The following is a 55,698-nucleotide window of genomic DNA, read 5'->3' as shown; positions in this document are numbered from 1 at the left end:
AGTCTCTACATATCTTTTGTACTTTTAGAAAATAGAATGTGTGGAAATCTGATCTTTAAGATAGGGAAAACAGAGAATGGTTATTTGCATTGCCAAAGCTTAGCTGTTACCCAAACAAGCTGGGAAAGGCTCAGGAGATTCAAGCCAACCCTTGTCATATTACAAGGTGTTTTCAGCATTGTGTATTCATTGAGTGTTGTCCAGACATACTTCTGACTGTATGGAACTTGCATTTACATACAGTATATGCTCCAAGTAGGAATTTCCTGAGCATGAGAGATTGAGAATATATCCCTTGTCCTGCATGGTCACACATGCTTGTAATCCCAGCTACTTGGGAGGCAGAAGCAGGAGGATAACAACTTGAAGGCCAGCCTGGGCAGCTTAGTGAGACTCCATTTTGTTTTGATTTTGAGATAAGTAGTGAAATGTAGTCATGGAACTCACTAGGTAGCCGAGGCTAGCCTGGAAGTCATAGTGACCCTCCTGCCTCAGCCTCCCAGATGCTGGGATTACAGTGCTACCATGCTTGGCTTGAGATTGTTTTAAAATAAAAAATAAAAAGAGCTGGGGATGTAGCTCAGGGCTTTTTAGGTTCAATCCTTATTACCACCATTAAAAAAAATACAGCCTTCTTGTGACTGTGATCTGTATTATAAAAACCTAAAAGGTCATTGAGATGAAGCTAGACTTGGAGAAATGGAGACAGTTCCTCTCCTTTTTCCCTTCTCTTTGTAAGGGTTAAAACTTTCCAACTAGGGCCAGGGATTTAGCTCAGTGGTTCTGCCGCCTGCCTCACAAGCTCAAGGACTCAAGTTCAATCCCTGGTACCAAACAAACAAACAAACAAAAAAACCCCAACTTTCCAACTAATTCCTGATTTACTGGAATAAATCTTGCAATAAAGAGGTCCTTTCTGAATATTCTACTTACTGCGGTGATTTTCAAACTAGGCTCAGCAGGGTTGGTTCCACAGACTCTAGATCAAGGAGTTCTGCCACGAAGATTGAATAACCACCACATTCCAGTTCAAAGAAAAGAAACTGGTAGGATTTTCTCCATTTTAAGGTTTTTCCATATTATTTTCTAAAACTTTTGTTGCCTGCTATTCTACACTCTGTTTGACCTGTCATAGCACAAATTTATGTATTGAATGATTTTAATATATTTTTTCTTTCTTTTCTTTCTTTTTTGAGACAAGAGTCTGACTATGTAGCCCAGGCTGGCTTCAAACTTACAGTGATCCTCCTGCCTCAGCCTTCCCAGTGCTGGGATTATAGGTTTGCACCACCATTCCTGGCTTAATTTATTACTATTTCATCATATTCTAATAAGGGTACTTTTGAAAGGCTCAGGGTAAGTCTGAGAACCACACCTAGAGTCTCCATGTTTTCTATCCAGCTACTTCCCTGCAAACCTTTTTCAAAATATTTATTTATAGTCTGATGCTGGCCTCAATTTTTTTTTTAAGGGGGTGGACAGAAAGGAAAAAAAAAGAATTGATGTGTGTTATGTACATGTACCAATTCCCCACAGTGAATATAATCATTAGGTACTGCAAACATGTACTGATAAAAGTAAAAAGTTTTAAAAGTATATATGCAAAAAAATTCATTTATGGTATTGGGGATTGAACCCAGAGCTCTCCCACTGAGCTACATCTCCAGTCCTACTTTACTTTTTGTTTTGAGACAGGTTCTTGCTAAATCACAAAGTTGCGCAGGCTGGGTTCACACTTGGAATTCTCTTGCCTCAGCCTCCTAAAGGGCTGGGTTTACAGCCATGGAGCCACTGCCTTGCAAACAGCCTTGGTGCATTTCAGAGACAGATACTTAGGCTGAAAAATGTCTGCAGCAGGAAATCCTCCATCAGGAAGGGACTGGCAGAAGGCCCACACTGTAACCTGGTGGTGGTAGGAGGATTCCTTGGCCCTTGCAGTTAGTGGCAGCAGTTCTCACACTGTTCGGGTCATGGAAGCCAGAGGTGGAAGGCACACTGCTACTACCCATCAATGTTCTCCCCCAGCCCAGTGGGGATAGAGCCCGTTCACCAGGAGAAGAAAGTCTGTTTCTGAGGAAACACTGGGGATGGACCAGCACAATCCATGTCTGAGATGGATACAGTCATAATCACAGTGAGGCTGAATAAAAGGCGCACTGGATTGGGGTTAGTGGCAATGAGTTCTGGTCATACTTCCATTCCCAACCAGTGATATGACTGGTAAGTCATCTCACATTGCAACGGCTCGGCTTCCAAACACAGACTGACTGCAAGGGATCCTAATCTGAATGTATCGCTCACTTTCCCATCTAGGAGAATTAACGAAACTTCCTGTGCCTTATTTGTCCCACCTTTAAGGCAGGGATGATAATAATAGCATCAAAAATCCTAAGACTAAGTGAGTTCTTTAACATCCAGGGCTTAGAAGAATGTTCAGCACACAGTAAATGCCACATAGATGGTTGCTGTTATAATTAGTAAAAGTATAGCACCTGAGTTATATCGTCTTTAACATCCCTTCTAGGTTGAATATGATACAAATTTAAAAATTCAATAACTGAGCATTTACTACCTACTTAGCACTAGCTTGTGTTTCCCGTCTATAAAATAAGGGACTAAAGGGCCGGGGATTTAGCTCAGTGGTTCCAGCGCCTGCCTCGCACATGCAAGGTCCTGAGTTTGATCCCCGGTACCAAAAATAAAAAATTAAAAAAAAAAAAAAAGGGACTAAAATCATTTTGAAGGTCCCAACCTGTTCTACAGTGCTAGAAACAGACTTGATGGCGGGGATCCAGGAAAGATGCTGATGGAGGCCCTGCCCTCCAGGAACTGCAGCTAGAGAACAGGAGGCCAGACCAACACTCGGGCTGTCCTCTAGGGTGAAAGCAAGCATGACTGCAGTGTGCCCAGCATATTTCTCCAGCTTCTTTGGTTGGTTTCTAGAATTTTTTACTTCAAAATAAAATGAAAAACAAAGACTTCCATTTCAAAATACGCACTTTTTATTTTATAACGCACACATCTCTGTATGTCAGTTGTCTCATGCATTCCCCCATATGGCCTATAAACACATTACTCTAAAAGGTAAGTGGCAAAAAGAAAAAAAAAAGGGAAGTGGCAGAGACCTGATTCAGGCTGGAGAGGAAATTCTGCCAGTGTTGAGAACACTGGCTATCTGAATGGAAAAGTCAGGCAAAGAGGTCAAATTACAGGCAAGGCCTGCACAGACTTCCAATCAATGGCAGGATCCACTATCACTCCCTCATTTTCACTTCCCATTTTCTTTTTGGGGTACTAGGGATGGAGCTCAGGGACCGTACTAGGCCACAAGCACTCTATCACTGAGCTGCATCCTCACCCCATTTACAAACATAATCAACATTTCACTCTTTTCCCGAAAACCCTGTGAAAAAGAGAAGGCCCACGGTTTAGTCTCATTTTTAAGATGAGGCGCCAAGGTATATTGTTTACAGCCATAGACGGCTGATAAGTAATAAAAACCTGTTTTCTTGACTCTTTTTTCTCTTGCCTCAAATTCTCTCCCAGGCTTGGGGATCTGGAGTGGACAAGAGTTGTGTTGCCAGGTTTTCAGGGTGCTGAGCTTTGAAGGAGGAGAATGTAGGGAGGGTTGGGTCTGGGGAGGAAGCAGCTTCAGATTATCTAAATTGTAGGACCTTGAGCCGGGAAGGGGCTGTTTAGGGCGAGGCTGGATTAAAGGAGGAGCTTGCACATGATTGAGGGAATAGGGAGAGGGCTTCAAAGGAAAGCCAGGCAGGCTGTCTTCTCCCCAGCTGGGAGGAAAGGTACCCTCTGCACAGTCAGACTCACCTACATCCTGGGAAGTCACCCTCCCCTCCGTTCTGGTTCCACCATCATTTTATCCCTCAAAGGGTTAAGGCAGCTTTCACATGGTTTTTCCCATCTCCCAGGTAACTTGGGTAGCTGCTCTGTGCAGGGAAATAAAAAGTCCCAAGCAATTTCTTAGTTCTCATACCTAGCAATACACCCTTTGCCCACAGCAGAGCACTACCCTTTGGGTAAAAGGTGCAGGGGGAGGGACTCTGTGAATTGGCAGGTGCTGGGAGGGGGGCCCCAGAGAGCTGCTGGGGCCGGAGGGTGGTACGGAGAAGGCCCCCTCCCTCATTCCCTTTCTGGGTTCTGGGCGTAGGAGGTTGCATTCGGGACCACTGCCCCTAACGGCTGGGGGATGAGGAAAGAAGTGGTGCACAGGCAAGCAGGCCGCACACACCTGGCGCCTTGTGGAATGAAATCTTAATTAATTATTAAACTGAGTTCCCGCGGGAGGGAGCGGGCAGTGGCCGGGCGGGCGGCCGGGCGGGTGGGGGTGGGGCAAGGAGGAAGGGAGGGGTGAGGAGTGGGCGCCCGATGCCAGCGCGGCCCCGACCCACTCGGGAATACAGCCGCCCCTCGGTGGGCGGGGCGGGATACCGGCAGTGAGGGGGTGTGTCTGCCGCCCGCTGGGGACCCCTGGAGTGAGGGTGAGGTGGGAGGGAAGGTAGGAGGATGCAGCCTTCGGGTGGAGGGACTGGGAAGCGGTACGGCCCCTTTCCCTCCGCGGTCTTGAACCTAGAACAGTGGCCGCTTGTTTCCTCGAGGCTGGGGAGGAAGCGGCGGAGGAGAGGAGGGGGCGCGCGGAGGGAGGGGTCCCGCTCTGTGGTCTCCCCCACCTCGACCCGCTCCTCGGAAGGAGAGTGGGCAACTCTGCCCCCGCCTCTGGGGAGGGGGAAGGGAAGGGGGAGGGGGGTGCCCAGACAAAAGGAGCTTGTGCCTTTAAGGCGGGGAGTCCGGGAGCCGCCGGGGAGGGGACTTCTGGATCCGGGGTAGAGGGCGTCTGCGCTGGACAGCAAGGAGGGGGCGCGAGCCGCTCGGACGGCTGCACAGCGGGCGGCACGGCCGGGACGCGCGGGCCCGGAGAAGGATTGTGGGACTGCGGGCTGGCAGGCCGGAGCCCGCGGGGGCGGCGGGGCGCGGGCCCGGGGGAGGCGCCGACCTCGGCCGGCAGGTGAGCGCGCGGCGAGCCGCGCCGGCGGAGGTGGCCCCGCACGGCACCGGCGCGGTGGGGCCGGAGCCCCGGAGGCCCCCGACAGGAGTTTGTGGGGGGGGCAGCGAAGCCTGGGATGGGAAATCGTGACTGTTTGGGGGTGCCTCGGCAGTGAGGTTGGCCAAGCGAGGTCCTGGAGGGGTTGGGGCATCGAGGACTCCTCAATCCGCGCTCGACGCTCCCACCCTCGCTCCCCGCCGCCCTCTTCCCTTCCTCCCCTCGCTGGAGTTTCCAGCCTTGCCGGAGAAGGAGAGAAGGCATGTACTGGGGGGAGGGGCTGGCCTGAGGGTTTGGCAGCGGGGCTGTGAGTGAGTTTCCGAGTTTGGGGTAGGGTGTGATTGTGTTTAGGGGAGGGGGAGGCTGTCTGTATGTGGGAGGCCCCCTCTCTGCCTTTGCCCCAGACCTTTGGAATAGAAGGGGTGGCAGTGCCCTCATCTCCCGAAGGCCTGTTTCAGGGATGGCAGAGGGGCAGACTTTATTCAGAGAGGCTCCAAGGATCAACTGAAAAGCCAGAGGTGGAATTAGGTGGTGGGAGACCCTTTCTCCAGACAGTACTTGTCCCTTGCTGGAGTCCCTCAGTGAGCTGTGCGCCCTGGTAGGGGTTGTATGGCTGGGGCTGGAGGTGGGAGCCTTTTGCATTCCTTAGAGAGGACCATGGTTGGGGAAGGGAGGAAAAGGCAGCGCTGAACCTTCAGATACAGGCCCTGGGAAGGCTCCTCCACATCTGGAAAGGCCCGGAATTGAGGCCCACGTCCCAACATGGTGGGTGGTGCTGGCACTTTAGGGCCCTGCCTGGGCAGCGTCTTCTGCCATGAACTTTTTGAAATGGTTTTTAAATCCCTGGAGCCTACTTTTGCCAATGAAGGTAGGGGCAGATGGTCCCTGGGGACAGGATGGAGACGAAGTGGCCCAGGGGAGGGTGGAGTGAAGCAGTGGGCAGAGCTATTCTTGGGGCTGGGCCTTGGCCTTCTCTAGACTCTGGTCTGAGGCTGAAGGATCAGGGTTTGGGAGGGACTTGAGGTCTGGGAGGCACTAGGACTGGGCCTGGGACTGAATGGGACAAGGCTCCAGTTGTGGAACTGGTGGTTCCTGGAGAGCAGGGGGACCAGGACTCAGGGGAGGAAGAGGTCAGAGGCATAACGCCCAGGAGCCTGACTGTGGAAGAGGGAAGTGGCTTGAGCTCCTGGGCTTCATAGTGAAGGGTTCCTGGACAGGAGTGCTGGGAGCTGGGCATGATGGCCAGGATGGGCAATGCCTGGAGTGAGGGCCAGAGTGGAAGGCTGCAGTTGGATGGGCAGTTACAGAGCTCTGAAGCTATCCCCTTGGGGACTCAGAGTCTTCTTGGAAGGGTCATGTGTTCCCCTGGATAGTGTCTACCCCTTCCTCTGGGTATGAGCCAGATGCTAGGATGTGCTTCCAGGGGGCTGGAAATGTGGCCAGAGACAGGTCCTTTGGGAACAGTGGTCTAGGCCAGTGGTGGTGGGAGATCAGAATAAGGCAGGGGACTGACCCATGGGAGGTGGCTGAGGCGGAATATCATGGGAGGAGTGGTGGGAAACCTGCTCACTCTGGATTCTGTTCCCAGCATCTCTGGAGACTGGCAGCTGAGGACTCAGGGACTGATAGAAGCAGGCGTCTGACTGACTGGAATGATGTGTGTTCTTACTTAGGATGCTTGTCTCTCCAGCTCTTGATGGTGGTAGAGGTTTGGGTTCAGAGTAATGTAGGATATAGAGAAGAACTAATATTTATTGTGTGCTACATGACAAGTGTTACTAGATTTTTTTCTGGAAACTTGTTATTCCCATTTTATAGATGAAGAAACTGGTGTGGGAAGGTTCAGTAATTTGTGCAGGGTAGTGTACCTAGGAAATCATGCTAAAGTTTGAAACCTGGTCTCATGCCAAAGATCATGCTTCTAATGAAGTATTTTGAAGAGCCAGGCTTTCTTTGGTGACCTTTTCCAAATGCCAGCCTGACCAAAGTCTTGTATTCCTGATCTGTCTTTCCAGATAGTGCGATTAGTGATGTTGAGAGGTTGAAGGGCATGCAGCTCTGTGAGATACACAAGGGATACTGACAGGATTGACTGAGGGTTAACCAAGGATGCAGGTTTTGGGGTATATAGAGAAGTCCCCTCCCTGCCTTCTGCTTTGCAAGGGGCCTGGGTATCTGCTTGGAGTGCTGCTCCTCTGTCTCAGCATCTGGTTCTATGGCCACCTGGGACAGGCTCTGGGTACAATCCCCTCTCATTTCCTAGTGAGTACACGTGTCAGTGCTGCTAGCTCAGCAGGTTTAAGTACCAGGGGCCCCTCAGGGTGCCCTGCGGGTATGGAGGAATGGAGGAATTGTCAATGAGGCGGGACACAGGCATCTAGGGATGACAGTGCTTTTGGGTTCGCATATCAAAGCCGTTGTTATGGATCCTCCCATCACAGTTCAACCTGGGATCTGAGAATGATTTGGTTACCCAGGATCTCTAACTTGATGCAACCATATAAAACTGCCGTGGGCCCTGGTTTTTGTTTTGTTTTGTTTTGTTTTCTGTCAAATGTCTCCAGTATCCCAGATGGCCACAGGGACAGCATCACAGGATTTTGGTGAAGATCAGAAGGATTTAGGCATATAGAAAGACCTTGAAGCCAGGCACGGTGGTACACCTGTTATCCCAGCACTTGGGGCGCTGAGGCAGGAGGATCACCCGAGCTACATAGTGAGTTCAAGATCAGCCTGAACTACATAGTGAGACCCTGTCTCAAAATAAAAAAAAGATCTGGAGGGACCAGGGATTTAGCTCAGTGGTTCCAGCACCTGCCTTGCAAGCACAAGGTCCCGAGTTTGATCCCCGGTACCAAAAAACAGATCAGGAAGAATTTAAAAAACAGATAAAGTATGTGGTACTGTTATCCATCCATCCAGCAGCCATCCATCTACTCAGCAAAGTTTTGGATCCTACAAGTTATTGTAGATACTGCAGGGAGCAAAATAGCCCCAAGTCCCTGCCTTCATGAAGTTGACATTCCAGTTAGGAGAGACATGAACAAATAAGAAAAATGTGTAGAATTGGCAGTTGCTGGTAAGAGCTGTGGAGAAATAAATATGAAGCTGGAAAGAGAGCTAGGGAGCCCCAGGAAGGAGAGTTGCTATTTTAACTGGTGGTCAGAGAAAGCTTCACTGATAAGTAGACATTTGGGCTATGACCTGGAGGAGCTTTTGTTCTAGACTGGAGAATAGCAAGTGCCAGGGACTCAGGTTGGCCTGAGTTGGTATATTGGGGACAGCAGAGGCTAATGTGGTGAGGAATAGGGAGGAAGATGAAGAGTCAAGATTATCCTTATTAGTTACTATTTCACTCTAGCTGCTCTGCACCCATGCCCTCAAGCTGGCTTGCTTTCCATCTTTTCAACATGCATTTACTGAGCTCCTACTGTAAGCTGGACCCAGTATGAGGCTTCATGCTGGACTAAAATAGAAAAAATCCCTCCCTCCAAAGCTTAGAGTAAGAGGGACAGAGATACACATTAAACAAGGAGCAGTTTAGTTTGAACTGTAATGAATGCCATGAAGGAAATGTACAGAGGTAAATGGCACCAAACTTAGTATGGGCAGGGAGCTAGGAAATCATCCCTGAGGAAGTTACACTTCAGCTGTGACCTGAGGGAAAAGTTGAATTTAGCTTGATAGGGTGTGCAGTGTGTGTGTGTGTGTGTGTGTGTGTGTGTGTGTGGCGAGGAAGGATGTGGAAAGAGATTCCCTTTTGTACAGAGGTCACCGATTGGCAGCTCATAGGCTGAACTCATTCCATAGATGTGATTTGTTTGGCTTGCAGTGTTGAAAAATGTGGATTAGTTGCCAACATTTAAAAATCAGGAGATGTTGCATTGAAATCTAAGGATTTTTTTTCGTTAGCTTCTGTTGAAAACCCAGAAGCTCAGCTCTGCTGGACACCAGTGGTCACAGTGTACTGGTGCTGGTGGTGCTCGCCTCCGTAGTGTAGGTGTGGACTCTATTCCTCCCAGTTCTCCTGAACCATGGGCTGCTTCATTTCTTGACATGGGCATCTAAGTTTGTCACTACTAGGAAATCAGTGCCATTAGGGAAGAGGGGAATTGTTTTGTATGCTGGCTTTGGGGTCAGGCAAATCTGGCCTAGAAGCTTAGTTTTCCCACTTATGTAGTTGCTGGAACTTGAGCAAGTTTCTCCATCTCTCTGTTTTGGTTCCTCACTTGTTGAAAAGGGATGCCATTGCCTACTTTGGAGTGTTTTTATGAGTATTTTTTTTTTCTGGTACCAGGGATCAAACTTAGGACCTTGTGCTTGCAAGGCAGGCATGGCACCATTGAGCTAAATCTCTGGCCCCTTTATGAGGATAATGTGTATGAAGCACTTAGCTCTGCTGTAGGAAGTGCTTGGATAAGGAGCTACTAGTGGTAGCAGTAGCCCTGATGGTGGTATTGATAGCATCTCCTCCCTTTTCTCCCAGCAGCATGTCATGGTTTAGTGGCCTTCTGGTCCCCAAAGTGGATGAACGAAAAACAGCCTGGGGTGAACGCAATGGACAGAAGCGCCCACGCCGAGGGACTCGGGCCAGTGGCTTCTGCACGCCTCACTATATGAGCTGCCTCCAGGATGCAGAGCCACCCAGCCCCACCCCTGCAGCTCCTGCTCGGTGCCCCTGGCAGGATGAAGCCTTCATCCGGAGGGCTGGGCCAGGCAAGGGCAGGGAGCTGGGGCTTCGGGCAGTGGCCCTGGGCTTTGAGGACACTGAGGTGATTGCAGCAGCAGTGGGGACGGCTGAGGTGGCACCCAGTGTAGCACGCAGGAGTGGACGATCATGCTGGCACCGTCTGGTGCGGGTGTTCCAGTCAAAACAGTTCCGCTCAGCCAAGCTGGAGCGCCTATACCAGCGGTACTTCTTCCAGATGAACCAGAGCAGCCTGACACTGCTGATGGCAGTGCTCGTGCTGCTGACAGTTGTGCTGCTGGCCTTCCATGCCACACCTGCCAGTCCTCAGCCCGCCTATGTGGCCCTGCTGGCCTGTGCTGCCACCCTTTTTGTGGCACTCATGGTAGTGTGTAACCGACATAGCTTTCGCCAGGACTCTATGTGGGTAGTGAGCTACGTGGTGCTGGGCATCCTGGCAGCTGTGCAGGTTGGGGGCGCCCTGGCAGCCAACCCGCACAGCCCCTCAGCAGGCCTCTGGTGCCCCGTGTTCTTCGTCTACATCACCTACACGCTCCTACCCATCCGCATGCGGGCTGCCGTGCTCAGTGGCCTGGGCCTTTCCACCCTGCATTTGATCTTGGCCTGGCAACTCAACCGTGGTGATGCCTTCCTCTGGAAGCAGGTGGGTATGGAGGATATCAGTGCAGGAACTGAAAGGGGCTTGATAAGGCAGGGTGGGTAGGTCATGGGTGGATCCTGGGTACAGGGTTGTTTGGCTGTGTCTGGAAGGTCAGGCTTCCGAGGTGCACCTCCACTTTGGATCTGGGCACAGGGCACTGTTGAGTAGAAGGAGGACCCCAGGACGCACCCTGTACTCTGCCCGTAGGCCAGTCTCCAGCTCTGTGGCCTGAGCCTGCTGAAATAACGCAGCCCGAAGAGACGCTGTGTAGGAGTAGAGGTGGGGATGTGCTGTTTAGACCCTGGGTTGTGGGCGTGGGTGGTGTTGAGAAGGCAGGCTTGTCCGGGGCTTGGCTTCACTATCCCCAGCTGACCCCTGAGATTAAGGCCCTGGTGCCATCTCTGAAGGGCAGCTCTAGATAGGGATCTGGAGGGACAAGCAGGTTTTGAATGGAGTTGGCAAGGGAAGAGTCACCAGTGTCCTGGACCAGGGTCATTTCTGAGGGGACAGGGAAAGTGGAGAGCGGGAGTCACTTCTCTCTTGGGGTTGGGGTGGTGTAAATGTGCTTGGGCTCCAAAAGAGAAGAGCACTGGAATCTGATGTCATCCTATCTTCACGCACTGGGCCTGGCAGCCCTGCCTTGAGATTCTCTGCTGGTGCTGACTACTGCCTTGGGATTGTGTGTGGGCGAGGTAGGGCTTGGTAGGACCTTGTAGAGTGAGGATAAGGGCTTTGCTGCCCACCGATCTGGCTGCTCAGTGGGCTGCATTCTTCTCTTTGAGATCTTAGACAGTTGTTCTCACCTTTCCTGGCCTGAGTTTCCTGGTCTGTAAAACTGGTAAAAATACCATCTACCTCTTGAGTGTTGCTGTTGGGACTCCACCCTTCCCAGAGTGGAGTAGGACCCACCCAGCGGCCCAGGCAACCTGGAGATGGTGAGCTGTGAAGAATGGCGCAAGGGCTTTCCGAGAGACCTGCTAGTGGGTCTGTCATTTCAGGCCACCTCTGCCTAGGGAGCAAAGGTGAGACTGCTGCAGGTCCAGCCTCCTCATTGGCGCTGGTCCAGGGTGCTGTGCTCTGCCTTGCTCATTGTGAAGGGCCAACCTCTGCCTTGCTAAGGGCTTGTGTCCTATAGCCCACCCTGGCCTTACCCGTGAAGAGGAAGCTGCCTGGAGCTACAGGGAGAAAAGCTAGGTGCCCTGGCATGATGCCCTTTCCCGCCAAGCCTCTGCTCCAGAACAGAACATACCTTTTTAAAAGTAACTTTGTAGCCCATGTGTTTGTGGAGCACGTGCTGGAAGGGCACTCTCAGACCTCTTAAAGGGCCAGGTTCTTCTACCCGTGCTAGTCCCTCGCCTTCTCTTCCAGGTTGGTTGTCACACTGGGCTTTGAGGCTGCACTGCCCTCCTGGGGGCAAGGGAGCTTAGAGAGGTTGCCTCCCTTCCATCTTCCTCTCTGGTTGGTGCTGGTGGCAGGTTTCTTCCCTGCTCTCAGCTGGCATGGTTACCAGAGCCAGGCCTGGCCCCTGAGTGGGGAGGCTCAGCCTCAGAGAGGCCAGGGCTCCTAGGGGCTGCTGGGCTATCACTTCACCCCTGTGGGTCTAGGCTGATACATTCTTGCGATGGTACAGAAAATCATCCTGCCCCTGTGCCCATCTGAGGGGTCAGGGCTGCCCATACAGCCTCCTCTGACCTGGGAACAATTTTCTGCTCATTTGGGCTCAGGAGTTTCTAGATGGGGTACCCTGTGGCTTCCCCATTCTCAGATCTAACCCTGCTCATTCTTGGAGGAAGAACCTTTTGGACACACCAAGCAGTTTCACCCAGTGACCCCAGCCTAGCCCAGAGTCACCTCCAGTGCCCTGGCATCCATCTTTTTCCTCACAGTCGACTGTGATGTGTGTGTACAGAGTTATTTCAGTCGCTCATCCCCCTTCCCTCCACCATGACTCACATTTTCCTCTTGGGCTCCTGGGGCCAGGGAGGGAAGTTGCCTGGTTTGCCCCCCCTTTCCTTCTACCCCACTGGGGACTATTCTTAGAAGCCCCAGAGGGAGATAGTGTGCCCCCTCTTCACCTCTGGTGCTCGGAGAGGAGCTCAGCAGGGCCCTTGTACATACTGGTCTGGGAAGAGAAGCTGGGAGGCCGTCCTAGAGGGTCAGAGCTGAAAATGGTTCGGGCTTAGCCACACCAACCCCTCAATTTTACACAGAGGAAACTGAGGTCCCAGAGGTGAAGGACTTGTCTAAGTCTGCAGGACGAGTTCTGGTTCAGGGCAGTTGGTGAGCTTTCCCTCCCTTCTCCCCAGCCAGAGCTCTGCCACATCCAACTCTGGGGTGGAGCCAGGTTAACCCCTGAGTCTCCAGAAACACTGAGGCCATTCCCCAGAATGTTCTCTCCAGTGCTGCTGAGGATGACTGGAGAGTAGTGTGTGTGTGTGTGTGTGCGCGCGCGCACGCGTGTGTGTTATACCTCGGGGATTGGTGGGGTTGGTCAGGCCAAGGGCGGCACCTCATCCCCAGTCAGGGAGGGTTTTTCTGTCAGTAGAATTGATGATTCCCAAGCCCCAGCTCTGAGGCTGGACCTCAAGAGTTAGTCAGTGGAGTGGAGAGGACTCTTAGAAATCTGGAATGCATTAGGAAGTGGGATTAGGACACAGGCTTTTGGATCTGACTGTCCTGGACTCCAGTCCTATGCCAGTCATACCAGTTGTGCAATCTTAGGCAACTTACTGAGGGTTTTTTTGTTTTTTTTTTAAGACAGGGTCTCACTGGGTAGTTCAGGCTAGCCTTGAACTCACTTTGTAGCCCAGGCTGGCCTCAAACTCATGGTGCTCCTCCTGCCTCAGCCTCCTAAGTGCTGGGATTATAGGCATTCACCCCCTACCCCAACTAGTCCCTCACTTTTTTTTTTTTTTTTTTTTTGGTGCCCGGGATCGAACTAGGGACCTTGTGCTTGCAAGGCAGGTGCTGGAACCACTGAGCTAAATCCCTGGCCCTAATCCCTCACTTTTAAAATGGGATGCTGTTACCTAATTTGTGGAGGTTTTTTTTTTGATACCCGGGATCAAACTCGGGACCTTGTACTTGCAAAGCAGGTGGCGGAACCACTGAGCTAAATCCCTGGCCCTAATTTGTGGAGTTTTAAGACCTACAATAGTTAATGTATAGAAAGTATCCATAGAATCTTGGCACATTGCAGATAGCCAACAAACTAGCTCTGGTGGTAATAACAATAATTATTGTTACTCAGTCTGCAGGGCAGAAGGACACTTTAGAGATTTTATTTCCTGCTGGAGTTACAGATGAGCAAACAGAGGCCCAAACAGAGAGATGAGCTGACTTGTCCTGGGTCACTCACAGGAGGACAAAGATCTCAGGTCTCCTGGACACTGTCCTGTAAGGAGACCACATGGGGAGGGAGCAGCATTTGCCTTTTGTTTGGATGTTTGTGGGGCAGGAGATCATAGGGTGTTGGGGCTGGGTACTACCTGCACTTGTTGGTGCTCCTGCTTGCTGAAGCTGTGAGATGATCACCTTCCTAGTCATGGAGTGATCCCAGGCAAGAGGGGTGGGATCTGCATTTCTGTGGGGAATGGGAAAGAAGGATTAGAGAGCTGGGAACAGACAGGATGCAGACCTCAGCTTCCTCCCCAAGGAGTGAGTCTAGAGAGAACCTCGAAAGTTGCATGCATATGTATGTTGGGAAGTGGTCTCCCATCTGGCTCTGCCGCTTTCCTGCAGCTTGGTGCTAATGTGGTACTGTTCCTCTGCACCAATGTCATTGGCATCTGCACACATTATCCGGCTGAAGTGTCTCAGCGCCAGGCCTTTCAAGAGACCCGCGGTTATATCCAGGCTCGGCTGCACCTGCAGCATGAAAATCGGCAGCAGGTGGGGGCTCTTCCCTTGACCAGGACATTCCCTTTCTTGCCTCCCCATCAAAATTTGCAGAGTGGATCTGCTGCTTTATTGAAGTCTGTGTGAATGATTTCCCCTGGACTGTGTGGATGCCCCCTGCAACACCAGGGGTCTGCCCTGCCGCAGCGTGTGAGGGAGTAGACAAGAGTACATAAAGGAGGATTGAGTGGGGGCTGATCAGAGAGGGCCAGGGTAGATGTCCTCCTTGGGCTCTGGTGGGGTGGGTCTGCCTACAGTTCAGAAGGGGAGCTCAGGTCACTAGAGAGGTATGGGAGGGCTCTGGGAATGTGGCAGAAGCAGGAGGATCAAAATGTGAGGCAGAGACGATAGCAGTGCCCTGTTGGAACCACTGGTCTAGGAGCGGCTGCTGCTGTCCGTGTTGCCCCAGCACGTTGCCATGGAGATGAAAGAAGACATCAACACAAAAAAAGAAGACATGATGTTCCACAAGATCTACATCCAGAAGCATGACAATGTCAGGTAGGATGGAGATGGGAGAATTCCAGGGAGGTGGGGTGAGGGTTTGGGAGTCAGGCTACAAGGCCCATCCATCCTTTGCTGTTGTCCACAGCATCCTATTTGCAGACATTGAGGGCTTCACCAGCCTGGCCTCCCAATGCACTGCACAGGAGCTGGTCATGACCTTGAATGAACTCTTTGCCCGGTTTGACAAGCTGGCTGCGGTGAGGGTGCTGGGGCTTGGGGACGGTGTGTCAAGCGTGGTGACAGCACAGCTTTGCTGGTGGCAATGGGGTGTGGGGGCAAATAGCATCTGCAGTGAGGCTGGGTGGGCAAGGAAGTAAAGGTGATCCTTCCCTCCACCTCTTCCCCTTCAGGAAAATCATTGCCTGAGGATCAAGATCTTAGGGGACTGTTACTACTGTGTGTCAGGGCTGCCGGAGGCCCGGGCAGACCATGCCCACTGCTGTGTGGAGATGGGGGTGGATATGATCGAGGCCATATCGTAAGCAGTGCCCCATCCCCAGGCTTCCTGGAATCTTGGGTGCCCCAGACTGCTCCTGCTCTGGCATGTTCTCAGGAATTTTCCTATCTTGGCTCTTTCTCCGTCTCTAAGATCTGTCACTGGGGAGGGGAATGGCTCTTTCTCCAGCCACTATGAAGACCCATGTGCACCCTTGGACTTTAGCCAGCTCGGAGGGGGTGGGGAGCTAGGGCAGGGGGGGGTTGGAGGCTGCAGAGATGCAGCTCAGCTGGCCAGAGGTGAGAATAGTGATTCTTCCTCTCCTGGCTCAATCCCACAAGATGCTCAGACCCCTGCTGAACACAGTTCTCAAGCCTTTGTGCTTGAGCCCCTGGGCAGCCTTTTTACCACGTCCAGGTTATACTATGCACCTGTCTCCTGCATCTGGGTCTGTCCATGCCTACTGGACTGCCTGGGTTCTGGGCTGGGGGGCGGGGGGAGGGAGAAACTGCCAGGAGCTGATCCAGAGCTGCATTTTTCCAGGCTGGTGCGTGAAGTGACTGGTGTGAATGTGAACATGCGTGTGGGCATCCACAGCGGGCGTGTGCACTGTGGTGTACTCGGCCTGCGGAAATGGCAGTTTGATGTGTGGTCCAATGATGTGACCCTGGCCAACCACATGGAGGCGGGAGGCCGGGCCGGGTGAGTGGAGAGGTCCAGGTGGTGGGGTTTGGGAACAAGGTGGGAGAGCCGGGGTCTTACCTCCTGCCCCCAAACAGCCGCATCCATATCACTCGGGCCACGCTGCAGTACCTGAACGGGGACTATGAGGTAGAGCCAGGCCGTGGCGGTGAGCGCAATGCATATCTCAAGGAGCAACGCATTGAGACCTTCCTCATCCTGGGTGCCAGCCAGAAACGGGTCAGGCCAGGGCGTGGCTAAGGGTGGGGGAGGCATGGATGGAGAGGGACAGACTGGGGGGAGCTGTTAGAGCCCTTCTTGAGGCCCTTCTTTTGAGCTTGTACCCACATGGCCAACACAGAAAGAGGAGAAGGCCATGCTGGCCAAGCTGCAGCGGACACGAGCCAACTCCATGGAAGGGCTGATGCCACGCTGGGTACCTGACCGCGCCTTTTCCCGGACCAAGGACTCCAAGGCTTTCCGCCAGATGGTGAGGGAGCCTTAGCACCAAGACCTGGGGCCTCATTTTCTTATCTCCCTCTACACCCCATGTCCTCCTTCCTGAAGCTTCTATCTCCATGTATGCTTTCTCATATAGAGGTGAGGAGAGATGACTTCATCCCAGGGGTCCCAAGTCCCCCAAAGTGTGTGTGCTGAGGGACCCCCTTAGTAGGCTGTTAAGGAGGGAGAATGGAACTTCAGAGGTGAATGTAGCTGGGTCCCGCCCTTCACTGACACACGCTTCTCTCTTTCTCTAGGGGATTGATGATTCCAGCAAAGACAAGTAAGTCAGGTTATTGAGGAAGGGGAAGAGGAGGGAAAGGCACTTGTGCCTTGGATGGGGCTTTGGGAGCTGAGGTCCTCTTTCTTGAGCCTTTGCTATATTTTGTGCGAATAGGAGCCATGCACGCTCACACACCCTCCCGCTGCTTATCACGCGGTCTTGCTCAGGCACCTGGTAAAACACATGCCTTGTCCTCAGCCGGGGTGCTCAGGATGCTCTGAATCCTGAGGATGAGGTGGATGAGTTCCTGGGCCGTGCCATTGATGCCCGCAGCATCGATCAGCTGCGTAAGGACCATGTGCGCCGGTTCCTGCTCACCTTCCAGAGAGAGGATCTTGAGAAGAAGGTTTGGGGGATACGGGCAAAAGAACAAGGGCCAGGGGGAGGGGCAGGTCCAGGCAGGGAAGGTTGAGCACAGGTGAGGTAGCAGGAGGTGGTTTTGGGGAGTAGGGAGGGACCACAGAACAGAGGGGGCTTCATATCAGTTGGGACAACTGCTTCTCCTCCCCTTGAGGCCCCTGGTAGTGCTCTACCCTTGCTGTCCCTGCCTCAGCCAAGGCAGAGCCCAGGGCCCAGCTCAGCCTCCTCTCCCTCAGTACTCACGGAAGGTGGATCCCCGGTTTGGAGCCTACGTTGCCTGTTCTCTGTTGGTCTTCTGCTTCATCTGCTTCATCCAGCTCCTCATCTTCCCACAGTGAGAGCCCTGCCCCTTTGCACCACTTCCCAGACCTTCCTAAACACCCTAGCAGACTCCTAGTCCCTGGAGCCCGCACCCCTCTCTGGACCAGGGATGGAGACAAGGATGTCCAGATATTCCCAAGTGACATTTTCCCGGGCCCTGTCCTCCCCTAGCTCAACCCTGATGCTTGGGATCTATGCCAGTATCTTCCTGCTGTTGTTGATGACTGTGCTGATCTGTGCTGTGTACTCCTGTGGTTCTGTACGTAGAGGGACTTCCCTGGGGCTTTGGGGGTGGGCAGGGAATTGGGAGGGGGAAGAGAACCTGTGCCTCTCCTGGTGGGCCCTCCCTAGTTGGCCTTCCTTCCTGGCTCATGTGACTTCCATCTCTTGGTCTGTTGCTACTCCAGCTGTTCCCCAAGGCCCTGCAACATCTGTCCCGAAGCATCGTTCGCTCGCGGGCACACAGCACCGCAGTTGGCATCTTTTCAGTCCTGCTTGTGTTCCTCTCTGCCATCGCCAACATGGTAAGGGTCTGATGGGAATTCTCCTGCCTTTGCTCTGTGCCAGGCACTGCTTTGGCACCAGGAATGCAGGGGAGTAGAACATGTTTCCTGCCTTCAGGGAGCCCGCTGTCCTGGAGGAGGGGGAGGCTAACTCCAGTTTCTTCTCTCATTTCCCCCTCTTACCATCCCTGAGAACTTTGGCCCTTGGGTATAAGGCACCTGGGCATGACCCTTGCGACCCTTTCCTTCCTTGGTTACCCTGATATACACTGGCTTTTGCAGTTCACCTGTAACCATACACCTATACGGACCTGTGCAGCCCGGATGCTGAATTTAACACCTGCTGACATCACTGCCTGCCACCTACAACAGCTCAATTACTCTCTGGGCCTGGATGCTCCCCTGTGTGAGGGCACCGCACCCACCTGCAGCTTCCCTGAGGTGTCCAAGCAGTGTTCAAGCAGAGGGAGATGTGCTGGCACAGTTATTGGTCCCTCTGTGCCAGGCCTGGTGATGGGCACTGGGGACCCAGGACTCCTCAGAGTCCCTAACTCCAAGAGCAGCCAGGGGCCCTGGTGTGGTGTAGGTTGGAGGCACAGGGTGAAGGGTATTGGGATGTGAGGGTTGAAGAGGGGAACATAGGTCAGGCAGGGGAGTGCAGGGCTTTTCCTGCCCTGGGGGCCATGGCCTCTGCCATCACCCAACGCTGCCTCTGCCATTGCCCCCCAGTACTTCGTCGGGAACATGTTGCTGAGTCTCTTGGCCAGCTCTGTCTTCCTGCACATCAGCAGTATCGGCAAGTTGGCCATGATCTTCATCTTGGGGCTTATCTATTTGGTGCTGCTTCTGCTGGGTCCCCCAGCCACCATCTTTGACAACTATGACCTACTGCTTGGCGTCCATGGCTTGTAAGTTTATTTTCAGCCCTTTTAATGCCCCAGGAGTCTCCCAACCCTGCTAGATCACTGAGAACCTCTCAAGTGCTCAGGACCTTGTACCTTGGGAATGCTACAACTCACCCCTGGGGAAAGGAAGGAGATGGGGGGAATTCCTGGCATGTTACCCCAAGTAGTTACCCCAAGGAAACCCCAGTCCTGGGAAGTCCCTATATCTTCAGTATCAACATTTAAAAAATCCCTCTCCCACTTGCGTGGTGCTTTCCTGCCCACTGTTTTAACCACCTGGATGTCATAGCTGCTTGGTGCAGAGTGCTAGCTAGGAAGCAAAACTTCTGACTCCTGCTTGAGGGCTTTCCCAGGGACACCACATTGGCTTTTCCTTCCCAAAGCCCCATCCTTTGTGATATGTGGCCATAGCTTGTTGTGGTAGAGAGAGCCTCTGGAGTCTGCTGGGTTCGAATCTCTGCTCTGCTGCTCATTAGCTGTGTAACCTCAGACAGGTGAGGTAAGTTCTCTGAGCCTCAATTTTCTCATCTGTCAAATGGCAATACCATCTATATCACAGGGTAGTTGTAAAAGTTATGGTAACTAACATTTATGAAGACTTACTTCATGCCAGACATATGCTAAGCCTTGCATATGTATTATTTAGATCTGATCCCTGTTTTACTGATGAGTAACTGAGGCTTAGAAAGTTTTAAGCCACTTGTCCCAGGTCATATAGCTGGTAAGTACTTAAGCCACTAAGAGTTTTAACCTCTGTTCTTAAGGAGTTCATCAGTATAAGGAAAGGCCTTGGCCTAATGCATGACTAGTGATACGGCTTGGCTGTGCAGTTTCTCTTGCCCCTCCATGCCCTGCCTAGCCATTCAGGAAGCACCGATGACTTTCTCTCTTGTATCTTCCTACCAGGGCTTCTTCCAATGAGACCTTTAATGGGCTGGACTGGTAAGTGAGGGCTCGGGGGCAGCAAAGGGTGATGCTAGTGGATGCCTCCATCAGACACCAAGCACAGCTGTTTATCCTCAGCCCAGCTGTAGGGAGGGTGGCACTGAAATACATGACACCTGTGATTCTGCTGGTGTTTGCGCTGGCACTGTATCTGCATGCCCAGCAGGTGGAGTCGACTGCCCGCCTGGACTTCCTCTGGAAACTGCAGGTGACTTGGGTGGACCTTTAGGGGAAGGAGTGGGACCTGGGAGTAGAGCCTGCTCCAAGCCAGAAATGCATTTCTTGCCAGCTAAGTCTCAGTGTGCCCTAAGCCCACTCTGATCCCATGCTGCCTTTGTATCCATTCCCTGTCTTCTGCCCCGTCTTGTACCTGGTCTCTCTGGCTGTTCTTTAGGCCTCATCTGTCCATGCCCTTGGCCACTGCACCTAGCCCTTGTGGGTGTTGGGCAGTGGGTGATGAGTGTGGTGTTTGCAGGCAACAGGAGAGAAGGAGGAGATGGAAGAGCTCCAGGCATACAACCGACGGCTGCTGCATAACATCCTGCCCAAGGACGTGGCTGCCCACTTCCTGGCCAGGGAGCGCCGGAATGATGAGCTCTACTACCAGTCCTGCGAGTGTGTGGCTGTCATGTTTGCTTCCATTGCCAACTTCTCGGAGTTCTATGTGGAGCTGGAGGCCAACAATGAGGGTGTGGAGTGCCTGCGGCTGCTCAATGAGATCATTGCCGACTTTGATGAGGTAATTGGCAACTGGCCGGTACTGGGAGAGTGGGGGGACTTGGGGACCGGGGGAGTCGAGGGAACATTGGATGAGAAGGCCACAGTTGGAGGGGCTAGGTGGTACTTGGAGGAGAAGGGGAGATTTGATGGCATCCGGAGATGTCATGGGTACAGATAAGGGTAGGGACAGTGGAAGCAGGGACAAGAGCCCGTGAAAGTGTCAGGGAATAAGGAGTCATCTCAGTGGGGCAGGGTCATCCTTGTTAGGGAGCAAAGGAGGACGTGAAAACCTGCGGGAGCCAGGATAGGGTAACAGTAGCTTGTGGACAGAGCCCCAAGAGACCAAACAAGCAAGGTGGTCCCCTGAATAGAGAAAAGGGAAGCGAAATGTGACCAGTTGTCCTGAGCACCCTGCTCAGGAGTGAGCTCTTCACTGTTTGGGATGGAACCCCTTCCTTACGCTGGGACTCAGCTCCCCAAAAGGTGAGGGCTGGAGTCACGGATGCTCAGCATCTTTTCTGCTGGTCGGAGAGTAGGCCATCGCAGTTGACCTGCAAGTCCTTGCCTGGCCCCTGGATCCTTTGCCGACAGGGGCACAGCTGGAAGGGGGCTCACCCACTAAGCTGAGGGGAGCTGCTGCGGCAGGAAGGGAGGAAGGGAGCCAGGCCTGGGAAGGAATGAGGCAGGACTCCCTGGGCCAGGGCTGGGTTTGGCCTCCTTGGCCTCAGCCGGACCCCTGTATTGTCCAGATTATCAGCGAGGAGCAGTTCCGGCAGCTGGAGAAGATAAAGACAATTGGCAGCACCTACATGGCTGCCTCTGGGCTGAACGCCAGCACCTACGATCAGGCGGGCCGCTCCCACGTCACTGCCCTCGCAGACTACGCCATGCGGCTCATGGAGCAGATGAAGCACATCAACGAGCACTCCTTCAACAACTTCCAGATGAAGATCGGTGAGAGGGCCTGGCTCCTTGGCGGGTTTCCGAGGGCTGTTTCGGGGTCAAGCTGAGTGTATGGGCTGGGATGGGCTCACAGGTTCTCCATCAGGGCTTCTGTGAGGTTCTCTTCCCTTCCCTTTTCTATATTGTCTTATATTAAGAAGAGACCATTTACTGTGGGCCTACTACGTGTTGGCCTCTGTGCTAGATATTTTAAACACACTTAATCCTTGTATCATCTCCTTTTTAAATAAGGAACCAGGCATGGTGGTGCATGCCAGTAATCCCAGTATTTGAGAGGCTGAGGCAGGAAGATGGCCATGAGTTTGAGGCCAGCTTGGGCTACATAGTGAGTTCAAGGCCAGCCTGAACTACATAGCAAGACCCTGTCTTTAAAAAAAAATAAGGAAAAATAACTCACTCAAGATCAAGTAAGTGGCTAAGATAGGTTTTGAAACCAAGCTTTTCTACACCCGTGTCCTTATCTGTGGCTAGTCTGAGAAGAGGTATTTCTTCTCAAATGAACTAGTAGAGGGCAGTGGTTAATTCTTGGTGTCAGACTGGTTTGACTCCTGGCAGTAAGTTTCACTTACTGGTTCCTAACAGTACCTTGTCTGTAAAATGGAAATAAAAATACTTGTGTTTGAGAGGTGGTGAGAGGGTGCAGTAAGGTAAAATTCTTACTCCAGTATTTGGCACAGAGTGAGCATTCGGTAGATCACCTACTGTTACAGCACAGTTATTTAAAACTGAGGGAACTAGGGCCAGGGATTTAGCTCAGTGGTTCCACCGCCTGCCTTACAAGCGCAAGGACCTGAGTTCGATCCCCAGTACCCCCCCCCCCCCCAAAACCTGAGGGAACTTTGCAGTCTACCTGTCCAGGGCTTTTGTTTTTAAAGACAACATCTTGCTATGTAGTTTAGACTGGTCTTGAACTGACTATGTAGACCAGGCTGACTGAACTTACGGCAGTCCTGCCTCAGCCTCCAAGTGCTGGGATTACAGGTATACAACATCGTGTTTGTTTTTTAATACGAGGTACTGGAAATTTAACCCAGGACCTTCACACTAGCTACATTTTTCTAGTTTTTAACTTTGGAGATATGGTCTTCCTAATTCACAAAGTTACCCAGGTTAGATTTGAATTTGTGATCCTCTTGCCTTAACATCCACAGTGCAGGGGTTACAGTTGTGTACCACCATGCCTGGCTGGAGGTCTTCCACTCTTTACTTTACCACCAGGAGATTTGTCCCTTTCCACTTTTTTCCCTGGGTCCTCCTCAAGGTGCTAGGAGGTGGGATGACCTCTAAAGCTGGCCCTGGAGCATTCACTAGTCTAATCTCTTGCCTTTCTCCCCACTTCAGGGCTGAACATGGGCCCAGTTGTGGCAGGTGTTATTGGAGCTCGGAAGCCACAGTATGACATCTGGGGGAACACAGTGAACGTCTCTAGTCGCATGGACAGCACAGGGGTGCCTGACCGGATACAGGTGAGGGGTATGAGGCAGGGCTGGGAGGGCTGCACAGGTCTCTCTGCAGGACCGGAGCAGGGTGGCAGTCTTCTGTGGTGGGTGGGGCAAGGGTTGGGGGAGGGGAGCTAGCCTGACTAGAGAACCTCTGGGCTTCTGCAGATGCAGCAGGAAGGATTCCAGGCTAAGCAGGCTCCCCTCCCACTCCCCCAGGTGACCACGGACCTGTACCAGGTTCTAGCTGCCAAGGGCTACCAACTGGAGTGTCGAGGGGTGGTCAAGGTGAAGGGCAAGGGGGAGATGACCACCTACTTCCTCAATGGGGGCCCCAGCAGTTAGCAGGCCCAGCTGCAGATTCAGCTGAAGGGACCAAGGTGGGCATTGAGTGGACTCTGTGCTTGCTGGGTGGAGCTGTGCCAGGGAGCACTGAGCCTCCAGATCTTGGTGATCACAAGAGGGAACACCCCAGCAGGCTGCTTGGACCGTGCTCGTCTGTCCTCAGACTGGTGAACAGGGATACCAAGAAGATTATGCAACTGACTTTCTTTTTTAATTGGGGTAGGGCTGTTTCTTCTACTTTCTTCCAGCTTTTGGGAGCAGCAGAGGGAGCAGTACAGACAGGGGGAACCCTCCTGCCTGAGAGATTAAAATGGCAACTTGCCATGCCTACCCTTTCCCTGTCTGGACAACAGGCTCAGGGCTAGGTCTTTTCTTTCCCTTTTTCCTGGGAATATTTTTGTACAAAGACGGGGCAGGCATGAGGAGTGCCTATTCCATACTTGCCTTTGCTATGCCTGTGTCCCCCGCACTAGTCCTGGGTACCACCAGTCTTAGCCAGGTCTCCCTCCTAGGTACAGGGCAGGGCGGAGACATTCTGGGAACCCAGCTCTATCCACATTTTAGGGAAATGTTTCCATTTGCCAAATCCTTGTCCCATGATCTGTTCCCCAAAGGGGAACAAAGGGATCTGAGACAGTTTAGATTTAGCCCCAGTTCCTGCACGCTCCAGGGAAAGGGGTGTCTGGCCTCACTGGTACTGTAAAAATGGCCAGCCTGTGTGTGGGTGTGGAGATGTCAGGTGATCAAAAGCTGGACATTCACCTACAGGTGCCAAAGAATGCAGGCGGCTAGGTAGGGGATGGTACCAGGCTTATCTGAGGCTCAGCTGTGGCTAGGATCAGGTCCCTTGATCCCAGCACTTGCTTGCTGGCAAGGGGGCACGGAGCATTTCTGCTCCTTCTGTTGCCAAATAGAAAAGGGTCAGGGCACAGAGGACAATGACCCTGATCCCAAACTTGGCTTCCCAAGTCTCTGGTACTGGGGAGGGCCTGTGTATTTACGTAACCGTGTGTGCATGTTGCTCTTTGTGTGCATATCTGTTTTCCAGGTCTGTGTATGTCCTTGTGCTCCTGCTCCTCAGCTCTCCACCAGGGGTTGCCTCTCTCCTGTGGGTCTCTCTTCTGGGAATAAGGCAGGGTTTCCCGTTTCAAGGGATACAGAGAGATGCCCAGCTTGCACAGGAGTGGGATGGGGTGTGGCGGCAAAAGGAGGGTGGCCTGGGGAGAGGAGTCCTTTTTGTGCCAAATCCCTAAGTGCCATTTGGGGCCACGTGTACAGCATGACTGTCTCCCTGTCTGAGGCAGGGACCCGAGTGCCTGCTTGAGCCTCAATGCTCCATGCATTTGAACTGTCTGGGGTTTAGTGGCCACAGGCTCAGGAATTTCCTGGGTTCCCCAGCTTGTGTCCTGGAATGTGTTATGCTTTAGGACTGGGGCAGCATGGGATCCTTCTTAGGACCCAGATATTGGTACTAGGGGATGGGGCAGGGGGATCTTAAACTAGGCTTCCCTCAGCCTTTAGCCTGAGTCTCCATGTTCCTGGCTCCCAATCCCCATGAAGCCTGAAAGGGCTGCTAGAAGGGTTAGGAAGTTGGACTCTAGATTCCCTTCCTATCCTTACCTTCTTTTTACCCCTTTCCCTGCAGCCTCTTTGACTCTGGCCTGAAGTAGCTGGTGCCTTGGTTTCTCTGTCTATACTTTTTAAAGCCAGAGGCATTAGCCTGAGTTTTGCTTGAAGATCACTTTGTCCTGTAAGTGTCTAGAGAAGCAGAGGAGAAAGGAGTTTGGGGAGGTGGAAGGAATAGGTAGTGCCCTTGCCCCTCCTCATGCTCCTTCTAACTCACCAGCTCCTCGCGGAAGCCTGATTCTGGCTTGGTACTGTGCCTTGGGGCTCTCCATGCATCAACCAAATGAACCACTAGGCACTTCATTAGCCAGGGCAGAAAAGGAGAGAAGCTAGCTGCTTCAGACAGAAAACTGATTCCCTGTCCCATCCAGCCATATCTCTGGAAAGGAAGGATTCCTTGGTGCCATGGGGAGGCGGGGAGGGTGTAAGTGAGCCAGAGTGGGAAGACCTCAGCCTTGGGTGATTTGTCTCTGCTTCTTGCCAGGTAGGAGGGTTCTGTCCACACCCTGGCTCCCTGTACCACAGTGCCAGTCATGCCCTTCCCCTGGGTTACCATTGCCCCTTTCCTTACTGGTTGGGGAGGAGTCAGGGGATGGGAGGCATGGGCTTTGGTTTTATAATGTAACCACTGTGGGAGTGGGGGAGGGTGGTGTACCATGTATTTCAGTGAAATATTTAATATATTTAAATATCAATAAAATCAAATTCTTTGTAAAATTTTCTGTTCTCTGCAGCTGTTCTGGGCCCTGGGTTGGGTCAGAAGTGGCAGAGCCTAGTGCAGGAGTCAACCTCCTGCCCCAGGGCCCTATGGGCTACTCTCATCTGTGGTCTGAGGGCCTCTCGTAGGTTTCTCCTTGCCAAGGTGAAGCCTCAGTGTCTACAGAGGACATGATTTCTCCAGGCCTTTAGCATCGTGAGAACCAGGGTGTGTGTTCCCAGATTTGTTACTCTGACCCTTATCATTCATGGGCCACATAAAGACCCCTACAGTTTTCCTTCCAGAGCCCTGGCCCCTCCAAACATCTCATACCAATAGCTGGCCTCTTCAGTAAGCTCACACACTTGCTGTCACAGCAGTCTGGGTATTGGAGTATCTCTCCATCTTCCATCTCCCATCTCCCAGTGACACAAGTGACCTCTTGTCCAACTGTTTACTCTGCTTTCTTGATCTGCTCCTGCCATTAGCAAGTCATACGAACTGGGACATGTCTCCCTCTTTCCCCACTTTGCACTCTTTCCATGGCTCATCTGTCCATCTGCAACCACATCCTCCTCAATATCGATTGAAGGTTCTGTCGTTGAGAATACAGTGATCCATAAACCTGCAAAGGAGACAGGGTCTCAGATTCAGCCTGGAGGGTGGGCAGGTATCCTTAAAAATAGCTCCCATGGCTGCCTCAGGGCAGACTGGGCAGGGGTAGTAATAAAGTAGGGTGGTTGAAGAGTTGGGCAGGTGGCAGTGAAGGGAGCAGACACATCCCCAGCCTCCCACAGGAATGCCATAGACATTTGTGCCTGCTCAGAAGTCATATACACAGGGTGAAACACAAAGGTGGAGGCAAATATTTAACTCCATTGAGCGCTACCACTGCCCAGATTCTAGAGCCAAATCTCCTTACTAATACCCAAATTTCTCCTTCTGTTCCCTTACTCTGAGTGGAGATCAAACAATGTCTAAGGATTTCAGGGAGAGGAGAGTACTTCCCTTGGTCTCCCTACTCTAACCTCTCCCGTTCTACCTGGTCATTGGACTTTTAATGAGACAGTGGCGTGGGCTTTGGATCCATGGCATGGTTTCCTCTGGACGTACTCCTGGATTGTGGGACCACCAGAAGCTGAAGTTCTGAGCATCGGTCAGAGGGACTCTGAAGACCTGATTGGGGACTGAATAGGTTGGGGAAAGGGCAGGTTATTGGAATTCCTTCAGGTTCACTGCTCACAGCCCAGCCTACCAAATGGGCCCAACCAGGTACTGAGAAGTCCTAGGAATGTGGTCACCACACCCTGCTTCACTTCCGGATTCCAGTATCTCACACCCTTCATAATCCGATGAATTAGCCTTGATTCTTCCTATTGCTAGTAAGCCCATCTCCAGGAGAGCTTTCCCAAGTGCTAAGATGGTAGAAAAACATGTGGTCAACTCACATAGAAAATGTACAAGATATCGGGGGGGGGGTGGGGGTGGGGGGGGGTGCACATCTGTGATCCCAGCACTTGGGAGGCTGAGACAGAAGGATGGCCAGGAGTTCTAGGCCAGCCTGAGCTACATAGTTCAAATTCAGCCTGACATACAACGTAAGACCCTGTCTCAAAAAACTAACTACTGCTGGGGATTTAGCTCAGTGGTTTCGCCGCCTGCTGTGCAAGCGCAAGGACCCAAGTTCGATCCCCGGTACCAAAAACAAAAAAACAAAAACAAACAAAAAAACCCCACAAAAAACCCCCACAAAAATATAAAATAAAATGAATGAGGAAGCAGGATAATAAGGATAAGTGACTTACTAAAGGTGAGATGTCTGAAAAGAGGCAGAACCTGGATCTTGTGCTTCCATATCTGATTCAGTTTATATTTTATGGTGCTCATTTATCATTCAAGCCTACTTTCTCCAACTTCTTCTCTGTCTCTCTTCCTAGCCCCCTCCCCCCACATGTGGTCCATGCTGTCCCAGCCATTCATCAGAAGCACAAATACATCTTTTTACTTACATGTCTTTAATAACACCTTCTGTACAGCTTTATGGTACTTCATGTGGCTATTCTGGTGCACAGAATAATTCCCATGTTCTGAGGTAATGGGGGGAAGCCTCGTGGGCACTGGTTCCTTCTGGTCTGAAATGAGAACAGTTACTCTGAGTACTTGGCAGATGGGGGTATTTGATTTTCTGATTCTCTCATCTCCACACCAACTAGCTACACCTCTCCTAAGCACATCTGATTTTCAGGAATCAAATCACCATGGCTGTGACAGAGGAGGGAGGGAACTGAGGTGCTTGGCCCCAATGTTTTCAGACTGAAGAATTTTTCTTTCTTTTTCTTTTTCTTTTTTTTTTTTGTGGTACCGGGGATTGAACTCAGGACCTTGTGCTTGCGAGGCAGGCGGCAGAACCACTGAGCTAAATCCCCGGCCGTGGCTGAAGAATTTTTAGAATGTGTCCACCTCAATGCCTCCCAGAAGTCTTCTAGATTAAGGTTTGATTCCAGATGCTTGGGTCATAGTGGTGATAATATTCAACACACTTTACTTGCAGTTGTCTTAAGAGTTGATGTTGCTACATGGAGAGTAATTCCACCCTGACTAGAAATTCATACAAGGTCAACCTGAGAAAAAAAATTATGGTATATATTTTTTAAATGATTCCTGTCTAGGAGGTGATATCAAACATTGGCCATTAATCCTTCCCTGAAGTTGGCTGGAGCATTAAGATGTGCTGAAATTGGCTGAAGTGTGTTTGGAAGGATACCTTGCACTGTCTTTCCTGATATCAGATTGTCAATGCTTTGGGAAGAAGTGGACAGAAGCATGAGCCTAGGGAACCAGACCAATCCCTAGGGCATGTTTTCCATTTGGGGACATTTACTTTGCTTCTGTATCCAAAAATAATCTTCTCAGTGGTATGCTTATTCAGAATTTTGAACACAGGAGTAGAGGCATGACACAGCAGCAGGACTTAATGTAGACTACTAATATAAAGTGGAATACATGGATTTTCTAGAGATAATAACAATAAAAATAGCAAATACTTAATGAATGTGCTTGGCACAACTGTATTATTACTTTACAGACGGGAGCTAGAGGCACAGAGAAGTTTAGTCATTTACCCAATATCACATAACAAGCATGTGGCAGAGACATGAATTTAAATTAACCCAAGAAGCTTGGCTCTAGAGCCCACGCTTTTACCCATCATAGTAAACTACCTCCTAAAATAACCTCATCAGGGCTTCCAGGAAAGACCAAGCACTTGAACTAATAGAACCAGCCCTAGGATGGGTTCCCCTGTGCACAGCTGCCTGGGAGTCCTGTCACGGATGTCTGATCACCTGGAGCAGCCTAGAGTGGAGTAGGGGACACGACACCACTGATTAATACAGATGTGGAACACTGCCTCCCTAAGCTCTGCTAAATGTGGGAGCAGGGAGGGCTGGAACTTGTGGGTCACCCTCCGAGTGGATTAAACCAGTCCCAGAGGGAAGATTAGTTGGGGAAAGGCTGGGCCTCTTGGGAAAAAGTGGCTAGTCTGCTGCCTACAGTCATAGTCACCTCCTTGGAGCCCATTCCCTAGGCTTTGGGAGAATGGCTATGAATAGCATGAATATTTTCCACTCTAGTTTCACAGAGATAGAGCATGGTGGTCTGTAGCAGTTACAAGACAGTACAGGTTGTTTCCAAGATACAATTCTGTAGCTTCAGTACTGCAGTAAGTCTAGCCATTTGGAAAGGCCGAGGGGCTCAAGCTCTGGCCAGTTCTTATCTGTGCTGAATGGTGTCATTCACGCTCCTGTTTGAAAAGCCAGAACTTCAGTGCCCTCTGCTGGAGTCTACAAGTGGCATCTCCGGCCATCTAACAAGTGAGTCACCAACTAGGCAGCACCGAGGGGCTAGGAGAACTAGGAGAATGAGAAGACATCCCAGCCAAGTTTGGGAAACCATCTTTTGCTTCCTCTGACGGGATCAAAATCAGAATTACAATCAGGACCAGAAAATGAGAACATAGGAGATAGATGTTCAGCTTTTACCAAAGTCTCCAGGTTTAGCCTTTCTTTGAAAAAAAATTCATTTAGAACTGGAAGTGAGAGCAGCTCTGAGGACTTGTAGCTCTGGAAAGAATGATAAGGGTAACTAGCAGTGAAGGAAACTGGATCAAAGCCCTTTGGATGTACAAGGCATGGATGTCGGGGTGTGTATGGCTACAGAGCAGTCACTGGAGTGTATCTGGCAGGAAGGGGTCACCTGTCTCAAGAACCAGCAAAAACAAAACAAAAAAACACCCCCCCAAAACAGCATAATCTCTCCTCCCCACAACCCATCACCATCCATTAACCTGAGACACTCCTATCAGCGAGCAATGTCCCGAATACCCGAGCACCTGGACTTGTGTTAGGTACGGTAAGATCCAGCCTGACCTAGAGTCTTCAGATAACAAGGTAAGGGAGTTGTCCCAGCAAAGGACCAGATAAGAGGAAATTAGTCTAAAATTAAAATCAAGAGCCTGGGCTTTAGCTCAGTGTTTTGGCACCTGCCTTGCAAGCTCAAGTTCGATCTCTGGTACAAAAAAAAAAAAAAAATTAAAATCATGACACTCCTGGACCAGGAGGAGTGTGTGGGTGTGAAGCCTACAGTGGAGAGGAGAGCAGAGCTCAAAGCAGGCAGTAGTCAGATTTAGCAAAGGAAGAGGCAGAGATATAAGAATGTGCTCCTCTGGACAGGTCAGAAGGGAAGGCTAGGACTCAAGAGACCAGGCCATAAGGTCCTGAACAAACACTGGAAGCTGGGCTGACCCTGCAGAGCAGCTCATATTAGGGCTAGGAAAGGTGAGTCTGGGACGGACAGCAATCTGCTAACCAATGGATGTAATCTAGTTATTGGTTGGGGGAGTGCCTGCGAGGGGAGCTGTAGCTGTCTCTCAGGACCTAGAGTGAGCTAGCTAGCATTTTCTGCTCCAGGAAACTGATGGCTAAAAATACTGCTTTTCAGGCATGCTATCCTGGTCAGTATATCTTAAGCAGTGGGCAAAGATAACCCAGTCGTAGGAAAGGTATATGTTCCATATGTAAGTAGTTAACTTTTATATACTTTATGACTTTTCCTCTAGTCATCTCTTGTACAGTTTTATGATAGGTCTTGGGTGTATGACATACATTATTTAATCTCCACAACAAAAGACATTCTCTCCATTTACAGCTGAGGAAACTGAGGCACTGTGAATTTGCTTAGGTGTGAGTTAGCCCCTTCAAACTGAACACCTTTGGGTAGCTGATAAAAAGGAATTTCTAGATGATCTGTCTATTTGTGATAGTGGGGTACTGAGGTCTCCCACTACAATTGTGTTAGGGTTTATTTGGTTTTTCATGTCTATTAACGTTTGTTTTGTATAGTTGGGGGCATTTGTATTGGGTGCATAGATATTTAGGATTGTCATCTCTTCCTCTTGGACTGTTCCCTTCACAAGGATGTAGTGACCATCTTTGTCTCTCTTAATTAGTTTTGGTTTGAAATCTACTTTGTCTGCAAATAAGATTGCTACCCCTGCTTTTTTCTGGGTTCTTGTCATGTGGAGAACTGTTTTCCATCCTTTTACTTTCAGTCTATGAGTTTCTTTTTGAGTTAGGTGTGTTTCTTGTATACAGCATATTGCTGCATTTTCCTTTTTAATCCATTCTGCCAGTCTATTTATTTTGATTGGTGAATTGAGGCCATTAACATTGAGGGTTATAATTGATAGATATTGATTTATCCTTGTCATGCTGTTTTACTTTTTTTTTTTTGGTACTGGGGATCGAACTCCAGCCCTTGCGCTTGCAAGGCAAGTGATGGAACCACTGAGCTAAATCCCCAGCCCATGCTGTTTTACTTTTGTTGGCTCTTTTATTTCTTATTTTTTCCCCCTTTCCCTTTAGTGTCTTACCTTGCTTGATGGCTTCCCTCTTTTGGGCCTCATGGAGTTGTGACCTTCATTGCTTTTTTCTGGGATATTGTTTAGAATTGCTTGTAGTGCTGATTTGGTGTTCATGAAATTTCTCAGGTGTTCTTTGTCGTGAAAGTATCTAATTTCCCCATCGATTTTGAAAGATAATTTTGCAGGATACAACAGTCTAGGTTGGAAGTTATTTTCTTTTAGGGCTTGAAATACTTCACCCCAGGCTCTCCTTGATTTGAGAGTTTGTGTTGAGAAGTCTGCTGTGATTCTGATGGGCTTTCTTTTGTAGGTGATTTGTTTCTTTTCTCTAACTGCCTGTAGGATTTTGTTTTCTGTTAGGTTTCTGGGATCTTGACTGTTATATGTCTAGATGTAGATTTTTTTTGATCATGGCTAGTTGGAGTTCTATATACTTCACTTATTTGTATATCCAATTCTCTACCTCTGTCTGGGAAGTTTTCTACTATTACTTCTGTGAACAGTTTTTTTATGTCAATTGTGCTTTCTCCTGTTTTTTCATGGACTCCTATCAGTCTTATGTTATTCTTCTTTGCATTGTCTAGCAGTTGTTGGATTGATTTCTTGTGGTCCCTTACTATTTTTAAGAAATCTCTATTTTCATGGTCTTTAACCACGATCCTGTCTTCTATATCTGATATTCTATCTTCAGATTCCCTTAATCTGCTGTGGATACTTTCAAGGGAGTTTTTGATCTCCTGAATATCTGTTTGAATTTGTTTCATGGGTTCCATTTTTTTTCTTATGTTGGGCGATCATGGTTTCCATTTCTTTCTCTTTTTTTGGTACCGGGGATTGAACTCGGGTCCTTGCACTTTCACAGCAGGCGGCGAAACCACTGAGCGAAATCCCCGGCCCTCCATTTCTTTCTTGTGCTGGGTATTCATGGCTTCCAGCATGTTTCTGAGCTCATCTATTTTTTTATCTGTTTCTGTTCTAGATCCTCTAATCATGTCTTTCACTCTGCTCACCATCTCTGTATTTATCTCGGAGATCATTTCTGCTTTGAATTTTTCTAGAGCCTCATTCATCTGTTTTGTTACCTCCTGTGCTATCAGTTCAGGGTATCCAGGTGGTTGGTTATGGGACTTTTCCATCTCATTTCCCCCAGGATTTACCCTTGGTGGGGTGAAGTCTGAGTTTGTGCCTTGCTTAAATGTCTTCTCATTTTTGTTTTTGGTACCGTCCTTGGTTTAACTCCTGGGTTGATAGTTTGAAATTGCTTATTGTAGGTATCTTTGTTGCTTGTAATTAGAACCCTTCTGGAATGATTGCTTCTCAGACGTGTCTTCCAGGTATAGCTGGTCTTTAAGTTTTGAGTCTCTAATGACTCTAAGGCTATCTCATTTTCCATATACTAGGAAGGTTCATTGACTAGATCAATAACAACACCTTAGCCCAAGTGGTAAAATCAGCAACACCATTGCATCAAGTACATCTTTGAAAATGACATTTTGTGGTAGTTATTAATCTATCACCTTTAGCTGTGTGAATTAAATCAAGATCGAGGACCAACCCAACATATAGTGAATAAACTCTTCAATATAACAACTTTACCCTTTGGGATGGGGAGTTAGAAGGGGTTGGGGAGGGAGAGACAGAAGGGAAGAAGGATAGGGAAGGTTAGCAGTGTGGCCAGAGGACACAGGTGAGAAGGAAAAAGAGAATAATGGGAAAATAAAGAAGAACTCTGACTGAGGACCAAAATAGGTACAAAAAGGGAAGATGAACAATGTGGGAGAGCAAGAGAGTGAGTGTAAGAGAGAGGGAAAGGAAAGAGAAAAGAAAGAAGAAAAAAGAAAAGAAAAGAAAGGAGAGAAAAATATTTGCAAAGAGTGGGAAAAAAATTAAAGATAAGAGGAGCAAAAGAAAAGAAAAGAGAAAAAAACCAAACTAATAATACTAATTTTGGGAATAAAGAATAATAATGAAGATGAAGGGCCTCTTTCAGGGTATGTCGATGCTGTCACACTAGATAAAGTTGGTAGCAGTGTGCAGATAGAAGTCAGTGAGTCTCAGCAAGCCAGTCGCAGACCCTTGAGATTCAGGCAGATTTCTGGCTGCAAGTCCCAAGTTGAGCTCCCTGTCCTCCTGCAGGGTTGAACTCTGCAGAGTTGTATTGCAGGTTCCAGTTGCCCTTCCCCCGAAGATAGTCCCGGTCCTGATGGGAGGTGAAGATGACTCCAACTTACCCAGTACAGTGGTCTGGTGGTCCGGTGTCCTCTGTGTCTTTGTAGTGTGGAACCAGGTGGCTGTACAGAAAAGAGGCCAGAGAAGCGGGGGTGGGGGTGTGTCCAGTGGATTCCTGCCGGGGCTCGGGCTGATTCGTGTGTTCTGAGCAGCTCTCGACCTTGGTACGACATCTGCAGACCTGCCTCAAAAAGGAATTTCTGAAGTTGAGGATAGAACAAAGTATGCACCCCACACCCTATTTTCCTCAGTGATTCTTCTATTTTGGTTTAGTAGCAGGAGAGAAAGGAAGGAAGGAGGCAGGGATTGGCAGAATGTTTGATTACACGTGTTGACTCACCTCAGAGTTTTCCTTATGACTGTAGTAAGAAAAGCTTGAGTGGGCCCTTTTTAGTTAAATGTTGATACACTCACACCTACTAGGAGAATAAAACCTATCTTTTAAAGAAAAATTGTGAATGACTTAAAAATATGACAGTAAGAGTGTTTAGGGTGAAAAGGGTGAATATTAATAGATTAATTTTTATAGTTGCTGCTAAAGGCTCCTCTTGAGAGCCAGATAAGATTTAGGCATGGGAACAGATTGAAATGCTAGAGCCAGTGGACAGGAAAGTGTCAAGTGTCTTTAAAGAATGTACAGTAGTCTGGCTTATCTGTGAGGAATATGTTCTAAGATCCTCTGTGAATACTGAAACTATGCAGTTCCTAACCCTATATATGCCATGCTTTTTCCGACACATAAATACCTATAATAAAGTTTAATTTATAAATGAGGCACAGTAGGAAATTAACAATAACTAATAATAAAATAGTACAGTTATAAGATTTTATAATGAGCCAGGCATGGTGGCACATGCCTGTAATCCCCGCACTTGAGAGGCTGAGCCAGAAAGATTGCCACGAGTTTGAGGCCAGCCTGGGCTACACAGAGTTCAAGGCCAGCCTCAACTATATAAAGAGACCTTATCTCAAAACAGCAACAACATCAGTAACAAAGATTTTGTGATGAAAGTTATGTGAATTTGGTCTGTCTCTCAAAATATCTTTTTGTACTATACTTACTCTTCTTCTTGTGATGATGTGAAATGATGACATAATGCCTGCATGATGAAATGAAGTGAGGTAGATGACACAGACATTGTGAAGTAGCATTAGGCTACTATGTAAGAATTACTTGAACACAAGCACTGGGACACTTGATAGCATATCTGATAACCAAGACTGATACTAAGTAGCCAACAGGTAAGTAGTATATATGGCAAAGGTGTGCTGGAAAAAGAGATTACTCATGTCTCAGGCAGGACAGTGCAAGATTTCATGATGCTACTCATAACAGTGCACAATTTAAAATATATGAGTTGTTTATTTTTGGAAATTTCTATTTAATATTTTAGGTTGATGGCAGATAAATAGCAGAAAGTAAAAATGTAGATAATGGGGGAAATTCACAAGGTGAAATCAGCTAGACAGAAATTAAGGACCAAAGAATCATTCTGGAGAAAGAGTAGATTACAAATGAGAGTCCTTCAAAATTGTTTGGCTTGGCCAGATGTGGTGGTGCATGCCTATAATCCCAGAATTTGGGAGGCTGAGGCAGGAGGATTTCCATGAGTTCAAGGGCAGCCTGAACTACATAGAGAGACCCTGTCTCCAAAAAAAAAAAAAAAAAAATGGTGGCTTGTAGAACTAAGGATGAGTAATACATCAGGAACTGTGGGTTCCCTGAATTTTATACACATAAAAATTAAGATGACAAGCCAAGTATGGTAGCGCATGCTTATAATCCCAGTACTCTGGAGGCTGAGGAAGGAGGACTACTATGAATTCAAGGCCAGCATGGGCTACATAGTGAGTTCAAGGCCAGCTTGAACTACATAGCAAGACCTCTTAAATAAAAAATTGGGATGAGAAAAGGAGATGTAAGCAAAGTGGATGCAGGTTTTCTAGGAGCCAAAAAGTGCTGTATTTTATTTATAATCTCCCTGTACTTTTTGTGAATTTCCCAAACAAATTCTTGTATAGAAAGGAAAACAAAATGTTTTTAAAAAATACCAACTGTGGGGCCAGGGATTTAGCTCAGTGGTTCTGCCGCCTGCCTTGCAAGCACAAGGACCTGAGTTCGACTCCTGGTACCAAAAAACCCAAAAAACAAAAAAAACCAACTCTGAGCCAGGCATGGTGGCACATGCCTTTAATTCATGCTACTCAGGAGGCTGAAACAGAAGAATCTTAAATTCAAGGTCAGCCTAGACAACTTGGTCAGATTCTGTCTCAAAATAAAATTAAAAAGGGGTGGAAGCTGGGCACAGTGGTACACACCTGTAATCCCAGCCCTCAGGAGGCTGAGGCAGGAGTATCATCACTGCAAGTTTGAGGCCAGCCTGGGCTATATAGTGAGTTCAGGGCCAGCCTGAACTACAAAATGAGACCTTGTCTCAAAAAACAAAACAAAACAAAAAACGGGTGGAGATGTGGCTCAGTGGTAGAGTCCTTGTCTAGTGTGTGTGAACCCCTGGGTTCAATCCCTAGTAATGGAAAAAAATAAAAAGCAATTATGTTTTTAGTTTCTATTCAGAGGTTGTATATATGTATATTAGACATACAGTGTGATGTATTATATTAATGTGGTCTTTAATATTAAATCATCATTGTATTCCTGGAATAAGCCCTACTGATTATAGATGATTGTCTTCAGTATATTCTTAAATTTTATCTGCTAGTTGGATTTGTTAATTTATATTTATATCAGTTTATGGCTTCTTTTGTATTCTTATTTTTATATTATTTTGTCAGTTTTGTTGTGGTATTATAAAATTAATTATTTTTACTGTTTTCCCCACTTTTTTTTTTGGTACCGGGGATTGAACTCAGGTCCTTATGCTTGCAAGGCAGATGGCGGAACCACTGAGCTGAATCCCCAGCCCCTTCCCCACTTTTAAGAATGGAATTATTTGTATCTTAAAAATTTGAAAAGGGCCGGGGGTTTAGCTTAGTGGCATAGCATCTGCCTGGCAAGCTCAAGGTCCTGAATTCGATCCCCAGTACAAAAAAAAATTTTTTTGACAACATTTCCCTGAGCTCTGCCAACTTTATTTTTTTCCTTTTGGTGTACTAGGGATTGAATCCAAGGGCTCATACATGCTAGTCAGGCCAGTATGTGTGGTTTGTGTGTGTGTGTGTTTGTGTGTGTGAATTTTTTTCCTGAGACACAATCTTGCTAAGTTGCCCAGACTGGGCTCCAGTTTGCCACTCTCATGCCTCACCCTCCATAGTAGCAGAGCAGAGATTACACACATGCACCACTGTGCCTGCTAGAGCCTTTTCTTTTCCCCCTTGTGGAACTGTTCAACAGTAGGGTGTGGTGGCAATGCCTGTAATCCTAGCACTCTGGAGTCTGAGGCAGGAGAAATGAGAGTTCAAGAGCAGCCAGGGCTATATAATGAAACCCTGTCTCAAAAACTATTCAACAGGGCCAGGGATTTAGCTCAGTGGTTTTGCCACCTGCTGCGCAAGCACAAGGACCCGAGTTCAATCCCCAGTACCAAAAAAACCCAAAAAACTATTCAACAAATTTCATTTCCTTTCACTATTGATTTAATGAGGGCTTATATTTATTTAAGTTTTTCTTGTAATATAAACATTTTAAAAAGGCTTTACTTTTGATGAAGTACAATTTATTTTTTCTTTTATCATTTGTGTTTTTAGTGTCACATCTAAAATACCTATCCTAAGGTTATAAAAATTAATTTCTATGCTTTCTTCTAAGAATTTCAAAGTTTTAGTTTTACATTTATATCTATAATCCATTTTGATTTAATTTTTTGCATATGATATATACAGGTCCAATTTCATTCTTTTGCATGTGAATATTTAGTTTTTCCAGTACCATTTATTGAAAAATCTATTCTTTCCTCATGGAATTCTTTTGGAAAGCACATGCACTGAATATCAATTGACCATAAGCATAATGGGTTATTAAATTAAAAAATTTTAGTACCTTTTGTAGTACATAATGATTACACTCATTTTGAGGAGTCAGTACATGAACATAAGACATCTTAATTCTTTTTACTTCCCCTTTCCATTCTCTTCCACCCATGTTTTTGGACTCTGAATTCTATTTCATTGGTCTATAAGTCAATTTTTTGCTTTTGGAGTAACAAGAGATTGAACCTAGGGCCTTTGCACTGAACTGTATCCCCAGTCTTTTTTCTTTCTTATTTTTGAGACAGGGTCTTCCTAAATTGCTGGATTGCCCAGGCTGGGCTTGAATTTAGGACCCTCCTGCCTCAGCCTCCCAGTGTGCACTATAAGTGTGCACTACCATGCCTGGCTCATATATCAATTCTTATACCAGTATCATACTGTCTTGATTACTATATCTTTGTAGAATATTTTAAACTGAGAATTGTCTTTGATCAAGATTGCCTTGGCTAGGGCCAGGGATTTAGCTCAGTGGTGCCGCCACCTGCCTCACAAGTGCAAGGTCCTGAGTTCGATCCACGGTACCGAAAAAAAAAAAAAAAGATTACCTTGGCTGTTCTTCCTTCCTTCCATTTAAATTTTAGGATAGCTTGTCAATTTTTGTCATGTACCATTATCTTTGGGTGATATTTCAAGAAATGCTAAAAGTCTAAACTGTATCTGTCATTTTCCTCTACTGTGCCTCCTGATTCACATATTGAATTTGGTAAATATTTAAGAGTCTCTATCTTGGTCCAGAACAAGGCATTTAAATTTTTATTAGTAATTAAGATGACCTAGCTTCTTGATGTATTGAAAATTAAATACGAACATCTCAAAATTACATATAGCAGAAGTTCTTCTTAAAAATTTTGCCTTTACTAGGCTTGCAGAATTAATGTATGGTCTCCATTTCCTCTGAAGACATTTTAAGCGTGCCTGTAACACTCTCACTGCTGGTGAGAGTTATTTCTAGTATACCTGCACACTCTCCTCTTACAGTTGAATTGCATGCTTAACTAAGTCTGCTGTTATTTTTTCTTCCCAGTTTATTCTGGTTTAACTTAGTGAAACCAATTTTGTAATTTTGTGAAATATTATTTAAACTAATAAAATATGTGTGGAAAAAGAGTAATGGTTTCTATAAAAACTAAGTTGAATATTTTGGAAAAATTCAATAAAGATGAGTCATTTAAAGACTGATATAAACTCTGAGTTAAAATGGATTGGAGTTAGAAAATCACCACTTGGCAGCATCATAAAAATAACCAATATATACAAAACCCTTAAGGGATGCTAAAACTAGTGGGTAAGGCTGGGGATTTAGCTCAGTGGTGCTGCCACCTGCCTCAAAAGTGGAAGGTCCCGAGTTCGATCACGGGTACAAAACAACGACAACAACAACAACAACAACAAAAAACTAGTGGGTTAAAATTTGATGAAGAATAGGATATTTGACTTCTGGGAAAATGGCGGAGTGGTGAATAGCAGAGAAATAGCCTCTCTGAGATTTGGTGTCCAGTCACTGGAATGTAGCAATATGAGGAAGAGAGGAAGAAGTGAAGTGGGTCCCTGAAACCCAGCAAGGATTTGAAGTGAGAATTGAAGCCCATGGGGAGAGTGAGGAGAGAGACTTCAAGGAAGAAGAAGGAGGTGGCAAGCGGTGCTTTCTCCCTGAGCCTTGACTCACTGTGTGGGAAGGATGGCTCAAACCTGCAGATGCACAGTGACCCCGAAGGCCTCCATGGAGAAACACACCAGTCGAACAGAGCAGTGGATGCAGCAGACTGCAGTGGCTGGTGAGTTATTCAGGTTCAGACACCCTCCAAGAGAGGGCAATTGCCCAGTAGCCATCTTGAGAGGGCTCTTGAGCTCAGTTGAGCTCAGAACTCAGAGCAGCTTCAGGCTGGCTCCATCAGGGTAAGGTGGAACTGAATTTACATCAGCAGAAGGTCAAAGAGCCAAGTTCAAGCTGTCAGGGAGCTGAGTTCAAACCCGCAGGAGACACATGAAGTGTGGCAGGCTGAACAAATTGGGTTCCAGCCTCACATCCAGAAACCAGCCTGAGCTTCAGAACTAAAGGTGCAGACTTGCTGGGATTATTCACTATGCTGCCATAAATATATAACTGGGATGTTGGGACTCATCAACACAGATCTGGGCTCTGGGTACCCAATTTGTCTACCAGTGATAGCAGAGACATGCCTTGAAGTGAAATTTTTTCTCTTTTTTTTTTTTCCATTTCTTGTTTTTGTTTTGCTTTGTTTTCTATTTTCTTGGTTGTTTGTTCTTGTTTTTATATAAGTGTGAACATTGTTTCTAGTTTTTTTGTTGTTCTGTTCTATTAAAATAGAAATTCATAGACTGAAAGTTAAAGGATAGAAAAAATAGTCTATGCGACAGGAAGCCAGAAAAAAGCAGGGGTAGCTATTCTATTTCCAGACAAAATGTATTTCAAGCCAAGACTGATTAAGAGAGACAAAGGTCACTACATCCTTGTAAAGGGAACACTCCAAGGGGCAGGGGATTTAGGTCAGGGGTACCGCACCTGCCTTGCAAGCTCAAGGTCCTGAGGTCCGGAGTTCAATCCCCAGTATTGCAAAAAAAAAAAGGGAACAATCCAAGAGGAAGAGATAACAATCATAAATATATATGGACCAAATACCAGCGCACCCAACTATATAAAACAAATATATGTACGTGCTCGCTTCAGCAGCACATATATAAATATATTTTTTCAGTACTGGGGATCGAACTCAGGACCTTGTGCTTGTGAGGTAGGTGCAGCACCACTGAGCTAAATCCCCAGCATAAAACAAATATTAACAGACATAAGAAATCAAATGAAAACTAATTGATTCCTCAAAACTAAAGGTTCCACTAAAGTATTCCCCTTCTTGGTATCTTCTCAAAAGTATGAAAAGCATCATACCACAGCAATATATGCACACCCATGTTTATAGCACCACAATTTGTAATAGGTAGCTCACAGAACATACTTAAGTAAATGCAAATGAATTGAAATTATCTCATACATCTTATCAGAACCTAGTGCAATGAAATTGAAACCACAGGAAGCCACAAGAACTTCATAAATGTGGAAATGAAAAAACACCTTCCTGAACAACCAATGAGTCTCAGAAGAAAGTAGATAGTTTCTACAATTAAATGATAATGCCAGTACAATATACTGAAACTTAAGGGACACAATGAAAGCAATCAGACAAGGGAAATGTATAGTGATGAATTCCCATATCAGAAAAACCGAGTGAGCTCAAATAAAGAACTTCGAGCTTCTAGAAAAAGACCAAGTCAAGCCCAAAGCTCGTATGAGGTAGGAAATTGTAAAGATTAGAACAGAAATTAATCCAGTGGAGACTAAAAAAAAATACAAAGAATCAATAAATCTCAGACTTGGTTCTTTGAAAGATTAAAATTGAGGAACCCTTAGCCAACTTTATTTAAAAAAAATTTTTTTTTTTTGGTACCGGGGATCAAACTTGGGTCCTTCTGCTTGGGAGACAGGCAGCGGAACCACTGAGCTAAATCCCTGGCCCCTAGCCAACTTTATTAAAAAAAAGGAAAGAAAAGTTTCAAATCTATGGAATTAGGAATGAAAAAGTTGAAATCACAACAGATCCTGCAGAAATCCAGAATATCATCAATACCTACTTCGAGAACCTGTATTCTAACAAGATGGAAAACATAGAAGCGGGCAGAATCCTAGATACATAGAAATTACCAAAGCTGAATCAAGAAGATGTAAAAATTCTAAATAACCCAATATCAGTCAATGAGAGTTTCAATCAAACTCTTTTTTCTGGTACTGGGGACTGAACTCAGGACCTTGGGTTTGTGAGGCAGGCGCAGTGCCACTGAGTTACATCCCCAGAAATATCAGTGTAATTAAAAACTTACCAACAAAGAAAAGCCCAGGTTCTGATGGTTTCACTGCTGAATTCTTTTTCAGTACCGGGGATCGAACTTGGGACCTTGCCCTTGAGAGGCAGGTGGCAGAACCACTGAACTAAATCCCTGGCCCCTTTACTGCTGAATTCTACAAGAAATTTAGAGAAGACCTAATGCCGCTACTTCTCAAACTCTTTAATGAAATTGAAACAGAAGCAATATTCCAAATTCATTCCTGGAAGCAAGCATTACCCTGATACCAAAATGAGAGGATTCAACCAAAAAAGATAACTATAGGCCAATATCCCTAATGAACCTAGACACAAAAGTCCGCAGTAAGATACTGGCAAACAGAATGCAGCAAATCATCAAGAAGATTATACACCATGACCAAGTAGGATTCAACATATGCAAGTCAATAAATGTAATACATTACATGAACAGAACCAAGGACAAAAAACGCGATCATCTCAACAGACACAGAAAAAGCATTTGACAAAGTTCAACATCCATTCATGATAAAAAAAAACTCTACTGAAAATTGGAGGAGATGGGGTGTTTTTTTGGTACCAGGAATCCAACTCAGGACCTTTACTTGTGAGGCCGGCATGGTACCACTGAGCTAAATCCCTGGCCCTAGATGGTCTTTATCTAAATCTGATAAAAGCCATCTATAACAAACCAACAGCCAATATCATACTAAATGGACAAAAACTGAAAGCTTTCACTCTAAAATCAAGAACAGGACAAGAAAGTCCACTGTCACGACTCTTACTCAATACAGTTCTGCAAACATTAGCCAGAGCAATTAGACAAGAGAAAGAAATAAAAGGAAACAGGGTAGGAAAGGAAGAAGTTAAATTATCATTATTTATGGATGACATGATACTCTACATTGGAGACCCCATAAACTACCAAAAGACTTATGGATTTAATAACCAAATTCAGTAGCGTAGCTGGATACAAAGTCAACACTCAAAAATCAATAGCATTTCTGTACACAAATAAACTCACTGAGAGAGAAATTAGGAAAACCACATCTTTGAAAATAGCATCCAATAAAATGAAATACCTCAGAATCAATCTAATGAAGGAAGTAAAAGACCTTTACATGGAAAAACTACAGTATTCTGAAAAAGGAGATCAAAGAGGATATGAGAAAATGGAAAGATATCCCTTGTCTTGGACAGGAAGAACCAAAATAGTCATACTTCCAAAATTGTTACACGGATTGAATGCAATCTTGATCAAAATTCCAATACCATGTCTCATAGAATTAGGAAAACTATCCTAATATTCATTTAGAACCAGAAGAGACTTAGAATAGCAAAAGCAATCCTGGGCAACAAAGGCAAGGCAGGAGGTATCATAATGCCCAACTTGAAATTATACTACAAAGCTACTGTGATTAAAAACCCATGGCACTGGCGCAAAAAAAAAAAAAAAAGCCTGAGGATCAATGGAACAGAATAGAAGACATGGAAACAACTCCAGACATACTCAGCCACCTTATCTTTGACAAAAAAGCCAAACACCTTCACTGAATAAAGATAGTCTCTTTAATAAATGGTGCTGGAAGAACTGGCTTTCCACATGCCAAAGATTAAAACTAGACCAATATCTTTCAGCCTGCACTAAACTAAAATCATAATGGATCAAAGATCTAAATATTAAAACAGAAACACAATCTGCTGGAAGACAGAATAGGTAGAACTCTTGAAGACATTGGTGTAGGCAAAGACTTTATTTAAAAGCCCCAATTGCACAGGAAATATCACAAAGAATCAACAACTGGGATCTCATCTTATTAAAAATCTTTTGCATGGCAAAAGAAACCAACAGAGTGAAGAGACAACCCACAGAGTGGGAAAAAATTTTTATCGGCTGTTCCTCAGACAAAGGACTAATAGCTAGAATAAATAAAGAACTAAAAAAAAATCAGAGCCTCCAAATTTAAAGATCCAATCCAAAAATAGGCACCTGAAATGAACAGACACCTCTCAGATGAAGGAGTAAAAAATGGCAAATAAATATATGAAAAAATATTCAACATCACCTGTCATTTGAGAAAGGCAAATTAAAACAATGCTGAGATTCCATTTCCAGAAAGAATGGCTATTATCAAGAAATCAACCAAAAACAAATGCTGGAGGGACTGTAGGGAAAAAGGAACGCTTCTCCACTGTTGGTGGGAGTGTAGACTGGTGCAACCACTGTGGAAATCAGTGTGGAGATTCCTTAAAACTAAAGGTTCCATTTGACCCAAGTATTCTCCTTTTTGGTATCTTCTTAAAAGAATTAAAAGCATCATACCACAGTGATATATGCACACCCATGTTTATAACAGCACAGTTTGTAATAGCTAAATCTTAGAAACAGCCCAAATGCCCATCAACCGATGAGTGGATAAAGATGTGGTTTTTTTATACTATGGAGTACTACTCTGCCATAAAGAAGGATGAGCTTGAGACATTTCTAGCTAAATGGATGCACCTTGAGACCATACTCTTAAGTGAGATAAATTGGACACACATGTTTAAATACTGCATTGTTTCTCTGGTGTGAGAAATCAAAAGTGTAAATAAGGACCAAAATGTATAATAAATATTGGGAAATAGGAGGAAAATGTTCAAATGAGAAGGGGAACAAGGGAGGAAGGAGGGGAAAAAGAAAGAAGGGACAAGAAAAAAAGAGAATAGGAGGTAAAAATGGAAACAAACTTTAGTAAATAAGGAGAGAAGAGGGGTCAAAGGGGGGCGGAAATGGGAAAAAAAGAAGACACATCATGTACAGGTACAAATTCTCTATCATGAATGTTATCATTATGTATATCTAAAATACCAATAAAGGTTTTGCTTCCAAAAACAAAAACCACACACACACACACACACACACACACACACACACACAGAATAGGATATTTGCAACCAGGCATGATGGATATGCCTATAATCCCAGCACTTGCGAGGCTGAGGCAGGAGGATCACCACCATTTCAAGACCAGCCTTGGTTATATAGTGAGTTCAAGGCCAGCCTGCACTATGTAGTGACATTCTGTCTCTACAAAACACAAAAGAAAACAGGATATTTATATATCTTTTCAAAGTATCATCCCAGAAATAATTATTAATTATGAAAGGAAAATGTTAACTTGACTGTGGAGAAAACTGACATAGTAACTTAAATGGTCAAAGTTAACATTGCCAGTAATGGAATAAAAATAACATCATAGGGCCAGGGATTTAGCTCAGTGGTTCCGGTGTCTGCCTCACAAGAGCAAGGTCCCGAATTCGATCCCTGGTACCAACAAAACAAAACAAAACAAAACGTCATAATAATATCTTGATATGGTGGCCTGAGGATATAATGTCACTTATTCCTGCCAAAAATGTTTAAAACAGATCCAGTCAGGAGCAATGTTAGACAAACTCAAATCATGGAATATTCTATAAAATATTCCGACTGTATTATTATTATTATTATTATTATTATTTTATTATTATTTTTTTGGTACCAGGGATCGAACTTGGGTCCTTGTGCTTGCGCAGCAGGCGGCGAAACCACTGAGCTAAATCCCTGGCCTTATTATTATTTTTTGTACCAGGAAATGAATTCAGGGCCTTGCACTTGCCAGGCAGGCGTGGCACCACTGAGCTAAATCCTTGGCCCCCTGACTTTATTAGTACAAAAATGTGAGTGTCATGAAACAAAGGCAGAGGAATTGTTCCGGATTAAAGGAGAGTAAAGAGTCATAGTCTTTAAATGCAGTCCTTGATCCTGGAAGGAAATTTTTTTTGCTGTAAAGAACATTAATGGAACAGTTTGCAAAATTGGAATATGGATTATAGATAATTAGATATTAAATAATATTAGATATTAATATTATCTAATATCTATTAGATACTAGATATTAATATGTCAATGATAAAATTTACTAAGTTCTTGTTGTTCTTCGGAAATGCAAATGGAAATATTTAGGAGTAAAATGATGTAATATGAACAACGTATTCTCAACTAACTGAGGAAAAAATAGATATTAGATAAATAGGTAAGGAAAGCAAGAATTATAAAATACTAACAATTGGTTAAATTGGTTATTATGGGTAAAGGGTGTAGGGAATTTCCTTGTGCTAGTCTTAAAACTTTTCTATAATTTTGAAATTATATCATCAGTAAACCTTTAAAAAATGGTGGGGTGGCCTAGGGATTTAGCTCAGTCGTTCCGCCACCTGCCTCACAAGCACAAGGTTCCAAGTTTGATCCCTGGTACCAAAAAAAAAAAGGTGGGTTAACCATATTAGTTTATTTCCTTTCCCTCTTAAATTTGCTAAAATGATGCCATCATTGTCACAATGGCATGAACCTTCAAGGGGAAAAGATAAAATAGCAGGGAGACATTTTAGTAGAAATATCTTCTGGAAAATAGAGTGGATACAAGAGTGACAACTAATCTGACAAACAGGTTTTACATGAGATCTGCAGTGGAAGACACATCTAGAATTGAGCTAATTCATATGTGTGACTCAGAATGTAGTAGGTACCACAGAACATAGGAGTAAGGAACAGGCCTTAGGAAGGTGGTCACTGAAACTCTGATGACAGGGCATTTGGAACAATCAACAAACCACCCTCCCCTATAAGGAAATGAAAGATTTTTCTGGTGGAACTGAACCTAGGAGACACTGTCCCTGGACAGGATTCATTGGAGGGCTTGCATATGATACTGGACTGAAAAGATGATGATTAAACGCCAAGTCAAGATCTTTAGAAGTGAGGTTCTCAGTACCCCCTGCTCCTGTCCTGGTGCTAGCATGCTAACAGATAAGCATATATCCAGAAATTATAGGATACTCCCCTGGAAAAATTGTAGAGATTGAGAGAAGGCTTCTAGTAAAGCCCACAATGGTCAAATCTTGCTATAAGCTTTTAGTTGGCTTGTTTTTGTTCTTAGAATGGAGAGCCAAGAATCACCAGTTATTTGAGGACAGTAATCAGGGAGAAAAATAAAGACCAAAATAAACTCATAGGAAAAAGGTCCCAGAGAAACCAGAACTAATTCAGGAAACAGAAGAGAATTTCAAATGAAGTATAATATCTATGAAGAAGAGAGAAAAAAAATGAAGAAACAAAACCAGGCTGAGGATTTAGCTCAGTGGTGCTGCACCTGCCTTGTAAGTGCAAGGTCCTGAGTTCTGTCCCTGGTACCAGAAAAAAGAAAACCAGAGGTGCCGGGCTTGGTGGTGCACACCTGTAATCCCAATACTTGTGAGGCTGAGGCAGGAGGACTGCTGTGAGTTTGAGGCAGCCAAGGCTACATAGTGGGACCTTGTCTCAAAATACAATACAAAACAAAACAAACCACACACACACACACACACAAACACACAGGAGCAAAAAAATGGTTCTTGGAAATTAAAATATACAGTAGTCCCCTTATACTTGATTTGCTTTCTTTTGTAGTTCCATTTATTTGTGACCAACTATAGTCTGAAAACATTACATGGAAATTTCCAGAAAAAAATCCAAGTGTTAAATCACTTAATACTATGCTGATATAATCATTCTACTTTATCACTAGTTATTATTATTTTTAGAAGTACTGGGGATTGAATCCAGGGCCCTTACACTAAGTTACATCCCCAGTCCTTTATTATTTCATTTTGAGAGAGAGTGTTACTAAGTTGCTAGATTACTCAGGCTGGCCTAGAATTTAGCATTCTCCTGCCTCAGCCTCTGAGAGTGCTGGACTTACAGGCATGTGCCACTATGATTTAGTCATTATTGTTAATCTTTTAGTCATTATTATTAATCATGTTTAGTCATTATTGTCATTATTTCTAATTTATAAAATAAACTTTATCATAGGTAAAGTTTATGTATGTATAGAAAAAAACCAGTTTGAAACTATACACAATTTCAGGCCTTCACTGGGGGTGTTGGAACATATCCTCCCAGATAAGGGGACACACTACTGTAATAACCAAAATAAAAGGCGGCATATCATGGCAGAGCAAAACTGCTTATTTCAGGGCCAGGGAGCAAAAGAGGAAGGGGAAGGGAGAAGGATCATACAACTCGTGGCAGACATACCTCCCATGGCCTAAAGAGCCCCCCCTCCAATAGGCCCCACCCCCTAAAGGTTCCATCACCTCCCAGTAGTGCCACTGTGTGGCCCACACCTTTAACACATGGGCTTTGGAAGACATGTAGGATCCAAACTATAGCGCAAATAGAAAAGGTAGAAGTAGCCAGGCAACATGGTGCACGCCTGTAATCCAAACACTCTGGGAACCTGAGGGAGGGGGATCACAAAATCAAGCCTAGCCTGGGTAAATGAGTAAGGCCTCCTAGTCTCATGGATAAAGAAGATGTGGGTTTTTTAAATAAAATGGAGTACTACTCAGCCATAAAGAATGAGACACTGGGGACATCTGTAGCTGAGTGGATGCACAGTGAGGCTATACTCTTTTTTTTTTTGGTACCAGGGGTTGAACTCAGGTCCTTGCACTTGTGAGGCAGGCGGCGGAACCACTGAGCTAAATCCCCAGCAAGGCTACACTCTTAAGTGAAACAAATAGGACACACATGTAAATACCGAATAGTTTCTCTGGTGTGAAAAACTAAAAGTGTAAATAAGGATCAAAATGTATAACTGATATTGTGAAATAGGAAGAAAATGTCTAAAGGAGTAGGGGAAGTAGGAAGAGTAGGGGAGAGGAAAGAAGGGAAAAGAAAAAATATGAGAAAAGGAAAAACATGGAAACAAAGTCTTTGTAAATAGGGAAGGGTGGAGGGGGTGAAGGGAGGGCAGGGGAAGGGGGAAAAAAATAAGAGCCAAGATACTCATGTAATGGTACAAGATCCCAATGATAAATGTAACTGTATTGTATACCGAAAATGTACCAATAAACTAAATGGAAAAAAATAAAAAATAAATAAAAAGGGCTGAGGTAAAGTGTAAAGTGGTAAAGTGCCCTAGTTCAATCCCTAGAACAGTAGGTATGTGTGTATGGGGTCATCTTTCTTCTCTGTTTTTTCTCTCTCTCTGATCATCTGTTGTGAGGAAAGTTTGCTGGTTTATAAGAACACTCAAAGCTGGGTGTGGTGTACATCTGTAATCCCAGCACTTGGGAGGCTGAGGCAAGGAGGATTGCTTATGAGTTTCAGGCCAGCTTGGGCTACATAGTGAGTTCAAGGCCACACATAGCAAGACCCTGTCTCAAAAAACCAAAAAAGTTAAAAAAACCCAAAAACCTGGTGGTAGAGTACTTCTGGGTTCAGTCACCAGTACTGTTTTTTGTTTTTTATTTTTATTTTTTATTTTGGTACTGGGGATCAAACTTGGGACCTTGTGCTTGCAAGGCAGGTGCCAGAACCACTGAGCTAAATCCCCGGCCCCCCAGTACTGTTTTTAAATAGTTTAAATTTTTATTAATACAGTACATGTTTGTGGTAAATAATGATTGCATTCATTGTGGAAAGTTGTATATATGTATATATGTATATACATTGTATTGTATATAAGATATCTTAATTATTTTTTCTTCCTATTCCCTACCTTACCTTTCCACCTCCCTCTATCTCTTGGTCCCCTTCCCATTTGTAAATGATCAAGTGCTGTTATAAAAAACCAAGCTCTCAGAGTGCTGGGATTATAGACATGTACCACCATGCCCAGCTCTAACTTCCTGTTGTATAGTCATTCAAAGTCACTAATTCATTCACTCAGCCTACAAATATTTCTTAAAACTCTATATGTATGAAGTACAGCTAGGGATTGTGAATATAATAAAGATCAAATATTTACTCCCTGACTACTAACAATTCTTCAACAGCTTCCCATAAAGTTAAAATACTTAGTATAGACAACCTTACCAATATCCTCAGTTATCTGGCCTTTGCCTAGTTTTCAAACTCTGTCTCCCAACACCTCTCCACTTTATTTTTCATCTATATGCAAGTACTTGGGTTTCACCTAATATGGCTCTCCTTAAGTCTCTGTTCTTTTTTTATGTGCTATATTCTTTTATTTACTTGAAAAACTTTAATCATGCTTCAACGCTCAATTCTGGAAACATTTCCTGGATGAAATTTTCTCTAAAGGATCTCTTCTTATTCTAAACCCAACAGTCAAGGACTTTCTCCTTTGTAGCTGAATTATAGTCCATATTTAATTTAATCATGTCCTATATATACTTTATGTTTGTATGCTTCTTCTTCAAATAGCCACTTTATAACAGAAGCCTTTTTCTATCCATTTTGTAACCCTGTTTACAAATATAGAACCTGGCACACAGCTGATGCTTAATAAATTTTGGCTAAATGAGCAAATGAATGAATAAGAATACATTTATTTGGTTGAAAAAATTGTGTATCTTACTAAGAAAATTAAATAACAGGAGGGCCAGGCATGGTAGCGCACTCTGGAAATGTCAGCACTTGAACCAAGGCAAGAAGATTGCCACAAGTTTGAGGCTAGGCTGGGCTACACAGTGAGACCCTGTCTCAAAAAACCAAATATGAATGAATGAATGACAGAAGAATGAGGCTGAATGGATAATGGTGTCCCTTCCCCACAGTTTTAACTAGGGCAACTATTGATCTTGGCAGATAAATATCTAACCCATGGGAGGAAAGGAAATGGCCAGTAAGTGGCCAAGAAGTGGCTAAGAAAAGTATATTCCCTTTCCTTGTTTCTTCAGTTGCATTCTTTTTTTTTTGTTCCAGAAGGAATTTTGGTATCTTAATAGATCTAAGTTGAAGCAGGCCATCTCAGCTTCTCCCTCTCCTCTTCTGGAATGTCTAGGCTGGACAGTGTTTTTGTAACCATAATAATGTCCTAAAGAATTAACATCACTGACCCTTTATCTAATGAGGGCCAGGATTTATGAGTTCATAGTGGAACTGGAGTGAGAATGGGCTAAATAATTTCAAGAAATGGAGGAATGAAATGTCAGTGAATCTTTTTCTTTCCCCAGTCTCAACTGTAAGCTTCAGAAAGCATTGAGAAGAAAAAGCATTAACCTGGACTCAAATGTCAGTTTTCCCATATGCCAGGTATCTGACTTTGCCTAGATTTTTGTTATGTTTTTGTTTTTTTGAGACACGGTCTCACTATGCAGTTCAGGCTGGCACTGCACTCATTATGTAGCCCACGCTGGCCTTGAACTCATAGTGATCCTCCTGCCTCAGCCTCCCAAGTGCTGGGATTACAGGCATGTGCCCCATGCCTGGTTTGACTTTGCCTAGATTAACTCTGTTTTTAGTTTTTTACTTTTTTTTGGTACCAGGGATCGAACTCGGGTCTTTGCGCGTGCACAGCAGGCGGTGAAATCACTGAGCTAAATCCCCAGCCCTTCAGTTTTTTACTTTTAAAAATGTCAATGACAATATCTCATAGTTATGAGAATTAAATAATGTATACATATTTTCTCAGAGGTGTTCAGTACATCATGGAATCTGAAAGATGATACTTTGATCTTATCAGCAGTGTGCCAATCAATGATGACTTTTGAGAGCTTGTTAAATTTCATTAATTTTGTAAATTAGTTGTTTAGTCATTAAAAACTAAATTATTAAAACTTAAAATTGATCATTAAATATTAAGAACAAAGGCAGTCATATTAAAATACTAAAGACTCATTGCTTTCTGTTTTATTACTAGATAATCATTAGTTTATTTTTATTGTATCCAGATATTCTGCTCTGTTTCTTCATTTTCTTTTTTAGTAGTTAGCTAGAATTTTTTTTTTCCCCCGGTACCAGGAATCGAACTCAGGACCTTGCGCTGCTTTCGAGGGAGGTGGCGGCACCACTGAGCTAAATCCCCCACCCTTTTTTAGTAGTGCTGGAGATCAAACCAAGACTTTTTACACAATAGGCAAACAAATGCACTACCCCTGAGCTATATTCCCAACGCTCTTTTTTTATTGTTTGGGAACATGTTGACATATTTTCTTTTTCTTTTCTTCTTTTTTTTTTTTTGGCTCGGGGATTGTTAAGTTGTCCAGGATGGTTTTTTGTTTTGTTTTGTTTTTTTGAGACAGGGTCTTGCTAAGTCACTAAGTTGCCCAGATCAGGCTTGAATTTGAGGTCCTCCTGCCTCAGCCTTCACCAGTGCTGTGATTACAGGCATGCACCAACCATGCCCAGCTCTGTTGACATATTTTCAAGCCAGCTGATTCTTTTCTTAGTCATGACCAGTCTACTGATCTGTATCTGCTCTAGAGTCTAATCATGTGTTTCATGGTCACCATTTTTGTAGTTATCTGAGAGATTATTTCTGATTTGATTTTTTTCTAGAGCCTCATTCATCTGCTTTGTTACTTCTGGCTGTTAACACTTCAGAGAGTACAAGTGGGTAGCTTTCACCTTGTTCTATCTCATTGCCCCCTAGGGTTTCCTTTGGTGAGCTAGATGTCTGGGGTTGCATCTTGCTTAACTGTCTTCTCATTTTCTATTTTTTTTTTAGTTTAATTCCTGGGTTGATGCTTGTAAATTGCTTATGGCAGGTAGGTTTATTGCTAGTATTGAGAGCCCTTAGTAAATGACTACTTCTCAGAGATGTCTTCCAGGGTTTTGGGTTTTGAGTCTGTTGCAAGAGCCTATCTCTTCAGTTTACTGGGGGTGAGAAGTTGCTACCTATTTGGCTTAGCCCCTGGTTCTTGGAACTGGCCTACAGTATTGTTTATGACCCTTAGGCAATCTCAGTCTTGGCACACCAGGAAGAACAACTGATTAGAACCATTGTGTCACCCTGGTTAAAGTAGAAGAATCAGCAATAACAAGAGCATCAAATACAGCCTAGAAAACAACAAATGGTGGTAACTATCAATTTGCCACCTTTATCCATGTGAACTATATTTGTGATTATATAACAAAATCTAAAACAAACCAGAAAATTGTATACAGTAAATATGCCCTCAGTATTGTAATTTCACCCTCAGGAGAAAAATTTTTAAAGGGGTTAGGAGAAAAAAAAAAAAGAGAAACAGAAGAGGAAAAGATGAGAAGCAAGGCTGGAGGACAAAGGAAGATTATGTGAACTTTGGGAAATGTGAAGAAGATAGGCGGGAAAGAGAGGAGAAAATAAAAACAAGAACAGAACAACAATAACAAACTAGAAACAATGTTCAGATTCATAAAAACAAGAGCAAGAAAAAACAAAATAGGGGCAACTCACTTTCCGGTCCCCCTTGTGTTTCTCTTAGACAGACGGTTTCTTTCTCTCAGTAAATTTTTCCTACTCTTAACCTCAATTGTTCCTAGAATTCATTCTTCAATTTTAGAGAACATGAACTTGAGTTTCAGATATCTAGTAAGTTTGGGAGTTATATCTCTTTCCCCTAGATCATTTTGGAGGTCTTCCACCAAGATTACTTACTGGTCAGAGGTAAGAGTTCTTTCATAGGTTCTAAAAAAGAAAAAACAAAATGAAAAAAAAAAAAACCAAGGGAAAAAAATGTCTACTTCAGGGCATATCTCTGCTGTCACTGGTAGACAGAGTGGACAGAGCCCAGATCTGTTGTTGATGAATCTCAACAAGCCAGCCATACATTTATGGTAGGGTAGTGGATAATCCTAGTAAGCCTGCACCTTTAGTTCCACTGAAGTTTAGGTTGGTTTCTGGCTGTGAGGCTGGAACCAAATTTGTTCAGCTTTCAACACTGTGTGCCTCCTGCCTGCTTGAACTCAGGTCCCTGCCAGCTTAAACTCAGCTCCTTGACTGTCTGCTCACTTGAACTCAGTGTTCTGCCTTAGCCTGACACTGGGAGCCAGGCCACAGCTGCTCTGAGTTCTGAGCTCAGTTGGCTCCTCACCAAGATGGCTACTGACCCTTGCGGGGAGGGGTGGGGGGTCTGAACCTGAATAACTCACCAGCCACTGCAGTCGCCTGTGTCCACTGCTCCATTCCACTGGTACATTTCTCTGTAGAGGCCTCTGGGGTCACCAGTAGTCACCATCTGTCTGCAGGTTTGAGCTGCCCCTCCCATGCAATGAGTCAGGGCTCAGGGAGAACGCATCACATGCCACCTGCTTGTGCAGTCTTTGCTCCGGCTTCAGATCCCTGCTAGGTCCCAGGAACCCACTTCTTTTCTTCTCTTCCTCATGTTCCAGAAGCTAAATCTCAGAGATACCGAGATACTAAATCTCAGAGAGGCTGCTTCTCTGCTGTTCACCACTCTGCCATCTTTCCAGAAGTCTGACCAGTCTACTGATGAGCCCACCAAAAGTATTCATTTTGATTTGGAGATTTTGATCTCTAGGCTTTCATTTTGATTCTTTGCTTTCATCTCTCTGCTTACATTGCCCATCTGTTCTTGCATGTTGTCCATTGCTTCCATTAGAGTCTTCAACATATTATTTGAAATTCTCAGTTTGTTAGTTCCAAAATTTCTGCTGTGTGTGTCTGCTTCTGGTGCTTGCTCTGTTTCTATGGAGTGTATTTTTTGCCTTTTAGCATGCTTTGTAATTCTTTTTTATTGAAATTTGGACATGACATTAGGTAAAGCTTAGGTTTTATGTTTATATGGTTGGGATTACGCTGGTTTACTGTTTGCTATTGCTATAGGTGTCAGGCTAAAATTTCCCAGATGTCCTTGTTTTGTCTCTCCTGCTATCATTGATTTTCCTTAGATAATCCTTCCTAAATGTAAGGGTCTTGACTTTGCAGTTCTTTCAGTTGTAATCCTCTGTTAGTATACAGGGGCCTTACTAATGTAGTTGTAAGAGTAGGGATCTGAGGAGAGCATTTTACAATTCTTATCATTAAGCCTCAATCTTTCATTGAGCTTATGCACCACTGGGCAGTGCCTTCCACAAGTGTCTAACATTGCCACCACCACCTTAGAGTAAAAGGAGAGCTAAAGGAGACTGCAGTTGGTTATTTCCTCTTTCCTACATTGGTTAGGCTCTGGTAAAGCCAAATTCTCTAAAAATTTTCCCTGGAGAACAGACTTTTGTAATGAACAGAATGCTTTGGGTGTTATTTCAAAAAAGGGCAATTTTTATTTGTTCCTGCTGGAAGCACAAGAGGATTTTTCCTTTTTCTTTTTGGTACCGGGGATCAACTTGGGACCTTGTGCTTTTGAGGCAGACAAAGGCACCACTGAGCTAAATCCCTGGCCCTAAGAGGATTTTTTCTAAAGTCTTCACAGTGAGAATCTGGGGGTACTCCTGGAGATAAATTCTCAAAAATGTGACAGATCCCTTAAAAATGTGCCTTCAAGTTTTTAAAGGGCCGAGAATTTAGCTCAGTGGTGCCGTCATCTGCCTTGAAAGCGCAAGGTCCTGAGTTTGATCCCCGGAACAACAACAACAACAAAAGTTTAAAAAATCTCTTAGCCTGGTGTGGTGGTGTACACCTAATCCCAGCACTAGGGAAGCTGAGGTAGGGGGATTGTGGGATTTGAGGCCAGCCTGGGCTACATATTGAGTTCAAGGCCAGCCTAAACTACATGGAACGTGTCTCAAAAACAAACATCTCTTAAACTAGTCCATTTACAGTCTCCAGAAATTAGTCAATTGTTTTATTAGTATATTTCTACCATTTGCTAGCTCCTGTTGTATTTTTTGCTCTCATATGTCATGACTTTCTGTTTTCTTATTCTGATTTCATTTAGTAGGACCCTTGTCTTTTTTTTTTTTTTTTTTTTTGGTATGGAGGATCAAACTCAGGACCTTGAGGTTTCAAGGCAGGCCGTGGAACTACTGAGCTAAATCCCCCGGCTATCTCTCTAGTTTTTTGTGGTGGGGGTTTGCTCTGTGACTTCAATTCTCTGATGGGTATAAGGGTTGTTAAATTTCAGTTTGCTTGGCTTTTTTCTTGTTGTTTGGCTAGTACCCAGGACCATGTGCATGCTAGGGAAGTACTCTATTACTGAGCTATATCCTCAGCCTTGGTGTGATGACTTCTAAGTTGTTTACATATCACATTGGAAACTGGAAGGTCTCATCAATTGTATTTGTCTAGAGAAACTGTAATCCCAGCACTCGGGAGGCTGAGGCAGGAGGATCACAAGTTTGACCCCAGCCTGGGCAACTTAACATAGAGAGACCCTGTCTTGAAATAAAATAAAATAAAGGGCTGGATATGTAGCAGTGTGAAGGCCCAGTGTTCAATCCCCAATACTATAATCACA

General features: G+C 45.7%; 2 protein-coding genes across 13 annotated transcripts; one reads left to right on the top strand and one right to left on the bottom strand.

Moving 5' to 3' along the window:
* Positions 1–4,442: 4,442 nt before the first annotated feature.
* Positions 4,443–25,556, top strand: Adcy6 (adenylate cyclase 6). Of its 12 annotated transcripts, none has more exons than XM_087200073.1 (22): positions 4,443–4,462; positions 9,549–10,410; positions 14,149–14,298; positions 14,684–14,805; positions 14,897–15,008; positions 15,162–15,289; positions 15,791–15,949; positions 16,027–16,168; positions 16,290–16,418; positions 16,687–16,712; positions 16,911–17,058; positions 17,309–17,406; positions 17,565–17,652; positions 17,801–17,917; positions 18,179–18,478; positions 18,626–18,804; positions 19,708–19,743; positions 19,825–19,954; positions 20,222–20,485; positions 21,216–21,420; positions 22,771–22,895; positions 23,037–25,556. In XM_087200073.1, the coding sequence occupies exons 2-22, from the start codon at positions 9,550–9,552 to the stop codon at positions 23,211–23,213; spliced, it is 3,696 nt and encodes a 1,231-aa protein (XP_087056199.1). In that variant the 5' UTR covers positions 4,443–4,462; position 9,549; the 3' UTR covers positions 23,214–25,556. The 12 variants fall into 12 exon arrangements, with proteins under 12 accessions (XP_087056199.1, XP_021098805.1, XP_021098808.1 ...); XM_021243146.2 differs by lacking the exon at positions 4,443–4,462 and adding an exon at positions 4,839–5,023; XM_021243149.2 differs by lacking the exon at positions 4,443–4,462 and adding an exon at positions 4,839–5,023 and having other exon boundaries at positions 9,546–10,410.
* Positions 25,557–25,631: 75 nt separating this feature from the next.
* Positions 25,632–36,955, bottom strand: Spmip11 (sperm microtubule inner protein 11). The gene is made up of 5 exons (XM_087199963.1): positions 36,949–36,955; positions 33,688–33,870; positions 27,546–27,668; positions 26,579–26,723; positions 25,632–26,161 (listed from the first exon to the last, which is right to left on the bottom strand). Exons 1-5 carry the CDS (start codon positions 36,953–36,955, stop codon positions 26,113–26,115), a joined length of 507 nt encoding a protein of 168 aa, XP_087056089.1. The 3' UTR covers positions 25,632–26,112.
* Positions 36,956–55,698: the final 18,743 nt, after the last annotated feature.

The sequence above is a fragment of the Heterocephalus glaber genome, unplaced genomic scaffold, assembly GCF_053883595.1.
Source record: "Heterocephalus glaber isolate CG9 unplaced genomic scaffold, H.glaber_assembly_v1.0 deba00001733, whole genome shotgun sequence".
NCBI classification, from domain to species: Eukaryota; Metazoa; Chordata; class Mammalia; order Rodentia; family Bathyergidae; genus Heterocephalus; species Heterocephalus glaber.
The sequence above is the reverse complement of the archived record's forward strand: the minus strand, read 5'-3'. Positions and strand labels throughout refer to the sequence as shown.

Coding starts and splice junctions, on each gene's coding strand:
- Adcy6 (XM_087200073.1), top strand. CDS start 9,550: ATGTCATGGTTTAGTGGCCTTCTGGTCCCCAAAGTGGATGAACGAAAA. Junction 14,299..14,683: donor AGCATGAAAATCGGCAGCAG/GTGGGGGCTCTT, acceptor CCACTGGTCTAG/GAGCGGCTGCTGCTGTCCGT. Junction 17,653..17,800: donor CTGTGTACTCCTGTGGTTCT/GTACGTAGAGGG, acceptor TTGCTACTCCAG/CTGTTCCCCAAGGCCCTGCA.
- Spmip11 (XM_087199963.1), bottom strand. Junction 27,669..33,687: donor CCACCAGACCACTGTACTGG/GTAAGTTGGAGT, acceptor TTCTCATTTCAG/ACCAGAAGGAACCAGTGCCC. Junction 26,724..27,545: donor GAAGGTGTTATTAAAGACAT/GTAAGTAAAAAG, acceptor CAACCTATTCAG/TCCCCAATCAGGTCTTCAGA.